Source organism: Notothenia rossii (assembly GCF_949606895.1).
Source record: "Notothenia rossii genome assembly, chromosome: 11".
Lineage (NCBI taxonomy): Eukaryota > Metazoa > Chordata > Actinopteri > Perciformes > Nototheniidae > Notothenia > Notothenia rossii.
The window spans coordinates 21,077,605-21,142,806 of record NC_136910.1 but is presented as its reverse complement, the minus strand read 5'-3'; the positions used below and the strand labels follow the sequence as shown (position 1 = coordinate 21,142,806).

Below are 65,202 nucleotides of genomic sequence, written 5' to 3'. Positions count from 1 at the left end.
AGCGGAGGAGGTCGGATGGCACATGCAGGTCGACCAGCCAGGAGGGAGTTGCAGTAGTCTAGGCGTGAGATGACGAGAGCCTGGACCAGAACCTGCGTTGCTTTCTGGGTCAGCTGGGGATGTATCCTCCTAATGTTGTAAAGCGTGTATCTGCAGCAGCGGGTTGTAGCAGCGATGTTTGCAGTGAAGGACAGTTTGTTATCTAGGATCACACCCAGATTCCTTGCAGTCTGAGTCGGGGAAACAACAGAGGTGCCGATGTTGATTGTTAGGTCAAGAGTGGGACAATCTTTTCCCGGAAGGAAAAGCAGTTCAGTCTTGTCAAGGTTGAGCTTGAGGTGATGAGCAGACATCCACTGAGAGATGTCAGCTAGGCAAGCAGAGATGCGTGCGACGACCTGGGTCTCTGAGCGGGGAAAGGACCAAATTAATTGGGTGTCGTCAGCGTAGCAGTGGTATGAAAAACCATGCGGGCTAATGACAGATCCGAGCGAGTTTGTGTTCAAAGAGAAGAGGAGGGGACCAAGAACATAGCCCTGAGGGACCCCTGTAGCTAATTAACAAGGGTCGGACTCGCACCCTCTCCAAGTTACCCAGTAGGTATGGTCTTTGAGGTATGAGGTGAGGAGGGAAAGTGCAGAGCCTGAAACTCCAAATTCTTGGAGAGTGTGAAGGAGGATCTGATGATTCACTGTGTCGAATGCTGCAGACAGGTCCAGAAGGATGATGACAGAGGAGAGGGAGGCTGCTTTAGCCATGTGCAGTTCCTCAGAGACAGCAAGGAGGGCAGTTTCTGTTGAGTGACCTGCCTTGAAACCAGACTGGTGCGGATCCAGAAGGTTGTTCTGATGGAGATAACAGGAGTTGTTTAAAGATAGCGCGTTCAAGTGTTTTAGACAGGAACGGGAGGAGAGAGACAGGCCTGTAGTTTATAACATCAGACGGGTTGAGAGTGGGTTTCTTTAGGAGAGGGTTTACTCTTGCCTCCTTAAGACTGTTTGGAAAGTGACCAGAAGTTAGAGAAGTGTTGATGAAATGGGTGAGAAACGGTAGAATATCAGGAGCGATAGTCTGAATGAGGTTTGAGGGGATAGGGTCCAGAGGACAGGTGGTAGGGCAGGCAGAGGTAATGAGGGTAATAACCTCCCTTGGAGAGAGAGGGGAGAAGGAGGTTAGTCTGTGGGTGAACGGTGGGTCAGGTGACCCAGCGGTGAGTAAAGGTGAGTCAGAAAAAGAAGAGCGAATATCATCAACCTTTTTTTCAAAGTAGTTAACAAAGTCGCTTGACAGAAGGGAGGAGGAGGAAGGGGCTTTGGGAGGGTCCAAGAGGGTGGAGAAGATGGAAAATAGTTTTTTGGGATTGGAATAGGAAGATTGGATCTTATCTTGAAAGAAAGTGCTTTTTACCTGAGAGATCGAAGCAGAGAAAGAGGAGAGGAGAGCCTGATAGGTTAGGAGGTCGTCATGGTGTTTGGATTTCCACCGTTTCCGCTCAGCTGCCCGAAGGATGGTTCTATTAGCACGCAGTGCGTCATTTAGCCAGGGAGCAGGAGGGAACTGACGAGCCTGCCGAGATGTGAGAGGACAGAGAGAGTCCAGAGAGGATGAGAGAGTATAGAGGAGAGTTTCTGCAGCAGAGTTTGAGGCAGGAGTTGGAATGAGTCAGAGGAAGGGAAGGCTGAGAGCACCGATGAGGCAAGGGTAGAGGGGAAGAGGGAACGAAGGTTGCGGCGGACAGGTGCAGGATGAGAAGAGATTAGTTTGTTAGGTTTGGAAAGGGGTAGAGAGAATGAAATGAAAAAGTGATCCGAGGTGTGGAGCGGGTTTACAGAGAGGTTAGAAGTAGTGCAGTTCCTTGAGAATATGAGATCAAGGACATTGCCAGCTTTATGAGTTGGTGGGGACGGAGACAGTGAGAAAGCAAAGGCGGTTAAAAGAGATGTTAGTTCAGATATCTTCCCTGTCTGGAGGTTGAAGTCTCAGAGAAGTACAGCGAGAGGAGATTATTGAATTCGTCCAAGAAGTCCCCCAAGGCGCCTGGTGGACGGTAGAGAATAACAATGGTTAATTGTATAGGATGGGTTACTGTGACGGCATGGAATTCCAAGGTGGAAGGAGTGAAGTTAGGTAGCTTGAAGAGGGAAAAGCTCCATTTGGGAGAGAGCAGTAGACCAGTGCCACCTCCTCTGCCAGTGGGTCTGGGTGTATGGGAGAAGGAATATGCTGTGGAGAGAGCTGCTGGGGTGGATGTGTTGGAAGGAGTAATCCAGGTGTCAGTGAACGCAAGGAAATCCAGAGACTGCAGGGAGGCGTAGCCAGAGATGAAGTCAGCCTTAGGAACAGCTGACTGGCAGTTCCACAGGCACCCTGCAACTAGATGTTGGATCTCAGTGGAGCATGTTGGATAGACGAGAGCAGGCCGGTTATATCGATTAGGAGATACACGGGGCCAGTGATAATTGCGGGAAGACACATAAACAGGAATGGAGAAAATACACATTATTATAGCATGAGGGGCTACAAAACAAAATAAAATAAAACACCAGCGATACTTAGCTCAATCAAAGTAGGATTTGCCTCCTCTTTGCCTCCCTCGTGACTCCCGCAGGACTCAATTGTCTTTGTCAGTCTTCGTCTGAAGCTGAAGCTGACACTCCAGGAAAGTGCTACCTAAAATGGACACCTGATTGTTGAGTTCTCACAGCTGTGGGGCCACGCCCCTTTAATTAGTTAACTCTCTGCAGCTGGTGGTCCTCAAAAGGAAATCTAGACTGGCTCCCTCCTGAGTTGTTATTGTCTTTTCAGTGGCACAATGGTTTTACAATTACATCAAACCCTAAGACAAGTTATAACGTTATGAGTTTAACCCTTAATACAGTTACACCTACTCAATAAAGCTCTTAGTATTCTACAAATGTTTAAATCGAAGTTAACCCTAGCAGTCAGTTGGTGCAGTTTTAAGGTTTCAGTCAAATGAGTTGTCCCAAGTTTCTTCCTGACAGATACTGTAGCGGTTTTGAGATTTAAAATCACAATTTCAGTCAGATCAACGACAGAGCATTTATACATATTACATACATACATATATTATATGTACACACACTGAAACAGAGAAGTCTAAAAACAGAATGTTACTCACACAATTCTCGAAGTCACCAGTTGTTCTGTCAAAATCGAGTTGCACACCGGCAGGTCAGTGACCAGGATGAGACTTAGGCCCCGGCCCCACGAGGACGCATATGGCTAAACGCATAGGATTAACGCAAACGCAATCGCAAAAAAGCTTCCGTCCACACGCAATATTCACCGGATAGTGTCTGTCCACACCATAGACTGTATATATAAATGGACGTAGGGTCCGTGACGTCACCCATAAGATTCTGCAGAGTTGCCAAAAAGCCCTTAGTTGGCAGAGGCGGGACCTGCTGCCACCGAGCTGAAAGTTCCAGAGCTAGCTGAAGCTACCAAGCTAAGCTAACATGCTCCCCATCTGCACACTGCCGTGGCATTTTACGTTTCTAAGGTAAGCGGACATGAAACTATTCAGCAAAACTATAAATAATAATCTAAGTTATTGAGTTTTTAGCATAATACTTCAGAATCTTAAAATCCCTTAACGTTTGTATGCAATTGTGCTAAATTCAACACTTGAATCAAGCAAATATTAATGTTTGCATGACATTAGTTATTTAAATATTATATCACTTAACTATACGTTTAATACATTTAAGTCAAGCTAAGGTACATGTGATGGTAGCTAGTTAGTGCTCTTACCTGTGAGGCCTCCTCCAAACAGCATAATAACCAGACTGTATCATTAAAACTAAGTACCAGTTCTAGATCCTTGACTTTAGACAAACAATTCAAAAGACAACATGTATTTAAAGACCAATCTTTATTTGAATGTGCCTCTTAACCTGATATATTAGTTATACAGTAATAGTATTGACAATCTAAAAAAAAAGAGCAACTCAACAGTCAACTTTAGGTTTCTTATTGTCTAAAGCATTTATTATTTTCATTTTCCCCCTCTCATATTCAGTGTGGACGGATTGAGACAGCGTGGTGTCCAGAGAGCTGCAGAGACTTCAGGGAGAAACCTCTGTGTGATGGACGTCCTGTCTGTTGGTTTGGAGAGGACTGAGGGTCTTTCCTCAGCGAGGAGGACCAGGCCTGATGGAGGAGCCCAGCTGATACCAACTGCACAGGCCTAGTCTTTCACTTTATTTGACTAAATGTGTTTACTTATACATTTAATAGGTTTACACCTTCTGTCCATATGTGCGTTTTATTTAAAACATTTGATTAACTTTTGGTTCACATTTCAATAAATTGTATTTGTATTTGCACTCCTTTTGTCCATTATTCTTACTGAAAATGTTAGATTACACATTCACATCTGACTGAAGATTGGCCCTATTTATTTGTGACGTTGCAAACTCTGCGCTACAAGGCACAAGTGATGTGAAGCTCATAAAGCGAGGCAAATAGAAATAATCAGCTGATGGAGTGTAGATGTGGAAATAGGTGCATTCGATCAGCTGACTTTTTTTTACAATAAAAGTAGTTTCTTAGTGTACTGGTCTTAAAATCTCATAACATCAGCTTTTAATGTTCCTCTTGGATGTTCTTCTTGACCCTCAGAGAAGGAGAACATGTCGTGTCTTTCAGGCATGTCCTTTCCTAACAAAGATTACAGGAAACATAAAACATATTATTGCAGAACAAGTGTGTTATTTATGAAAGCGGTGTGTTTGTGTGTTTAGGGGCTGTAGATATAATTCTTTTGTAATGTTTTCTTTTTATTTCAACAGTGAGCTACAAAGACAATCAGATTATGAATGAACAGTATGAAGTTCATCAACATTGAAATATATGTTATCAAAATAATATTTAACTGTTATCAAAACGTAGTGCAACTGTAGAGGCTTGCTCTGTTGTCTCACTGAAAGAATAACTTTTAACACCTTTTTTACAGACAATATTGAGAGATAAATAGTAGCAATTCTCACTATTTGTTAAATATCTTTGCCTTCAATACATTAAATTAGAAAGCTGACAAAATCACATTGCTTGTTAACATCTAAATGTAACTTTTTGCATGGAAAAAACCCTCAACTTAACTGATGTGTAGGTGATCTAGTATTTAGTATTGTTTAATGGAATGTATATCAGTGTATTAAAGTCAATACTTCATTTATTTAAACCAATATCTTTCTTGATTCTTTGCACAGTATGAAAAAAAAGAGTCTTTGTACCTGAGCTGAAGTTCACTGCTGTGAGGAGTCCAGTTATGTCTCTCACTCTCTGGTCCAGCCTGTCTGCATCACCTGGACACCTTAAACAAACAGATATATATGTAAAGTACCATGTGCACAAACAATATAACTGATTCCCTTCTGTTGAACATGTTGGATTGTATATTGTCCGAGTCAGGGTCCTTTTTATTCTACTGTAACTTTGGAAGTTGTGTTACCAATGCTTACTGTTTATTTGATACCAATAGGCTAGTTGCACAAGATGGCGTCTATCAACTCCCGGTTCATTGAGTGTGCGGTTGTAAACTTCCGGTCTATGGTAGAGCGGTAGAGGGATGAGCGATAGATAGGGTATGGATAGCAATAGTTAGCGAGAGAAATAGCGTATAGATATTATATAGGCACTATTTTACACTCCATGTCTCCAAGACCTACCGAAGGTTAACATCAGTGATGTACATCGGCTGGTACAAGCGGCAGGCTCAGCCCCGAGGAGCAAAAGAGAAAAGGGGTTCAAGATGTAGCTACATATCCAGTTACGTCGACAATTATGAAGGTAAATGACAAACAAAGCTGTAGTTACTGGCTAACTTTGACAACTTGGCAGTCTTGATACAGTGTAAAGCGTTTTAATGATGTACTATTACATTTTTTTGGATAGCATGAACGATATCCAATTCCCCACAGTTTCAAACAAAGATCTACCTTCAGGGAGAGTGAGCATCAGGGCTAGCTGTTACAGGTCCATGAGAAAGCATGAAAAGCCTCACGATCTCAGAGTAGGGAGGAAAATAAAAATTGTTCATCGGTTCAAAGCCTCAATCAGGTTCATGTTCTGGGGTTTTGATGTGGCTAGAGTAGGTAACCTGTGATTTAGGATTCAAATAAGCCCAGCTAGCTGACGTGTTGCAACAGATTACATAGTGACAATACATTTGCTCACATCAACTGGTAGCTAGCTATGTGTGTAGCATGAAGGGGCTACAGATTTATTTTCGTTTTCTAACCCTCTCGTGTGAAATGATAAATACATTAGCTAAACCCAAACCTAGCTTTCATCAAAGATTCTTAATGACAGGTTGAAAACCGTCTCTGCTTTCGTGGAAACCCCAGAAACTGGTTGTGACGGCTGCTGTTCTTTACTGAATGGTTAGTATAATCCATGTAGGGTCCAATTATTTGTATTGGCTGGTTTTGTACGCTACATCTATGTTAAGCTGTTCAACGTTCTACTAACACTATTTTATGTAGTTATAATATAAGATAATACATTGAGAGAGCTGAGACAGGCTATACAAGCGTATCTGTTTGAATGTCCTTAAATTACAGTATTCCAAACAGAAGAACTTCTGTGTATGTGATGTGACTGACAACCTGACATGGTTTAGCCTTTTCCCACACCTATTACTTGCCTGATCAGCCTGCTCTCAGCTTTCTCATTTGTCTGTGTTGTATTGAAGCAGTGTCCTAAATGTAAAATGACTGACATTTTGTTTTAAGAACTGTTCACCTGTGGAGATTGCAGTGGCAAAGTGTTCCTGTGTAGCTGGAACAGCACTCTGCAACCACAATGTTGCACTGCTGTTCCAGACCGCACACTACTCCACACTCAACCTGTCCTCAGCTGCACTGAAACAGAGCAGTGATGGCACAAGCCAAGAACCATGGTAAGTACAGTATGGGTTCACAACCAATCCAAGGTTTAATGAGTATTTCCTTTGTGCCAAGAGCTGATTTAGTATGTTGCATCAACAACCTTTTCAATTAATTTGACAATTCTTTTTTGTAATTAATAGGGTGTGAAACAAGGCAGAGTGAGTGACATGGTGTTCATCTCCACTAAGCCAAAGCAGTTTACAGTTGCTGACGGTGTAAGGTAATATCTATTGTCCTAAGTAATTGTATGTAGCCTGCTACAACTTTGTGATTGTTGTCTGAGTGTAAAATTGTTCTTAAAGTCCTAATTATCATATAAACATGTTCAAAGGAGTACACGTTACAAGGCCGTGCGGGGGGGGGGCTGCCAGACCCAGATGTCCTCAAAGTCAGCGAGGCATACAAGGACTTCTCAGCAGACATCGCACCACGAAAAAAAAAAAAGAATGGCTCACTACTCCACTTACTCAATAGTTATCCATTAACAAAAGTTGTGGATGCTAACTAACTTATCTTGCATTGATATAACACTCTTTCAGAGGATATGTTGGAAATGCACACATTATATATATATTTTGCATCTACTTTCTGGGTATTGTACATCTGTTCATCTGTTATATAAACTAGCATTACTTAAATATGCAGAGACTAATTTAAATGTTTAAATATGTATTTTCCCCCGATACAACATCAACATATGTTTTGTAAAAGTTTATTAAATTAATCTGTAAAATGTTATCATATTGTGGATTTATTAAATTATGTATTTTCCTTTGTTATTTATGTGTGCGTTTGTTTTGAGGATATAATTCATTAGTACCTAAACATAGTATGGTATAACTGCTTTTTGTAATGAAATACACAATTGGTTTGGGAGCAATAAATCTTTTAATCGTTGTTGCCCAGGCTTGCCGAAATGAATGGAAACTTATCTCCCGATTATAACATTGTGTAACTTGCTGCTGTTAAATACCGTCAAACTATGTGCAATATGTGCTTTATGTGCAATATATACTTTATATACATTATATACATATGCCATCTTTAATAACTGTAATATATACCGGGCTGCTAAATCCTAAGAACTGCTACAGGATTTGATTTGTAGGTTTGATTTGTTTTTTATCTGTATTTTTGAAAAGTATATAACTTTTTTTTAGCATATTGTTTATTATATGATAACTTAGTACTTTTTTTTTGAATATTGTTTATTATACTATAACTTAGTACTTTTTTAACGCATGTAAGATATGCAACACTAAGCTGTCTGTGGCTCTTTCCTACTGTAACGCTGCAAATGTCCCCTCTGTGGGACTAATAAAGGTATTCTGATTCTGATAACGGGACAAATTTGTACAAAGGGGCACACAGCAATGTAGTGCCGACTTTCTTACACGCTGGAAGGCCAATCGCTTTTCTTTACCCCGAAATCCGCTCATTCTTGCTCTCGGTGTGTCATAACAAACTGTCAAACTGTCAAGCTGCCAAAACTCTGTACTCAAACCGGAAGTACTCGGCCGCACACCCAGCCGCCGGAAGTTGATAGACGCCATCTTTTGCACAGAGCCTATTTGGTAATGCAATTCATAAAAACAACAAGGTTTGGGTTTGTTCTTCAGATGACTGTGACGTTAACGTGTAAGCTCAATAATGAACTCCAACTCAACCAACCATATTGTAATATCTAAGTAATCATCTTGAAATATGACATTAATAATTGTAATATACACACATCTTATTGTGAGGTTGATTTCACATACACTACACTACTTCGACATTAGCTTATCTACATGCTTGAGCATAGCCAATTTAAATTAACCTTAGTGATGCATACAGTTCCGACCTACATAATAATCATCTCTCTAAGTTACAAGGATGACCTTATTTTATCAACCTCAAACAGAAGCCGTTTGTTGTACATTATTATCCCACTTAACGCTTAACACTTGTGTATTTCGTTTTAACCTTTATAAATATAGTCTATGATTTTACAAGCTAACAGCAGCAGTCACTTCACAGAGCCGTCACTCAATGTGACCACGCCCTAATTTATGCAAAAACTTTAAGACCTAATATAAATAAAAGGGTCGTGATAGAAAACAATTCACTCACAGATCCATAATCATGAAGGTTATAACTATATTCATAATAATATGTATTGCATCCATGGGTAGAAACATGTCTTTTCCTGCTGTAAAGTTGGGCATTTTAACATGGGGGTCTATGGAAATTGCTCCTTTCTGCAGTCAGTCTCTATCGGCCAATATATGAACTGCAGTGTGTGCCACTTCCGTATTGGTGTCCCGGCTGCGTCTATCGTTTTTCCAACCAAGTTTAGATTTAACCACACCCACTTCCGCATTACGCAAGGATCGACGTAGCTCTACGCGATAGCGTCATAGACTTCATCTTCAGCAGTTTAGCGGTCGCGGTAAAGCAGGATATTCTATAGTTGGTTTTTGTCTTTCCAAAGGATTTGTTGAAATAAACGATCCTATAATCAAAGCCATATGGAAGAGTCTTTAGATTGTATTACTATTTAAAACGAGATTTTCACCTTTAGAAAATGATCGTATAGGGCGCACACGCGGAGCCGTTGGACCCCCCAGAGCGTTGCGTATGCCGTTCTATCCACCTTGGGACCCGTTATCGTTTCCGCAGTTGTTTACTGTCATATTCGGTCGTCCTCGTGTGGCCGAACGGTCTATATGACACTAAACAGTAACGCAAACGGCCGTTTTCGTCCTCGTGGGGCCGGGGCCTTAAATACAGTTTCTGGGGGGGAAGTGGCCGCAGATCAGAGTTGATGGGCCTCAATCGAGACTGGCTCCCTCCTGAGTTGTTATTGTCTTTTCAGTGGCACAATGGTTTTACAATTACATTAAACGCTAACTTATAAAGTTATGAGTTTAACCCTTAATAGAGTTACACCTACTCAATAAAGCTCGTAGTATTTTACAAATGTTTAAATCAAAGTTAACCCTAGCAGTCAGTTAGTTCAGTTTTAAGGTTTCAGTCAAATAAGTTGTCCCAAGTTTCTGCCTGAAAGAAACTGTAGCGGTTTTGAGATTTAAAATCACAATTCCAGTCAGATCAATTACAGAGTACACACACTAAAACAGAGAAGTCTAAAAACAGAATGTTACTCACACAATTCTAGAAGTCACCAGTTGTTATCCTTTCAAAGTCGAGTTGCATGTATAAAAGACATACAAAAGTGCCTTTTGCATGATAGGTCCCCTTTAAAATACCAAACAGTTCACCCATTGTCTCATACTGCTCATACCCCTCTTTTGAAGCCCTGATAGAGAAACGCGGATTTTGGGTCCTTAGCTTGAAAAAAATAAAAAGGGGAGGCGGAGCTAATGCCTGATCAGAATTCTACCGGAGATAAAGTAAAATTCTGCTGTGATAAAACGCCATCTTGTTTAAACCACGTCAAGGATTATTCCTGAAATAGTATGGAGCTCAAATGCTTTTTCTCTCGCGGGTTTAACACAAGGTGAGTTCCTTTTTTTATTTCCTGCTTTTTAAACACATGTGCTCTCCAGTACAGGTTAGCTCTGAGTGTTAGCGAGGCTTGCTAATGTAAACAAAGATGAGATTACGTCCAAAACACCTCAGGCATCTTTTCTGATAGAAACTTTTTGTGGGTCCGCTGCCGATTTGACGTCATATCGGCAGCATATCTGTATCCACTCGCTGTACACCCGTTTTTAAAAGATTTGGGTATGGCGGAAAAGAGAGAGGATTTTATTTTCTGACTCTGCGTGAGTTCCCCGACGCACCGGGGGCACATATTTATGTATAAAAGACATCACAAAGTGCATTTTGCATGATAGGTCCCCTTTAACTAACAGCAGCCGCACCTGTTAAATCAATAAACATTTACTGTGGGATGTGTTGCTTTCCTGCTGCTGTGACTTCCTTTTAAAACTTATTTTTCCCCCTACGCCTCTAGACTCGTTCCCAACTCAAACTTGAAATTGTTTTTCTTCGATAGAGTCTATTTATCAAGTCATATTGATATTTCTCAAACTATTCATGTTGCCGGTTTTGTGGCGTTTCTACATCTTTACCAGCGGGAGACTCCTTGCTGCACGCCTGCCATGCTGCTGCTGCTGCTGGTTTGAATTTCAGAATATAAGCTAAGACTGGCTCCCCATACTGACAGCTGATGATCTCATGGAAACTTTGCTCAGAAGCACACTTAAAAACTGGAAAATGATTTATAATGAAATGCAGCCCCTGAGTTTTCTGGGGGGGAGGTGAGTTTCGGCAATGGATTCGGGGCACGAGTGGGGAGTATTTTTATTCATTAGACCTTTGACATTTATGTTTCCAAGTAACCCAATGCAGTAATTACATCCTGTCATGTCCAGCAGCAGAATGTCATTTATGTTGTTACACTTGAGGTGGAAAAAAAGAGCTCCTGCAGACATGTGGGGCCTTAATGCATGCTTTACCTCTGGAGCTAGCAGTGAGTATCTAGCACGCTAACCCCCTCCTTTTTATGACAGAGCGTTGGAAAAGAAAAGCAACTCAGTGTCAAACTGTGTGACTGACAGGTCGATATAGGGGCCCTATTATGCTTTTTGTGTTTTGCCTTTCCTGTAGTGCTTGAAAATGTTCTGCAAATGCAAAAATCCCAAAGTTCCCTCCAGATACACACTCCCCCCCTGCCTAATAATACATAAAGACATAACTATATTACACTCGCGCTTCTATTGGCTAGCTTTCCAACACATTGTACGTGATAGGCCAAGGGGCCGGACATTTCTAAGAGGTTGACCAATCACAAAAGAGTTCTGTGTCAGACCAATCAGAGCAGACTGGTCTCTGGTTTCAGACAGAGGGTGAAAAGAGGTGCTGCCGAACAGGCAGTATGAGAACAATTAAGAGCTTTTTGAGCATTAAAACATGTCCCCTTTAAGAGAGGAAAAAGTGCTACACAAAACAATAAACAATTCCAAAAAATGTCTGGTTCCTCCGTCCTCAGGAAACAACAAACATGACAACAAAAAACTGGGGGGAAGAGCTGTACTTATTTGGTCAAAAGGGGGGAGGGAGGTCAGGTGGGGCTTTGCAGTAAGGGGGCGGGCATTAAGGCGGAGGAGGTGAAGGTGGGGGGGCTGTTGGTGCACCTGCGTTAGAGTCGCTCCTTGGGAAAATGGATGAAAACAGGATCTGAAACTCAAACAACATCCTGTATAGCCCCCCTCCCCCTCCTCAACCCGCCCCCCCCCCATCCCAGTAGTGTTTATTTTGTTTTTCCTGCTCCTCTCTGTAGAAAGTGGGGGCCTGTGTGAGGATGGGATGGAGGGGGTTGCTTCCTTCTGACTGGCCCCTGCTCATCAGCATACACACCTCCCGTACACACACACACACACACACACACACACACACACACACACACACACACACACACACACACACACACACACACACACACACACACACACACACACACACACACACACACACACACACACACACACACACACACACACACACACACACACACACACACACACACACACACACACACACACACACACACACACACTTCCCATTCATTAATCTTTATCCAAATGGTAAAGCTGCTTTTTCATACTTTAATCTGAACATATAACAATGACTGTGACTAAGATTTGTCTTTAAATACTTTTCTCGTTTGGGAAGTTTGATAGTGAGGGAATTCCCAGAATATTGTAGTTGTGGAGTCACGTACAGTAGCTCACATGCTTCCTGGCGCGCTTACCACTTCCTTTATGAATTATTTTTGTGCATATGGTGTAAATGTTATGAGTAGGCACGAATGTAAAAAAAAATGCAATTATGTTTTGCAGCTCTCCAAACACAGTTTAACAAGAACCCCAGGTTTTTTATTTAAACTATACACATAAAGACCATAATCCAACACAAAAGAACAGATTACTAATGAATACATATTACACATAAATGAGATAAACCAATAAAACATAAAGTACGTATTCAACTCAACATAAAACTAAATAATGCATTATATTGTTACTCATGAGTCATAAGTAAAGTAGGAATCGTATTAAAATATTTGAAATACACTCCCTTGATAATCATCATTGGCACAATAATAAGACAAATAATAATAATAATAATATTAGTAATAATAACAATTATTTATTTATAAAGCATACATAATAAAAATACAAATCAAACACATAAAATATACAATGAACAGAAGAGGCCAACATGTATAATTGAAATGAAAAAAGGACCATCAAATAATTTCTAAATAAGACAATTAGTAAAAGAAAATAATTCAAATTACAATAAATATACGACAAAAAAAAGTGTAAATGTTTTATTGTCATTTAAATATGTTCAGAATCTAAATATTAGAGAAGGTTAAACAACATTTTGGAGCATAGTAAGAAAGAAAGAGTTGGGGGAAAATATGTGAAGGCAAGACCCTCCCAATGGTTATTAATACATGCTTTGCACTAGTTCAATCAAATGAAAAAAGTAAAATAAAAACAGAACCAGTTATTGTGTCTTGTCCCTGGGGAGATACAGTTTGCATAAGTAAGTATTGCTTTACACTACGAGTCTGACCACACACACACACACACACACACACACACACACACACACACACACACACACACACACACACACACACACACACACACACACACACACACACACACACACACACACACACACACACACACACACACACACACACACACACACACACTGAGCACGTTGTACCTCCTCACCACACAGGAAGTGACCGGCCAAAGAGGAAGTGCAAAGGGGAAGAAGAAGTGTTAAAGTTATTAGCCGAGTGGGAGCGGTGTGTTTAGGGGGCATCCTGTGCACAACAAATGTTTCCTGCTCATGCCTCCAACATCACAAAACAACCACAGAGGGGGGGGGGGGGGCGAGAGAGTGGACGGAAACTCAGGAACCTTCCAACATGTGAACCTGCCCACCACCACAGGTGGAAACTATACGGTGCCCTCAGGAAAATGCTTCCCAGAAAGCTGCCTCTCTATCTATACATGCAGTGAGCTCCTATAGAACGTCCTCCAACTCCTCAATGGAAAATTCATGTTTTTCATTTTAGCAGCCACATTCCTGCACACACACGATGGGGCCCCTCCTGACGTGCAGCATGGATGGCTTGCAAAACTCAAAGGAACATCAGATTACTGCACATTATGAAATTATTGGATGAAATATGTGGCAGCAGGATTGATAAAGGCTGTTCCTGGCCCGAGCCTACAACATCCTGGCCGGACATACAAAGCTCGACGGGGATCTGATGAGGATCATTAAAAGCGGAATAATAAGCAATTGCATGTTTCATCCCTCCTGCACTCTGGACACATATACCTCTGTTATCCTTTATGTGGCTGTGAATTGAAAGGGTTTTAATTGATGGACCTGTATTGTGCCAAAGAGAAGCAGTAACCTGATTGGTCGACAACATTCAGAGGCGCGGGAAGGTATTTTGAGTGGGGGTGCTGAGGTGCTGGACTCCAGTGAACACTATTACGGGCACTATAGAGCACGCACAAAAGCGCGAGCACCCCCCGGGGCGCTAAAGTGGAATGTTCTACTGCAACACTCCCCACACGCAAACACACAGTACACCCGCGACTGTTACAATGAAGGCTCGATAATCAGCTCACGGCATATAGGCAGGGGTTAAGTGCTATTTTTTTATGAGTGGGGAGCGGACCTCACCTCCTCTAGGGGGGTCCGGGAAGATTTTGTTTTAATATTGAAGTTAAAAGCATAAATCTGGTGCACTTTGAGAGCAACATTAAGAGATCTATGGATACATCGACTGCTCCTTTCCCTCACTCGCGTCACTTCCTTGCATCTTAGCTCCGCCTCCGTAAGATGCGAGCGAGAGACACGAGGAGGTGACGCGAGGACAGAGGAGTCCTCAGGTATTAATTGGGATGTCCTCGTTCACTCAAACGTCACTCTTAAACGACGTATGATAATGATGACATGCACACAGCTGTATCCCCTCTCATCGGGCTTAACTGAATAACCCCTTAGAACCGGCCCATTTCTGGTTAAATATTTATTTAAATGAATGAATCTTTCTCTTGTTAGTCAAGGAATTCAATGTATGATGGTTGTTCCTGCTTTTGTGTTCCGTTTTGGTGTAAAATGTAGCCTACATTTAAATACAAATATAATTATAGTAATGTGAAATCCTTTTAGAAATGAATTGCACATAATAATTCCCACAGAGCTGTGAGCACTTATATATTTCTGTGACGCTTTTCCACTCATCTTCCAGTTGTCGGTTTTCCTCTGTTGAAATCGACCAGCTGTGAAGGAGGGGGCGGGGCTTTTATTCGCGAGTAATGAAAACACTTCAACGTAGTCTGCTCGCGTGTATCCTCTAGAGATGGCAAATCCGGATCCTTTTATGGACTCGGAGTCTTATGAGTCAGTCATTGAAGAGATCCATACGAGTCATTTGAGTCATATGAGTCAGCTTCACCAAGACAGTAGAAATCTTACCGGTGAAACCAAAAAGTTGTTGCATTTCACGAGCATATTAAACTGACGTTATATTAACCTCCGCTACACAGTGGCTTTTGCTTTAATAAAAAATGTTGTTCACAAAAAAAGGGTTATTTGGCGATTTGGCGAATCTGAGTCTGCTGTTGACTCGTGCATGGGGACGAGTCTACTGGATCTCTGGATCTACTGCTATACGGTTATGGCTCTGAGTCCGCAAGAGTATGCTATGTTTTGCACAGTGAGTCAGGATTTGCGAATCTCTGAGTCTGCTGTTGACTTGTGCATAATATAGCAGACTCGTGGGGGCTCTGAGTCAAAATCATCCCCCTTCTAAAACTGCCACCCCCCCTTTCCATCCCTTATGTAATTTTATCAATGAACGTGGCACTGGTATCACTGCTATTTCAACATTTATTTTGCGCATTTTGAGTAAAATACTGCGGACGAGGGAGCACGCACACACGCAATGACATTTTTACCAAGTCACTGACGCTATGCTATGCGAGTGCCCTAGAGGGCACCAGAGTGCTGTGATGCGCCTGTTTGATTGATGCCAGAACCTGCATAGCAGCACTAGCGCAGGTAACGGTCATCACAATGGCCAAGCAACCAGGAGGACAACGCGATCTGAGGGACTTCATATTTAAAAAGACTAAAAATAAGTCAAGAGTCTGTAATCTTAGTCATTACTCATTACTTGTGTCACCAAAGGTGGAATCTATGGACATAAGCAGCAATAACAACTTAGTTTGGAGCTAGCTACGTTTTTCTCTCGTGTTAGCTAGCTGGTAAGACTCAAAACTGTTGATGAAATGATACCAGTACCACCAGCACCAGAAGAGCTGAAACCCCTCCTTCAAGCAATGAACTCTGGTCATCTCCACAGCTGAGTGTGAACGTGGGTTTAGTCAGATGAACATTTTAACCACAACTAGAAGCTCCCTCGAGGTAAAAAGCATGTCAGCCTTGCTTTTCATCAAGTGTGTTGGCCCTCCACTGAACAAGTTCAGACCAGATGCATATTATGTCAACTTGGCTTCAAAGCCATTGCTTAGCTAACAATCCGAAAGCAAGAGCCAGAAAAATCGAGACCAAAACGCATTATTATGAAAAGTTTTGGAAACTTCTATGAGATGGGGGAGAGTGGAATAGGCAGCCATTGACAACATTGTTCCTATTTTGTATTATCTGTATAATCGTTTAATATATTTTGTAAACAATTTCAATTTGCACTTAATGCCCTGTTAAAAAAAGTAACATTGGAAATATTAACATAAAAGATTTGTATTTGACCTGCAATAAAATGATGACGGATCAATATATTTCAAAAACGTTTCCTCAATTTCTTCATGAAGTGTTACATTTACATAATGATTTAATTAATCACGATACAAAATTAACCCTTAGATACCAGTTGTGATCGTATACCAGTAACTGCTTTTTTGAACAAATATTCTATAATTCAATATTCTAAAAACAATTTTGACTTTATTATTAGTATCATCAGCTGATCCATCTGAATAATAAATGAGGGACTGTTAACCTACAAGTTTTGTACCATAGACTTCCATTATAACCACTTTTGTGTATCCCCTCCCCCCCTTTAAATTAAAGTGAAAAAAAGATTTTGCACTAATTGTCCTCTGCATTTGACCCTAAATGTTAGTGGTGCCATGGCAGCCTGGGGACCGACTCCAATTCTGAGGTGCCTTGGTCAAGAGCAATGAAAGGAGTATCTGAACATCCATAACATGCATGTTGTTTTAGGAATATAATAATTATCTTTATGCTGGTTGGTCTCCCAACCTCTGCGGGTTATCAGCACAAATTATGTCCCCATATGATAAAATCCACCATCCCCCCTGATTTTTTTTTACAACTTGAGTACTGTATATCACGCAGTATAACAGGCCTACTCTCTTTATTTGCTTTAGTTTAGTAGATATCTACAAACAAAGAGTCGATATTTTTCTAAAACCATTTAGTGCTTCACATAATAAAATACACAACGGCTGTAGCTTGATTATGCTTTAGAAGCTGTAGGTGTGTGTGGTACAGTGTGTAGGTGCGTGTTGTACAGTGCGTAGATGCGGCGGACAGACGGGTCTCAGTTGGTTTGGTGTGCTCTGCTTACTTTAAATACTTGTAAATACAACTTGTGCTCCATATTGATGCTTTTAACTTCAATATATTAAAAATGTCTTCCCGGGGGAGCATCCACCCGGACCCCCCTAGAGGAGGTGAGGACCCTCCTAGAGGAGGTGAGGACCCCCTAGAGGGTGTTAGGTCCACTCCCCACTTATAAAATAAATTGCTCCTGTGGGGATTGCCCACAGTATTGAGTATTTAACAAGTAACATGTAATAATAATAAAAATAGCACTTTACCACTGCACCCTCTCTAATCTCAGATGCACCCTGAGTCATTTTGTTCTGGAACCGGGCCTGGTGCTCTCATACTTGTTAGATTCTGAAATTGTATATATTTATATAAATATACTGTATGTGTGTGTGTGTGTGTGTGTGTGTGTATGTCCCCGCATCTGAAGCCTGTTATTGTCTCATTATACCGCACTGTCAATTAATCAAAGTAAATATATAAGTCATCATGAACACATCTGTCCATCAGACAGAGGGCTGCTGTGCCTCCTGTCATCATTAATGGACGTCTCTTTAAAATGACCGCTCAGAGGAGAGGAGTTCTCATTTCACTACAAATATGTAAAATATTATTTTACCAACAATGTGGAATTTATTGGCTAAATATTACACAGATTATGCACAGCGGGAGCAGCAATAACCGTCAAATAATAATTCAGACAGGGGAGCTCCGCACCGCCTGCCTGCCGCTAGGGGGTGCTGCAGCGCCCTCAGCACCCCCCTTCCCGCGCCCATGACAACAGTGACCATCAACTGGCGGCCCGTGGGTCACATCCGGCCCACCAGACATTCTCATCCGGCGCGCACGGCGGGAGTGACTGTGGCGTTGGCGGAGTGGTTAGTGCGGGACAGTAGCCTGCGTACTGCGTAGGAATAAGTGATCCTTTGTTAGCGTGAAGAGTCTGCTAAGCTTTATGCGCTCCCCAGTACATGAGCGTGCTCCACTAGGCCCTTGGACAAATGTAGTTGGTGATCCCTGGTCTACAACCTCCCTAGGTTCTCCCCCATAACAATTCTCCTTCCCTTGACTGGCAAGCCATACCTGCTTCAAGACTCTGGTTCTGGCCTACCTTGCTGAGAATGGATCAGGCCTTTCCTACATCCAGTTCAGGTCAGGTCACTGCATGGATGTATAAAGGGAACTGGATAAAGGACGCCCAGTCTTCCTTCTATGTGCTATGGAGATTAAGCAAAGCGTCACTCATTCATGTGTCTTTAGCCTTTACCTGGCATATTTATTTAAAGGACAGGAACATTATATATTCATCCTTCTCTCAACCGATCAACACATGTGGCTGAACAAGACAGACAGAATATACAGACAGAGAGCGCTTCACGTGCATAACATGATTACTTCACATCGGGACCTACCATTACACATGGAGTAGGGGTGCCATCACAATATATAGTTGCTAAATAGAGCAAGAAGCAAAAATGGCCTGACTCTCAAAATCAAAGATACCCGTCGTGGGATCTACTGGTGCTCTTCCACATTCACTGCGACCAATTTCGTGACGTGAGTGACACAGAAGTTGTAGTCCCGCTGTTTGGCCACTACAAGAATGTGTTATTTGGCTGGCCGATTGCAACTTTTGTCGTCTAGCAGTTTCTATAATTGGATCAAGCAACCTTGTTTGTGTCTGTATCTCCTGTTTGAACCCTTTGGTGCATATTCCAAGGATTCTCCTGTAGCATAATTTCAAATGCATGTCCTGGTTTCACATCCGTAGAGTGCAATGGATGTAATCAGTGAGTGCATCAGTGTTATTTTTGTGCGAAGGGAAATGTTCATGCTATTTCATATGTTATTTAGTTTCCCAAGCTGACCGGTACCGATGGCCAATCTTTTCTTCAATACCAAGTCTGAGGTGCACTGCTTATTCAAAATAGACCTGAGTTATACAAAAGTATCTACTGTTTCCAGCATCTTTAAATGTGTGAAGTTCATCATTATTCACCTGAGATATGACTTACATCAGGACATGGTTAAACCATAAACTCAAGTATGTGCACTTCGCTCTGCTTCGCCCAATTAGCCTCACTGAGAGTGGGACCCTGGTACCCCTCAACAAAAACACGCCTGTTTGCTACAGTATCCTGGCTCAAAAATTGTGGAACAAGCTCCCCATTGATTTCAGGACTGCACAAAGTCTACACATCTTCTGTTGAAGACTGAAAACCCACCTGCGTCTACTACACTAAAACAAGTACATTCCACATAGAGGTTTGGCTTATTTGAAGCCAATGCAGTAGCACTTACAATTGTTGAAAACTTGCAGGATTGTTGCTGCTTTGAGATGTGTATGTTGATGGTTGAACTCTCTTCTTGTGATTCAATCATAAAAATGATAAAAAAAATTGATAAATGTTTGGAGGGCTGAGAATGCAATGCAAGATGTTCCGTGCTGTTCAGTTGATCACATGACATCATACAGACCAATATAAAGCCAAAGCAACATTTCTTCAATAGCACCTTTTCGCATCAAAATGATATCAATTAAAAATGAACAAAATGAGAGGAAGATGAGAACATTTCCAAGTAGCCACTTAACTCAATCATACAAAATTGACTGAAAGAGAAACAAAACCAACCCGAACCAGTTTTCGTGTAACAAATTACCTGACAGGTTGTGCCTGAATAATTTGTTTCTTGGGTAGAGGAACTCAGTGAGGAAGAACAGACAGACAGTACTTTAAGATGAAATGATTAACATTAATTAATATCACTCATCTCTGTCTCTGTATCTCTATGTCTATGTTATTATTAACAAACAATTTACTGACCAGTAAAAGAACATTCATAAGAAATCAGCAAACAAATAGGAATGGCAATAGCTTGGAATAAAAAAAAAACCTGTGACTTAGGGAATAACAAGGACAAGAATAGCAGGAGTATGCTAAAGTACAGCAGTATAATCTAACATGAAGATTGTTATTATACATTGTAATATTGAAGTTAATTTAAAATAAAACAAATGTCATACAAACATGGTCTAGTGCAAATAAGCACTTATCTTTGGCGCAGTCGACCACTCAAAAGTAGAGTAGAAAGAGTAAATCCCCCAAAAAATGTTTTAAATGATGCATAGCCTGCTTCATAAACGCTGGTGCCATAATTTTTAAACCTCCATGTGCATAGTTTTAATGCATAATATGTATTCAAACATGAAATACTATGATTTCACTATAAATCCTCCTAAATGCTTCAGGGTTGACAAATGTCCTATGTCTCCGAAGACATTACGAAATGTTGTTAGAGAAGTATTCTTTATAATGACTAAAATCATCATGTGAAAAATCTGATAGGGGCCCTTTTATACATTATTTATTCAGTTTGACTGTAGTACAAATGTCACTTGTAGAAACTATTTTAAAATTGTGTTCGTAGTACATATACAGCACATATTATGCATATTAACAAATGTAAACATTTTGAGGATTAAAAACAAACAAAAACACATCTCACTGGTAAGTTTAATGGCATACTGGCACAGGTCTGTGACACCTCAGCTATTTGATTCCTTAAGCCATCTTCTTGTCTATTCCTGGGTCTGCTCAGACAGTCTATGGCTCAGACATATGCAGCCTGTGGGGTCCAAAGTGGCCATAGGTGCCCCCGTATCTGCCTACGTGATGTACTGTGCCCATCCTTGGAACCCCACACCTCTTTGTTTTGTGCAATTGGCAGTGACAGATTCAGCTGTTATTAACTTCTCCTGGCAGTCTCACCTTTGGCACAAGCCGCCCTACAAATAGTACCCATTGTGTATCTGGATGCTGCAGCTGTCTGAAATCACAGGGGTGGCAACCCAAGCCCCCAGGAAGTGCGCCGGACTCTGAGTAGAATATTCGTTGTGGCCAAACGGCGGTAATACACTTCCTTTAGGTTGCTGGGCCCGGAAACACTTTTTCCTATTGACTTACATGGGGAAAGAATGGTCTGTAAATCGTTGAATATTTTTTTTTAAACTAAATAAACCACCCAGTATGAACACTTGTATAGCCCTTATTAAAAACATTTGTTCCTCAAGTTGTAAAAACGTGCTAATAACGTTATTCTGAGAGTTATATCCCTCTGCATTGTGAACGCGCATCTAACCCACGGGACCGCGCCGCCCATATCGTCTCACTGCCACCCCACGGAGTTGTAATAATGGATATATTGCACATGTTTGCTGTAATTCATCATTTGTAAAATATTATACTACATGGGCTGTATGATTAAATCTTGTACCGTAAATGTTGTATTAAATAAAGTTAATATAACCGACGTTAGATTAACGTCCCTGTAGCTTCTTATTGAACTAAGAAGCTTATTGCATTGTATATATAAATATATATATATATTGTAGTGCCGAGAGACGGGAGTCGGAGGCGGGGTATCGAAGGTACAAGCTAGACTTTTATTTAACATCAGAACAACATGTAAACAGCTTTCAGCCCGGGAAGATAAGACCGGGGGAAACAGGAAGTCCGGTCAACTCACTAATGTCCGTTCGGAACAATACCCCAACCCATAGTTCCGTGGTTGAATAATGTCAATCACCACACAAGCCCCCCCAGAATTCACCCATAGTCAAAACCCTCGCGCCTGGGAGGAAGTACCGCCCGACCCCGGCGCGTACGGACCACAGGGGCTGAGGAGGGCGGGGCCGCAGGCGAGGGCAGGGGCAGGGGCGCCAACGAGGGCGAGGGCATCCCCACAGGGGGTGGGGGGCGGGACATGGGAGGGCGGCCCCGACGTGGGGGCAGAGCCAACTCCAACGGCCTGGAAACGTCCACGTGAGCAGGCTTAATCCGATCAACGGACACAGTCTCAGGCCTGCCACCAACGTCCACCACCAGGCTCTTGTCTCCGTGACGTATGACCCTGAACGGACCGTCGTAAGGGGGGCGCAGGGGACCGCGGTGAGCGTCGTGGCGAATAAAAACGAAATCCGCCGACCGTAATCCGGGGGACACCCGGAAAGCTGGGTTGCTGTGCTGCGACGTGGGGACGGGCGTGAATGTCCCGGCGGTCTCCAGCAGGGAGGAGCGCTGCCCGGCTGCAGACCAGGGTACAGTGGCGGTGGGAATGAATTCCCCGGGGACCCGTAGCGTCTGGCCATAGACGAGCTCCGCCGACGAGGACTGCAGGTCTTCCTTGGGGGCACACCTGAGGCCGAGCATAACCCACGGGAGCTTATCCACCCAGTTGCCGTCTGTCAATCCGGCACACAGTGACGCCTTCATGGATCGGTGAAACCGCTCACACAATCCGTTAGCCTGGGGGTGATATGCAGTGGTGCGGTGCAGCTTGACCCCCAAACCCACAGCAACAGCGTTCCACAGCTCCGAGGTGAACTGAGAACCGCGGTCAGAGGAGAGGTCAGACGGGGTCCCGAAGCGCGCCACCCACGTGCCGATGAAAGCGCGGGCGACGTCGGAAGCTGACGTCGAGGTGAGGGGAACGGCCTCGGGCCAGCGGGTCGTCCTGTCCACCATCGTAAACAGGTAGGTGAAACCGTGAGAGGGGGGAAGCGGACCTACGAGGTCGACATTGACATGGTCAAACCTCCTCTCAGGAACCGCAAACAGTTCAAAAGGGGCCCTAGTATGGCGGTGGACTTTAGCCCGTTGACAAGCCACGCATGCGTCGACCCAGGACTTCACGTCCTTCTTAAGCCCCTGCCACACGAACTTCTGCGACACCAACTTCACGGACGGTTTCCTACCGGGGTGGGAAAGATTGTGAACCGCCTCAAAAACGGGTCGGCGCCAGTCCGTAGGGACTAGCGGTCGAGGCTGGCCCTTGGAGATGTCACACCACAGCTTCGCGCCCGAGTCACCGACTGTGACCTCCTCCAGTCGCAATCCCGTGACCGAGGCCTTGAGGGTCTGGACCCCGTGGTCAGAGGCCTGGTCAGCGCCCATGCGGAGGTAATCGAGGCCCAGCTGCACAGCTCCGATGACCGCTCTGGAGAGGCAGTCCGCGACCACGTTAGCCTTGCCAGCGATGTGTCGTATGTCCGTGGTGTACTCGGAGATGTACGAAAGCTGGCGTTGCTGTCGGGCGGACCACGGCTCGGCCACCTTGGACATGCAGAAAGTAAGTGGCTTGTGATCCACGAACGCCGCAAACTCCCGGCCTTCCAGCAGGAAACGGAAGTGGCGAACAGCCAAATAGAGACCAAGGAGTTCCCTGTCGAAAGCGCTGTACTTGCGCTCCCTGGGAGTCAACTGGCGGCTGAAAAAGGCAAGCGGTTGCCAGGCGCCGTTGACCCATTGTTCATGCACCGCGCCCACAGCGTAGTCAGACGCGTCGGTGGTGATAGCGATGGGGGCCCTGTGTGACGGGTGAGCCAACATGGCGGCTTCGCTCAGGGCGGCTTTGGTGGCATCGAAAGCGGCTTCCCTTTCAGCCGTCCAGTCTATGGCCTGGCCGGGGGACTTGTCCTTGAGGGCCTCGTACAGCGGGCGCATGGTGTGGGCCGCCCGGCGGATGAACCGGTGATAAAACGTCACCATCCCGAGGAACTCTCGGAGCGCCCGAGCTGTAGACGGTCGTGGAAAGGCGGACACGGCCTCCACTTTCGATGGGAGGGGGGCTGCTCCATCTTTGCTGATGAGATGCCCGAGGAAGTGGATGGAGGACAACCCGAACTGACACTTTGCCGGGTTGATAATCAGGCCGTGTTGGCTGAGCCTCGCAAAAAGGACACGGAGATGTGCCTGGTGCTCTTCAGAGGAGGAGCTGGCGACAAGGATGTCGTCTAAATAGACGAAAATGAATGGCATGTCTCTGAGCGCCGAATCCATCAGCCGCTGAAAGGACTGAGCTGCGTTCTTAAGTCCAAACGGCATACGCAGGAACTCGAAAAGCCCGAACGGCGTAATCACCGCAGTTTTGGGGACGTCTGAGGGGTGCACCGGAACCTGATGGTAGCCCCGCACCAGATCCACCTTGGAGAAAACCAGCTTGCCCGCCAGGTGTGAAGAGAAGTCCTGGATGTGAGGGACCGGGTAGCGGTCTGGCGTAGTGGCGTCATTAAGGCGGCGGTAGTCACCACACGGTCGCCAGCCACCGGCTGATTTAGGGACCATGTGGAGTGGCGAAGCCCAAGGGCTGTCCGAGCGGCGGATGATGCCCAGACGCTCCATGCTGTCGAACTCCGACTTGGCGACCGACAGCATGTCAGGGTTGAGCCGCCGGGCCCTAGCATAGACTGGGGGGCCTTCAGTGTCAATGTGGTGCTCTACCCTGTGTTTGGTAGTGGCAGCGGAAAAGGTGGGCTGCGTCAAGTCGGGAAACTCACTGAGAAGGTGCTGGAACTTGTCACCCTGTGAGAGTGAGCTGGAGAGCCCGCTGAATGACGCCTCGCCGCGGGTACATGTGAACGAGGCAAACGTCAGTGCGTCCACCAGGCGGCTGTTCTTGACGTCCACCAGCAGTCCGTGAGCGCACAGGAAGTCTGCGCCAAGGAGGGCGAAGGAGATGTCAGCCGTGATGAAATCCCACTTAAACCGCTGACCCTCGAAACACAGGTCCACTGTCTTTGTGCCATAGGTGCGGATAGGGGTGTCGTTAGCGGACGTCAAAGGTGGGCCGTGGCCCCCACCGGCGGCGTCCTCCACCGTAGCCGGCAGGACGCTCCGCTGGGCTCCTGTGTCACAAAGGAGTCTGCGACCAGAGAGGGTGTCGCTGATGAACAGGAGCCGGTTGGATGTGCCCACGCTCGCGGCCACTACCGAGCGCAGGCCTTGGCGTTTCCTGTTTCCTTGTAGGTGCAGGGGGGACGGCACATCCTCGCTTTCGCCCCATAGCGTGCATGGTACTGACACAGGCCAGGGCTGGAGTCGCTGACGTCGGCCCTGGAGCTTCTGCTAGGTGGCATGCCTCTACCAGGGAAGGAGCCGCTGCGTGTCGGGGCCAGCACCTCAGGGGTAAAACGCTGGGTGGCCAGGAAGAACCGGTCAGCTTCTTCGGCTAAAGCGCGTGGCTCAGTAATAGCCGTGTTAGCGAGCGCTGTCTGAACATGCGGCGGCATGTGCCGAAGAAACAGTTCTATGAACAAAAAATTGGGTTCTTCCGTACCTAGCAGGTTGAGCATCATTTCCATGTGGTCAGAAGGCTTGCTGTCTCCCAGGCTATGAATAGCGAGCAGGCGTCGGGCCCGTTCCGACCGAGACAGCTCGAAAGTCTTTAGCAGGAAAGCCTTGAACGCTGCATATTTATCCTGGGCAGGGGGAGATGTAATAAAGCCCACCGTCCGGGTCGCAGTGGAGCTTCCCAGTGCCGAAACGACGTGGAAATAGCGTGATGCGTCATCAGTTACCCCGCGGAGGGCGAACTGAGCCTCCGCCTGTGCGAACCATGCAGCCGCAGATGTATCCCAAAACTCCGGCAGTTTGAAAAAAACGGCGTTATTTGCCATGCTCGGTTCAGTCTCGGATCCTTCTACGAGACTTATGTCGGGGTCACCAATGTAGTGCCGAGAGACGGGAGTCGGAGGCGGGGTATCGAAGGTACAAGCTAGACTTTTATTTAACATCAGAACAACATGTAAACAGCTTTCAGCCCGGGAAGATAAGACCGGGGGAAACAGGAAGTCCGGTCAACTCACTAATGTCCATGCGGAACAATACCCCAACCCATAGTTCCGTGGGTGAATAATGTCAATCACCACAATATATATATATATATATTAATATATAAATATATATATTAATATATATATACACAGTGCAATAATTATTTCATGCTAAATGAAGCTCTGTTGCTTGGATATCACTAGATCCTGTTACAGCGAAATATAAGTACATAACGATTGATGTGTACATTAGCATAATTACTAGCTAGCCGCTAGCTGCTAACTGCCGCCTTGTCAAGACCAAGCCAAACAACAAGACCAAACAAGCCATTACCATGCTGTTATGAACGTGCGGTGCTGTTACGTGTACGCAAATGGACGTGCTTAATGTGAACGAGCATTTTGGTTAAAGTTGCGCATGCGCTATGAGCGCACATACGGGTACTTCTCAGGCATGCCGGGTAATCTGTGACGTTTCGCTCTCAAAAGTTGGGCCATTTTATCATCATGCGCCTAGCAACTCTCAAAGGAATGAATGAGGCCCCGCCTCCCACGCTGTATCCAGTTCTTATTATACATCCATGACCCGTACCCGGAAGAATCAAATGAAGATGACGTCATGATGACGTTTCACCAACGAGGCGTTTTGGCGAGGTATTTTCTGTTTTAGAGTTTTACTCGCTACAGGGTGTACTTTGAGGGTTTCGACTCTGCACACCGTTTACATGCACAAAAACCTTCATAACACACCAGGGGACGGGTAATAACCGGAAAAGCATGACATGTGGCCTTAATACTCACCACATACTGTATTTAAAACAACATTTGCATAGTTGGATAGTTGACAGTTAATCTTTCGTTACATCCATGGTGGCAACATGAACTCTGGATTTGCTAAACTAAAGATTGGGAAATAAAATGTTGTAATTGCTCTTAAATCGGTCTGTGTAATTTGTCCCTGAAAACGTTAGAATTACAAAAAACACTCATGTGAACAAAGTTTTTTTTTAATCTTAATGAGATTTTAAAAAAGTAAAATATGGGTTTAATTGAATTTATTTTCTTAAAATCAGCCAACAATATAATAAGATATATAAACTTATTAAATTGAAATTTAATGAAATTCAACCAATACTTTGATTGGAAGGATAACTATATAAGAGAAAAGAACACAGATGTATGGAAGTTTACAAAAAAGGCTATTATATTAATAATATATATTTTGCATCTTATGAAAGCGACAGTAAGACTCCAATAACCATGATTGAGGAATATCCCTCTTGAAAGCAACCACTCCATTCATGCATTCTTCTTAAATCGGCTGTTGACGTTAAACTTCCACGCTGACATCTAGCTGTCGTTGCGGTGTAAATCAAACGCACCCTTACTTATAAGGCGGGATATTTAAACTGCTCGTGCCCCGCAGGCCTGTGTGGTCCGCATACGTTCTGGTTCAAGTGCGTCATTTTATAAAAAAGTCGTTATTAGTGTGACAATTTTAAGGAGAAATGCCGTTTACACCCGCAGCAAGCCCGCTCCTCTGCCCGTCAACAGCACCTCTTCTTAGGCTGCTGCTCGCAGCACCTGTCGGCCTACAGTATGATGTGAGGCTGGTGCTGTGGATGCTAACTAACTAGCATAACTCTTTCCAGACTTCTCTTCAACAAGGTAAGGTGCTAATATGTCTATGTTTATGTCTTGCCTCTTTAATGTTCAGTATGTGCACTTATGAATACTCTGTGCGACTCCTGAGTGTCTACAGGTTTGTTTGTGCTTGTGTTGTTGACACTTAAATATTTCTGCTATTAATGCTGCTTCTGCTTACATTTTTGTTTTGTTGAATATTTCGAATAAGTACTGAAATGGTTGTTGGTTTCCATTTGGAAGTTCTCTATTTATTCCATGACAACGTGCAACAGCTGCTATTTCTTGACTGAAGATTAGACTATGTGTGTCATAATGAGTGCTACCTTAACTTATTGTTGTCCTGTAATATTGGCTTTATGGAAACTCATAATGGCTTATGTGACACACAAAACTCGTCTTTATGTGGCTAAAAACCACTAAAAACTCATAAATGTACGAAGGGAAGTTTGATTAATAGTGTGCAGGGGCGGTTCTAGGGGGGGGTGCCCCCCTAACACTGACTTTGGACCCCCCTGTGGGCCCCCTGAAAATGAAAATAAATAAATAAAAGGTTTATGATTAAACTGTTCGTTGGCTGACGGAATAGGCGGAACTAACGATATTTGTCATTCTAGTGGGACCCATTAGAGCAGGGTTCTCCGCGTAATTTCCACTGGGGACAGGGGGGACATGTCGAAATCCTGTTTCCCCCACTTTACAAATATGTTTAACTCAAGCCGTCATCGCCACGGAGCAGCACACAGCCTCTGTGAGCGAGTGAGACAGAGCGAGAGAGAGAGAGCGAGAGAGATAGATAGAGAGCACACCTTTATCTATTTGATATAGTTGTAAAAAATAAAGTAAGAAATCATTCCAATGTGTACTATAAGACAGTAAAAAAAAAAAAAAACTGTTTAAAAGGGGAGTCATTAGTAAAATATGCATAAATAAAAAGAAAGAATGCTAACTATAGGTAACATAAGATAAGAATAAATAAGTTTAAATGATTTGTTATTGGTTGTGATCATATTCTAAAGATATTTGGATTATTGAAAAGTATACAGCTCCCTTTCATATGAGTGTTGAGAGCTTTATCCATACATTCATGTTGTGCTTAAGTGTTTCCGCCAGACCAGAGCTGAGGGGTGCTTGAATTTTGACTGGAGCCGTCCCTTATAGACACTTTCTTTTTTACGTTAGTGAGCCGGATCATTTGGCTCGGCTCTCTGAAAGCGCCGGCTGTTTCGGCTCCCAAACGGCTCTTCATGTTACCACAGTTTACCACGGAGCCTCAGTTTCGCCGCTGCGAGGCTCTGGTGCTCACAGCTCACGCGCGTGCTCCACTAGCACCACTCATCGCGTCCCTATCGCGCACGTTTCCTGTTGTCCTCTAGCAGGCACTGCCGATGTCGGAGAAACGATCTTCAATAATCCGAAAATAATCCCACCAGACTCCTTTGCCCCTCCAACAGAGGGATGTCCTTGTCCTTTTTCCTTTTCGTTATTTCAAGCGATAAAAACTCTCGATCTTCTCTCGAATTATTAATATTTTTGGACGCCCTCGGCTCAAGTTCAGGGCGTCCCGAGCTAAATAAGGGCGTCAAATGACGGCAAGACGCCCCCCTAGCGGAAACGCTGGCTTAAAGTGCACCAGATTGATGCTTTTAACTTCAACATTTAAAAAGAAATGCATGCACCCGGACTCCCTAGAGGATGTGAGGTCCACCCCCCAAATAAAGCAGTTTAAAATAATTAAATTGCATACATTTTCTTTTAGTAAACACTGAAAACGGGTCCCACAGACCCAAACAGCACACAAAGGTTAAAGGTGAGCATATAATAATGTTAAAATGTATACTAAATATACACATTGCAAAAAAGAGGAGTAAAAGTAGCTCACGACTTGTTTAATTTTTTTAAAGTAGCTCATCTTAAAAAAGATTGGAGACCCCCTTACAGCGTAAAAGCTGTAACTATAAGTATCTGACATAAATATGTGTAATGAAACAAATACCAATAACTGTATTGCATTGTTTTCTTATGCTCAATTACTTCGTACTGTCTTTGTCTTTTTCGTCCTGCATTTATTGTGCCCCCCTCAGCAAAAAATACTGGCCCCAGCCTGGACCCCCCAGTCAAATTGGTCTAGAACCGCCATTGATAGTGTGAGAATTCTCTGGAAGTTTTTCCTTGTACGATGTGAGGGTCTAAGGACAGAGGGTCTAAGGACAGAGGGTGTCGTATTGCCATACTGATATTCTGTACAAACTGTGAAGTCCACTGAGACAAATGTAACATTTGTGATATTGGGCTATATAAATAAACATTGATTGATTGATTGAATACCTTTATATATACAGTCTAGGGCTGCTCGATTATGGCAAAAACCATAATCTCGATTATTTGGGTCAATAATTGATATCACGATTATTAAAAACGATTATCCATTTACTTTGAAAACATCCATTTATTGAAGAAAAATGTAACGGTATGTTTTTAACAGTTGATTACCCTGAACTTTAAGTATAATTCAACTGAACTGATGAATTCAGCTATCTTGGCTGTTATTTTTTTGGCCTTTACACTGTTCTGGGGCAGTTTCTCTTTCCTTTTAAAAGTCTCTGAAAGTGTCGGTTGTTTCAATGCCGTTACTTGAGTGGCCGCTGTGTACTCGCCGTGTTGTTGTTGGTGTTTGTTTCTCAGGTGGCGTATTAGATTGGTCGTGTTGAACGTAGCTCTGTTCTTTCCACCACGCGGAACCTCCGCCTTGCAAACATTGCATCTGGCTGTTACACTGCCTTCGCTTTCAATTTTATAATACTTTCAAAGTCCTGACATATTCTCTGTCCCGACTCCCGAGTCACCAGCTGAACGTAGCCTCTCGTTGGCTTACTGCTACTATTAGACACTGCGCCCTGCCCACTCTGTTGCCAGATTTGAGAGAAATAAGCAACCAGGTCTATGAAAACAAGCCCAAAAGAAGCAACACATACATGATGTTTTGTAATTTTAAACCAAAACTAAGGCCTCAGGATAACTTTAAGACGTGAACATGGTCATTTTTGTTTTGTAACATTAAATAATAATAACAAAATATTTTATATCAAAAAAATAAAGAGAAATTCTCGATCCCCGATTTTTTTCTCCCGATTCCGATCTTTTCAAAATCACGTGATCGGCTCCGATTCCCCGATCACGTGATCGGATCGGGACATCTCTAGATAATACCCATCACTATGATATTTCTGTGTCACTACATTTATACCATCTCATATAGGAGGGCCAAAGTGTAAGTATAGGCTGCTAAATATCAACTCTGCACTCTCTCGTTCCACACGTACTGTATAAGAATATAACAGATAAGTTAAAGCTCCTTTAATGCTGCTAGAGTCTCCATCTGTGTTGACCTTCACACAGATGATTTACAGACCAGTGAGTGTGACCAACCTGATACTGTGTGAGAGGCTCACGTGGCTGCTGTAGGAACTGAGGATTAGGACCCCTGTAGAAGTATTCGTCACAAGTGACACACGTGAGGAGTTGTCGCGTGCCCACATCCCCTACACATGGGTGTTCTATAGGAGGCTTCTTATTATAGAAGCATGACGGCATGGGAGAACCACACAGGGGACTACCAGCCTGTGTTGATGTTGTGTTGATGTTGTGTTGTTTTTGCACAATTTGAAATCAAACATCAGAATAAGGGTAAAGAAACGTGTTTTAGTGCAATCAGAACAGTGTCACCTTTATCACAGTCCCTGTAACATTTAACAAAACTGATTTTGGGCAATTTGAGTTACTGTCTGTCATGATTTGTTGCATGGAATATATCAAAACTGCTCAACTTCATCATAAATTGGAATCTTATTTTCACTCATGAAAAGATCATGTGAACAAACAACATTCATCTTGGCTCCACCAACAGTGTAGCATACAATATAGGTAAGACATAAATAAATAAGGACATAAAAAAGTGCAATCATCGTGCAAGTGATGCAAAACAGCAAGTCAAATGCAGAAGTAGGTAAGCTGTGAACATGTTGGACAGAATAAAATAAAACATAATGTACATTTAAATACTGTACAGTAGAACAAATACTGCAAACTGTGGAATACAAATATATACAGTTGTATTATTGACAGGCTGCGGGATAAAACTGCCTGTTCCTGGTGCTTCTGAAAAGGGTTACATCTAAAGTGTTTTGTGTCTTGATGGGATCAGTGTTACTTCACGGTCAGTGTATGTTTTGGTCATTGGATTTTCTTTTCACAAATGGAAATTCAAAAAATAAAAAATTAGATTTTCGTTTTAAAATTGAAAACCAAAATTGAAATACAAGGCGTTTTTCTTTATCATGGTCAAAAAGGGATTTACTAAACTTAAAAAACTGGATGATTTTCATTTTCTACTTCTCAAAACAAAAAATAAAATCACTAGAAAACAGAAACAAAAAAACTACAGTTTTTTCATATTCTGCTACCGGAAGTTACCTTACAAAATAAGAGCGCAGACAAAACTCACGATATTGATTTCAAACAAAAGCACTCATAGTACGAGTGCTTTTGTTTTGAAATCGTAGGCTATGCTAAAATCACACTTTGAATCACTACAGTATCCTGTTGAAGGAACTGTGATTATTATAAACAAGGGGAATTTAGCGATCACAATGAAAACGGCCAAGACACACTTTGAGCCCAGAAAATGAATGTTATTAAGGGCTGTAAATATAATAGGCCTATTTCTAAAATGGACAACATTGTTAGGAGATTTCAAATATACAGCGATTCTGCACTGCGGTCAGCTCAGCCGACCTCTCGAGTAGGCTTGGGCGGTATCATTTGTTTCATACCGTCATACCTTGCTGACATCATACCGTGGTATACGGTATATGACGGTATGACTTGGGTCGACTTGAGCGAGGTGGCGTTCGGCGGCAAATAGATTTTTCGAACGGCATATTATATGTTCGGTGTAAAATGCAGCCCGAGCCGGTAGACGCTCGCAAAGTGCCGCGACGTGCGCGCAAGTGCAAAACAAGGGCTGCATACATGACACATTGTGCAAATGGCACATTTTGAGATCGGATACAGGACGCGTTTGTAGATGTCCGACGTTGTTTCCATTGTGAGCTAAGTTAACAATATATCATCATACATAAAGATTTTCCGGGAGTAAATACTTGACTTATTGAATAAAGTTTGCTATATTCACTAACTAATTTGGCAATATTATTCCGTGCATGTGTTAAAAACCTTATTTCCATTTGATTCATTGGATTACTCGCGTGAATGTTTAGCACGTAAATGCTTTCGTTTTTAAAACCGTCCGACCTCGACTACAAAACCATCAACCAGTTGCATAGGATTAAAAATGGTCAACACTCACTCACCCCGTCTTAAACATTCCCAAAGAAGTGCCTCTGTCTCTCGTTGTGCTGGATGAAGTCACTGGCGACGAGTAAACCCAAAATAGTCCCAAACAGGCGCAGAGGCATTTTTCTTTTTTACTAGTTGTCCGAGTTCGGGGCCGGCAAATGCAAACGCCATCTTGCTCAACTCAGCTCTGTGCTGAGCTCTGAGAGCGGGAAAGACGGACTGCCCTCCCCTGCCCTCTGCTGGCGCGTGCTGTGCATTACAACCAATGTCGTCCCTGTCAAAACTCCGTGTCAGTGTAATAGAATGAAACGCATCTGTGATTTGGCGCACAGTCTGTGACGTCACGGTATTGAAAATCATACCGACGGGATTTCGAAATACCCTGGTATACCGTAATACCGTCATACCGCCCAAGCCTACTCTCGAGTTTGTTTTTTCAAATCAGCTGCTTTTCATTTTTTTCCTTGCATTCAATGAGTGATACAAATATTTTTGTCCACAAATTCTTAATAAAACTGACACTGTTGGACTCGGTACTAATTTGACTGCTACTGTTACACCACTCAGACCGCAAGGGTATTATAGGTGTTGAAAACGTTCATTTATTAACTTCCACAAGGCACATGTGCAAGATGTCAGCATCTCAAACGATCTCAAAGCACAACACACAGATATACTTCTTCTGCTCATCTCCAGCATAAAACAATGATGAACCATCAGGTGATCTGCCCCTTTGTGGTATAAACATGCATGTACAGGTAGACGACTTCAACCTTATGGGTGCTACACTACCAGAAATGAAATGAAGTACTTTTACTGTGTACTTTGTGAGTAATCCTCTGTCAGAGTCCCCTCCATAGTAGCCTACATAATGCATGTTTTTCTGTTATCTTTGATGAATGATAAAAAGACAATGTTATCATTAGTTTGTTGTGGCGGTCCAGCATAACAAAACAGGAAAGAATGAAACAGAGAGGAATCAATAAAACACAAACACAGACCTAGCTGATCAGTAATTATTATTTAGTTGTTGCAACAAACAAACAAACAAACAAACAATAATGGGAAGTACATCACCTGCTGCCACAGCAGCCAATCGCGGAAATGCCCCCTCACAGTAGCAACAATCATACAGCATATATAGCCACTGCAATGAACACACACACATTTTCCCTAAGCATGTTTAACGCACACACATTTGATCATGTAGCCTACCACACACATGTCACAAGCTATACTTGTATATGTTTAATCGTCATCATTGACATCTTAAGTAGTAGTTAACAAACTAAAAGGTGAACTGTTTTTCATAAGCTGAGGCCTTCTCTGAACTTCCTCCAACCTCGGTGTAACCACCCTGTGTAACCACCCTGCCTGAGTTCCTCCCACAGACAGGAAGCTCAACGTATATTTCAGACCTGTAATTCTGATGCTGCTCTGCTGCATATCTCTGACGCAGACCTAGTGTAAAAAACCGGAAAATATATACGTTGAATTTAAAGTCCTGGGGCCTGTACTACGAAGCTGGTTCAACCTAACCTGGATATGTTTGAGTTAGCCTAATCCAGTGGTTCTCAAACTTTTTCTGTCATTCCCCACTTTGAACAGGTGGGCCTTTTCAAGCCCCACCTGTTCCTCATCGCTCCAATAAAATAGTAGGCCAAGTTTAAAATTGTGAAAATGTATCGTTCTATAACAGGGGTCTCCAACCTTTTTTAGGATGAGAGCTACTTTCAAAAAATAAAACAAGTCGTGAGCTCTTTTTTGTCTTTTGCAGTGTATATATTTAGCACATTTTAACATTATTATATGCTACCCTTAACCTTTGTGTGCTGTTTGGGTCTGTGGGACCCGTTTTCAGTGTTTACTTAAATAAAATGTATGCAATTATTTTAACCTGCTTTATTTGGTGGTGGACGTCATATCCTCTCGGGGGGTCTGGGGGCATGCACCCCCAGGAAGATGTTGAAGTCAAATGCATCAATCTGGTGCACTTTGAGCTAGGACTGCTCAATTAATCGTATTTTAAATCGCAATTACGATTTTTATTTTTTTTAAATAGGTTTTTCAGTTGAAATATACTTAAAGTTCAGGGTAATCAACTGTTAAAAACATACTTTTCAAATTATTTTCTTCAATAAATTGATGTTTTCAAAGTAAATGATTAATCGTTTTTAATAATCGTGATATCAATTATTGACCCAAATAATCGAGATTATGATTTTTGCCATAATCGAGCAGCCCTACTTTGAGCACAACATGAATTTATGGATACAGCTCTCAACACTCAGATGAAAGGGAGCTGTATACTTTTCAATAATCCAAACATCTTTAGAATATGATCACAACAAATAATTTAAACTTGTTTATTCTTATCGTATGTTACCTAGTTAGCATTCTTTCTTTTTATTTATGCATATTTTACTAATCCCTCCCCTTTTAAACTTTTTACTGTCCTATAGTACACATTGGAATGATTTCTTACTTTATTTTTTACAACTTTATTAAATAGATAAAGGTTTGCTCTCTCTCTTGCTCTCTCGCTCTCTCTCTCTCGCTCCACATTGCTTTTCTTCCCGACTGCAACGCTGTTGTGTGTGTCTGTGAGAGCGTTTCACATGTGTGTATGAGAGATGTTTTACCAGTGGCGAGCCTGTCTCTGAGGGCCTAAGATATTCTACAAAATAATATTTAAAAACATTGAAACAAATTATATTTTTCTTTATATATATTTTTTAAATATGTTTTTAGTAATATTTGTCATTAGTTTTACCAAAAATAACTTGATTAAATTGTATTTAAAATAAGATTTCCAAAGAAATAAATCCTTTGAATCTGCCTATTCAGCTCGTCTCTGCGAGGTGAAGACAGGAGCTGTTGGACGTTCAGCTATGAATTCACAGAGGGCCAGCTATAGTAACTGAACGAGAGAGTAATGTCAAATGACAGTACAATTGACCAATCATATCTTCCCTCTAAATGGGTGGGCTTTATTATCGGGGACTTTATGACAAGTTCCGCCCGTTGTGAAAGGTTTCTTGTTTCCATAGCAACAACAACTATCAACAGCGTACACCCGCCTTAAAAATAAAAGCATGCCAAATTACACTTAAGACTGCAACGAAAGTAACAAACACAATGCAATATCCTTTTCAATGTCAAAGAACACAAATTGGGTTATTTACAGGTGTTGTTTTGTGTGGTAGAGGGTCGCTTTCATTGATGCGTTTTGCACCCCGGGCGGGCCGTTGTTTTGATATTCCAACAGTGTGAAAAAAAAGAAAATTTAATTTTTTTATTTTGTATTTCGCGACCCACCTGACGGTCCTACGACACGGGTTATCAAGTGGATCGCTCAAGCCAGCTGTGCCCTATCTAGTTAGGTGCGCGTTCACATGAAAGGGGTGGTATTTGGAGCATTCGACCAATCACAAACATGGACAAGCGTACTGACAGCGCAGCGCGTCATACTTCCTGAATGAAAAGTCAACTATAATATTAGACAAATATGAAGACGTTAAACTTTAAACATCCATGACTTAAACACTTTATCCAGGATCAAAGCCACATAGCTGCACCTGCAAGGTGAATACAGCTGGTAAAAGAAAAAGTGTTTGAATGCGTACATTAACAGGTTTATCAGTGTTTCCCCTAGGATGGAGTCATGGCAGCGGTGCTAAGGCACGTGGGCCCAGCATAATGTGAGCGCGGAGCGCGTGGAATTTTTTAGTGCGTGCGAAGTGCGCCCCGCCAATTTGTTTCTAAGTGTCAGCACAAGGAAGGCTCTTGAGGCCTAGTACCAGGGCCGGTTCTAGACAATTTGCTGCCCTAGGTGAGATTTTAGGCGACATCTTATGTGTAAAGAATAAATGAAAGATTTCTACAAAAGACAAATACACTGCAGAAACTTATTGACATAGGTAATAGACGTAAAAATGGCTTCAAATGTATTCAGTATTGTATGAACATGTTTGAATTGGGGGGTGGACGTCACATCCTTTAGGGGGGTCCGGGGGTATGTAAAATGCTTCAATCTGGTGCACTTTGAGCACACAATTACTAGAGACCTGATCTAGGGGGCACAACTCTAAAACGCCCATATGAAAAAGATCGGTTTACATTTTAATAATCAAATAAGTATGTGAACATAACCAATAACTACCATAGCCAATAAAAATTAATGTAGCTTATTTTATTTTTGTTGTTCATTGGATTTAGAAAATGTTTTTATTGATTTAAAAAATAGTTGTATGTATTGATTTAAATTGACATGCATCCGCTAAGAAAAATAGTCCGTTGTTACCATTTTTTAAACAGTCTGAATGAAACGGCAGCTCTCAGCTGTGTATTTTCACAACTAATGGCCCATCAACCACAGCTCTCCCCCCCCCTGATCTTTCTTCTCCAGCAGCTAAATTAACTGGATGTTACTATGAGTGACCATAGACTGTATGTGACAAGCTTACAGTTAGTGACGTAAAAACACCATAAAAGCTGGTGGGTTTAAAGCAATACAGGAGGTAAAAATAACTACAATAATTGTGATTTATTTATTGTGGCTTTTATGTTTTTAGGTATAAAATGTTATGTAATTCAGGCTTATAGTTCACCCTTCTCTAAAAGCCTTCAACAATGACAATATTCATTGTAATTTAATAAATCCTTCCAACACACATTGTAAAAAATAGCCTACTGTAAGTTAAGAAATCATTTCAATATGTACATCTTCTGATGTAACAACAATAACATTATAAATAGTAACATAGCTGAACATGGTATTGCACATTTAGCTTTGAGTGTTACTGACCTGAGATGTTTTTATTACATGAATTAAGGTGACTGAGGCTTTTTAACATACAGGGATGCAAACTCATCAGGTATGAAAAAGGTGACAAGGATCCGAGCCCCCGGCTCCCCCACCCCAGCGCCGTATAGACTGAGAGTTATGTCATCTCCGTTCACTCCAATGGACCACTTTTTTACAGCAATGGCGGATCGTGGAGCCTCTCAATCGTTCCCCGGAAGTTAGCGCCAAGGCTAGCAGCGCAGTAGAGTTGCAGCATAATAGACCGTTCGTGACAGACTTTTAAAGGTAAGAAGAAGTTTAAAGATTTATATTGCGGATATTATCAGTAGGCTACATCTGATTCAAATTAACATGTGTATTAAAGGATGTCAGTGGATTATCCCTAAATTAGTAGATTTAGGGAACGTTTACAGATAACAGATAAAGCTAGGATACCGGATCAAGTTAGCAACACACGTTGAACAGCCTTTTAATTGTAAATTCCGTTCTCTTAATGTCATTTCGTCCAACGTTGTTGAATTAGAGAAGAGGGGCTTCTAAACGGGATTGTATGCGGGGGTGGAGGGAGTTAAATATTAGATAAATATAACTTTGGTGCGTGTAAGAGTGAGTGTTTTTAGCAGAGCCATATTGTGTCCTTGTGATTATGTTGATTATTACCTGTCTGTATAATGTTGCAGCTCAGCTGATTTTGGATTGATGGCAAAGGGAGAGGGACTTAAGTGAGAGTGAAACACAAGGTAACTTTAATACTACTGTTTTATATAAGTAAGCATACTAAACATGTATTCTATCACTGTATTATATAAGTAATCTTGTTAGTAACCTACTGTATGGCAGGTGGAAGGGCAGTGATGTTACAGGTGGAGGAGCAAAACTGCAAGACTGCAAACTCACAAGACAGAGAAATCAAAGTTTGTTCTCCAGAGAAGAGGTTGATTTCACTTCATTTATTTCATATTTTCTAAAGATGTGGAAACTGCAAAAAAAAAAATTGAGAGCTGCAACCAAGACAACTGTAACAACATGAGTAGAGAGCCACCAAGGTTTTTGTTGTTTGCGCTCCTCTGGCTGGGTGCTGGCAGGTGGAGGGCAGTGATGTTGGCAGGTGGAGGGGCAGTGATGTTACGGGTGGAGGGGCAGTGATGTTAGCTGTTACACACCAGGCTCAAACTTAACACATTGCATCCTTCTTTGCAGTGTCCTTATTCCTGGAAGGGGAATCTGCAATTCCTGCAGAGTTTTGTAACCGGTTGGTCCGCACGCAAAGCAAATTTTTAAAGCCTTCTTAATTGTCTCATTGCTCTATTTCATCCCCTTTCTGGTGAGTCTGCCTAATGCCTTAAGTTGGTCTTTTGAAAACGTTTTCTTATATTTGTTGTCCCTAATTGTCATTGTTTTCTTGAGAGCTGCATTTTCCTTCCTGACTTTTCTTAGTGCAGCCTTTGCTTTTTTGGTGATTCCTTCTTGGCTCTTTAATTTTCTTTTTAATTTTTTTAATAGATCTGTTTGACTGGCTGCTGGTTCCCTCGTATGCTGACTGGCTGCTGGTTCCCTCGTATGCTGACTGGCTGCTGGTTCCCTCGTATGCTGACTGGCTGCTGGTTCCCTCGTATGCTGACATGGAGACACCCACAAAGCTGCTTAGGCAAGATGGCCGCGCCTGTGTTGGCAGCTCGTCATTTTCGCTTCCTACCTCTTCTGTTTTTCGTGGTTTTGTTTGTAACGTCCTTTCTAAAAAGTGCCAAATCGGCTAGAGTTTATGCTCGTCAGACTCTGCTGGATATCGGTTTCTCAGCGTTATCCCCCATGCAACACCACTATGATTTCTGGAGCGCTCATGGCGCCCTACGCCAACATCTGCCTCGGGCTGTCTGGGCTCCCTGCCCTGGCTGCACCCGGACGAAGCGTACGCGAAGACGGGGTAGACGAGCGGGCGTTTCGGTGAGACTGAGAAATCTTACCTGTGATCGTCCCTGGTCTGCACTCCTCGCCGTATCCACGGCGGCTGGCTGTACTGTGAGACCGTCCTGTCTCCGTCCAATTCTACCTGCCTCCTCGATGCAGCTCCCGGCTTTCGTCCCGGTAAGAAGACGCGCAGTGTTCTCCAGTGTGGCTTCAGTGCCTGGGTGTCTGCGTTCTCTACCTCGGGCTTCCACCATCGGGAGGGCCGGCTCCGATAACATCAGCGTGGGTCTGTTGAATGCCCGTTCAATCGCTAACAAATCGTTCGCTCTGAATGATCTCTTCACATCTAAGGACTTGGACTTTCTGTTCATCACGGAGACGTGGCAGAAGACCGAGGAATTTGCTGCTCTCAACGAACTATGTCCCCCGGACTGCTCTTACTCCTGTGTCCCGCGAACAACAGGCCGAGGCGGGGGCCTTGCCATAATAAACAGGGACGGCTTCTCTACACGTTCAGTGAGCTGCGGAACTTTCTCCACTTTTGAGGTCTCAGTCTCCAAAGTTGGTCGCGCCAACCCTTTCTACTGCATTTTGATCTATCGCCCTCCGGGCAGAAACGCAAATTTTATTACGGATTTCGGACATTTTTTAGCTTCCATCATCCGCTTTGATAGAGTTTTGATGGTTGGGGATTTTAACGTTCACGTCAACGATAGCTCGGACTCCTTTGCTGTAAACTTTTTGAATGTCACAGAATCATTTAACTTTACGCAACATGTTTCTGGTCCCACCCATGCAAAAGGTAATACGCTTGATCTTGTATTTACTACTGGTTTAAAGATTAATTCGATTTGCACTGAAGAGTTGACTGTCTCTGATCATTATTGTGTCCTGTTTAACACACTGTTTGATAATGACGTTGTTCTGGGGAAGCGAGTTAAATGCTCGCGCGTTATCAACATCCTGACAGCGAATAAATTCGCCTCTAAATTTGACAGCAACATAGTAAACCCCTCCCATGTCGACATAGATCTCATGGTTAACTCCTTTAACACCCACTGCTCTAGTATTCTAGACGAGGTCGCCCCCATGGTTACTAGAAAGCTGTTAGCAGTTAACCACTCCCCCTGGTTAAATGAAAACATCTACAATTTTAGACGAAAATGCCGTAAAGTAGAGCGTCTCTGGAAATCTACCCATCTCCAGGTGCACCGCCTTTACCTAAAGGACCTTATGTCTGAATACAACAACATGGTTAGAAATGCCAGGGCAGCCTACTTCTCTGATATCATTACATCCAGTAAGCACAATCCTAGCATCCTGTTTAAGACCATCAACAACATTGTTAGTTCTCCTCTCCCCCCCATCCCTGTTTTCTCAAATGAGGATTGTAATGACTTTCTCTTGTTCTTTGTAAACAAGGTTGCGGATGTGAGAGCCAGCATTTCCTCTCCCCCCTCCCCACCTGCCCAGCCAGGCATTCAACTTTGAACTGTTTTGCCCCTATTTCCCTTCAAGATCTCATTGACATAGTTAATTCCATGAAACGCTCTTCCAGTCCACTAGATGTCATCCCCACCTCCATCCTGAAAGAAGCAATCAACTCTGTTGGCCCCGGTTTGGTTTCCATCATTAACTTTTCTCTTGAATCTGGCTCTGTCCCTTCATATTTTAAGCAGGCGGTTGTCGAGCCCCTCCTTAAGAAACCTAACCTGGACCCCTCTCTCCCAAAAAACTATAGACCTATTTCTAAGCTGCCTTTCACCTCCAAAGTGCTTGAAAAGGTTGTTGCGAACCAGCTCAACGCTTTTCTGGCCAACACTAACACCCTAGATAAATTTCAATCTGGTTTCCGCACGAAGCATTCCACTGAGACTGCACTCCTCAGGGTCTCTAACGACATCCTGATGGCTGCAGACTCGGGTGAATGCGCTGTGCTGATCATGTTAGACCTCAGCGCAGCATTTGATACTGTGGACCACAGCATCATGCTGGATAGGCTTAGAGAGTGGGTGGGCATTTCAGGGAGAGCCCTAGATTGGTTTTCCTCATATCTCGGAGGAAGGTCATTCTCAGTGGCCGTTGGTCCGTTCACTTCTGACCCTGCTCCCCTACCCTGTGGGGTACCACAGGGTTCCATCTTGGCCCCGCTCCTCTGGGCCTTATATTTGCTCCCCCTTGGCTCTATCATCAGCAGCTTTAAGGGTGTGTCCTACCACTGCTACGCTGATGATATCCAGCTGTATGTGTCCTTCACTCCGCAAAACATGCAGAAAATTAACATCCTACTGGACTGTCTAGCTGCCATTGAGGGCTGGATGGGGAGAAATTTCCTCCAGCTAAATGCGGCGAAGACAGAGGTACTTATAATTGCCTCAGACTCCCTAGCAGCCAAGGTAAAAAACCTAATGGGGCCCCTCACCACCAACGTTCACCCCCACATCAGAAATCTTGGGGTGTTCTTCGACCAGGCTATGAACATGGACAAACATGTTTCCTCACTGACCCGCAACTGTTTTTTCCACATCCGCAACATCGCTAAACTCAGGTCCATTGTGTCTCATGCAGAGCTTGAAATGGCTGTCCACGCATTCATATCATCCCGGTTAGACTACTGTAATTCACTTTTCACCTGTCTCAGCAAAGCCTCTGTTCACCGTCTGCAGCTGGTTCAAAACGCTGCCGCCCGCTTAATCACCAGGTCTAAAAAATCCTGCCATATCACCCCCATTATAGCCTCCCTGCACTGGCTACCAGTTCATTTCAGGATCCAGTACAAGATCCTGATTATCTCATACGAAGCTCTAAACGGCCAAGCCCCAGCCTACATCAGCGAGCTCATTCCACCACACCAAAACACTCGTTCGCTGAGGTCCTCTGACCAGGGGCTTCTGGCAGTGCCCAGGACCCGACTAAAGACCAGGGGGGACCGGGCGTTTGGGGCGGCCGCCCCTAGACTCTGGAACGCACTTACCCCGGTCCTGAGATCGGCTCCCTCCCTCAACCTGTTCAAGGGACACCTAAAGACGCACTTATTTAAGCAGGCGTTTGAGCAGTCTTAGGCCGTACATCACGTCACTGTCCTGTCACTGTCGATCACTGGTCCTCTTGCACTTGGTTTCATGTTTGTATATTGTTTTTAAGTTTTTATTCTATTTTCCTGTCATGTTATGCTTTGTTATTATTATGCCTTAGTGCCATATTGGCCTAATTGTTTTGACTGCTATATTTTGTACAGCACTCTGTGCATTCGTGCTGGGAGGGGTGCTTTAGAAATAAACTTTTACTTACTTACTTACTTACTTACTGACTGGCTGCTGGTTCCCTCGTATGCTGACTGGCTGCTGGTTCCCTCGTATGCTGACTGGCTGCTGGTTCCCTCGTATGCTGACTGGCTGCTGGTTCCCTCGTATGCTGACTGGCTGCTGGTTCCCTCGTATGCTGACTGGCTGCTGGCTGAGTGGGTGGTGTCCACCCTCCCTGTCTCTCCTCACTAGCCATGTCCTCTCTTTCTTCACCCTCACTTTCCTTTCTCTCAGTCTTCTCATCCCTTCTTCCCTCAATCTTTGAGACTAATGTAAGTAGAAGACATGGCACTGTAGATTTTCGAACATTTAAAATATACCACTTACAAATAAGAAATATGACTTTTGTTACTAAGAGTTCATACTTATTATACCTGTTTCACCTTTCACACTATAGCTGTGATCATGAGCTATGGGCTTTGTAGATACAGGTCCCGGGGTGAATCGTGGTGCAGGGGCCCTTCTCTTTTTGACCACAGGGCGATGCACGAAGATGGTGGGTATAGCCTCTGCTCTCAGCCTAGTCTTGCCCTTTTTTGTCTTGACAAACTGGTCTGCATCAAAATGTGCCTGCGGCTTGACTTGAGGTTACTTCACACACAGAACAACTCAGTTTTGTCTGCCCACATACATATTCCATAGTGGTTTAATACACAGTATTAGGAAACACTTTATACTTACTGGACATGTTATACTCATTACATACTGTATATAAAATATGACCAAGAATGTGAGTCAACTTTATAGAAATTCATATCACATCTGTTACTGATGCCATTTGTCATACTTTGTTAAACTCACAAATAATAAAGTTCCATAACTTCAGTTGGGAACAAAGACCACACCTTATCTCCCCAAGGCAATTTCCCATCCAATAGGTGTGCTATATTTAATCAATAGCTCACGACAGGCCGTGGTATATGCTCATTATATCACAGCTAAGGGGCAAAAAAAAAAAACGGTAAAACGGTTACCAAGTGTGGCAATATGAAAGAAAAATACACACTCTAATTTAAATAGTTTTTATTAGTAAATAATGATGTTCAAAATAAAATAGTCCCTCCATTGCCTTCTGCACAAAACATAGTGCAAGGTGGTTGCTATGCAACAACACTAACAGCAAGCGAACATATTAGACAGAGAGCGTTGATCCATTATTTGGCTGTTTATTTACATTAATGTGTATGTTGCTGTTTATTGTGCATCCACTGAAAAACTGTCCAGCATCAGTAGCATGGCTTACGTCAGGCCTATTCAACTGGCGGCCCGCGGGCCAGATGCGGCCCAGAACCAACTCCCGAGTGGCCCAGCCTCCCGTAGCCAAATTCCTACACTAGTACAGACCATGAACGCAACACTCCGCGTTGCATAGAAACCACCAAACCACAACGCAGCACGTTTTTTGAAAGTGCATCTAGTGGTGCTAGTAACGGTGGTCCTATGATAGCAACTCTAAAACATGTCTCTCTCAACTCTGAAGCGTAAACAGAGACAAAACGGTCATTGATCTTGTGGAGCAGACCCAAGTCAAGCTGGACCTTTTCGCGACCGACTTGAGCACGGGTCGGATGCTGCATTTTCCGACGCTCCCCAAACACATCACATCTCCGGAACAAATCACGGATGTGATGACAGATTTCATTGCGAGGTTGAAAGAGAACTTTGCCAGTCGATTGGATGGACTTGCTCTGCCCACAGACGTGATGATGGGCTTTGCCAGAGACCCCTTCACTGAGCAAAGGAAGTGGTCCCCTGCATCGACAAGGGGAAATATACACTGGAACTTATTGACATGCAGCGCACTAACGGGCCAGCGAAGTTTTGGAGTGACGTCAAAAAACAGCAGTTCCCTAACGTTCTGAAAGTAGCGAACTGTGTGCTCAGTATGTTTGGATCAACATACACATGTGAATCAAGCTTTTCACACATGAACTGAAGTATTATTTGAATTATTTGAAGTATTAAAGTAACGTGTTATGGCAGGAAAGTTCAATCTGGTATATTCATTTTAATGTCACCTTATATATTCGTGGGTGTTAAATTTGAAAGTACATTTTTACTGTTTAAATAATAGAGAGGCTTTTCATATATTCCTGAAACAATGTCCCACTACTTAGTAATAATAAATTAAAGTAATAGTCTTTTCTTCCACTTTTCATGTGTAGTCAAAAGGGTGGTTTTATTACCTTTGACATGTGCTTTGCAGTTCCCAGCAAGGAAGGGGCCCTGAGTCTCTAGCTTCCTCTGCTAATTGCTAAAACCCGTATTGATTAGCCCAAAGGGAGATTTGCCTCAGATACAAGACAGTTGAAGCCTTGTAGAATTAATGATTTATCTCCTACAGATCCCAAAAGAGGCCTTGAGACTTGGGTCACCCAGCAGTAAATGAGATAAAGGTCCTTTTGAGCTTATCAATAAAATGTATTCATTCCTAGTAAGCTGACTTTGGGGTGAAGGGAAGTTCAGGGAAGCCATTAAGCGATAAGAACAATTAACTTCTGTTAAAGATACATGATACGATGTTTGTGTGTGTTGAAGATGTTTAGGGGGAATGAGTATGTGTCCTGTCAAAGAGTCCTCTGTCATGACTCCAAATCATTGATTGGGGGATCTGCCTAAGGGCAGAGGGACAGAAACACACACACACACGCGCGCGCACAGAAGCAACATGGAATCAACAAACTGACTTACTACCTGGGATCCCGCCCAGAAGGGAAACCGACCAATGGAACACTGCCAACTCACTGTCTAGCTCGCTCAGAAGTGAACTCTGTGTATAAATGTTGTGATCATTTTGAAGATCGGCGCTCTTGTTTTTGACTTGCCGTTCCTGAGACGCGTCTCACACGGGGGTAGAACCTGATCCCGGACTACTCTGCAGAGTGCTTAGTGATTCGGTGATGTATTTGTATGTTTGCACCATTAAAGCAGATTATTGTTTAACCCTTATCCTGGTTGCTTTGAATTTTTCCTTCTTTTGAGAACCCGCTCATATAGGAACGGCACGGAGCAGAGATTCTGCCCCAACAAATGGTGTCCCCGACGTGATGACGTCATGACGTGGTGACGTCATGAGTAGGGTTTTCGAGAGGAAAATCAGCAGCCAGCGGACGAATGGTCCGGAGAAGAGGCCTAGAATAATCTCTGACACCTAAAACGAGGATCCTACAATTGAAAGGTGAGCAGACGAGCCTGTTTCTATCGAAGGTCTGTAATTGGCTAAACTACATTTTAGAGTTGTCAGAGACATATTCCATGTGTCATAGTTGTTGCGGTGGAATATACAAATACATATTTTAGATAGGTAGGAAAGTTTTATAAAATAAAAGTGAATCAACGAGGTATGTAAGACGAAGGTGAAAGGCCCCGTACTTTTTTCCGAAAGGAGAGAGCTGAAGACTCGTTGGGGGATGTTCAGTGCACGTTTTCAGACGGCATCCAGGAACAAATCTGAATAATAATTCTTAGGTTCATAGAAATCGAATTTGAGTTATAAGTAAATCCAAAGGAGAGTAACGCAACCCTCAAAAACCAATTTTGAAGTGATCGGACCTCATTAATACTTTGTTCTGTGGGGTTGAATCTATAAAGCCAAACGTCACGATAAAGAGTTCTGTAAACCTGGGTTACGACTCCATGTCAGCGTCACATCGTTGAAAGACGGTGTTGAAGCGCGCTGAGAGGCTCGCTAAACTTGTTGGAATAAACATCGGACAATAAAAGCTGAATAGACTGTACGGGGTATTTTTTCTGTGAATATTTACTGGTAACAAAGACAGTAAGTCAGATGAATAGATACAAAGTCTGTGAATATTTACTGGTAACAAAGACAGTAAGTCAGATCAATAGATACGAAGTCTGTGAATATTTACTGGTAACAAAGACAGTAAGTCAGATGAATAGATACGAAGTCATAATGAAGGGAGAATTTGAACGAGAGGAGCGTGAGTTAAGAGCTTACGAGAACAGTGGGTTCAAGCAGAAAAATTGAATAAAAGGATAACAGAAGTGTTAATTGTTGAAAGAAGCCCCCTTCTCCTAAAAAGGCTGAGAGCTGCAGCGGGGGAGAGAGGTGGGTGTCAGTATTTGTCTGTGAGACTTCCCCCCCCCCTTTTTCCTCTCGAGAGCAGCAGCAGCAGCCCAGAGTGTGTCTGCTTGCTTTTTTCTCTAATGCCTGAAGTTGGAAGGAAATACATTGAAAATTAACAGATCAATGAGTGATTTGAAGTGGTAGATATATTGAAATAAATAAGAAACAATGATTTGCTGCTAGTTAAATATAGTCTTTGTGAACTGATTGATACCGTTGCATTGCGTTGTGAATTTTATGGTATTTGTCATTAACTAAGGATTGTACTTAATTATACTTCAAGGAAAAATTATATTACATACAGTAACCTTAGGGGAAAGTAAAAAGAGATTTACTGAGTATATGAAGTACATTAAGGGTAAGGTTTTATTCAAATTAAATACAATAGGTGGATTTTTCCACCTAGAATACGACATGGAAAGAGGAACATTTGTTAGACATGAAATAACGAACTCACTGGAGGAAATATATATTGTAAGGTTATTTAGGAGTTGTTATCATATACAGTTACTCTCAGTTGATGGTTGTTTAAAGTAGATAGGAAACTGAAAACGTAAACGATTCACCACAATGGTGTTTTTAAGTTTATGATGAAGGAGTAGAAAGTAAAAAGAAGGTTTTTGTAAATTTGTCAGAGGGAATCTGTTAATGTTTGAGCATGACAGAGGTGCTGCACGAGGTTTTGCTCCAGCCATCTCACACAGTTTCACAAAGGGGTGATTTGTGAGAGGGTGGAGCGGAGGCAGCTGCAGGGTGCAGTGAGACAGAAAGACAGGAGAAATGAGACGGTTTGAAAGAGTAGAGAGAGTACAGGTTATATAGAGTTACTACTATTCTGGAAAATGTCATATTGTTTTATGAGTAACATAAGATACGAATATATTTACTAGATATGACAACAACAGGCTTATCTAGGTTAACAGAAAATTGCTATTAACCAGTTTCAGCTGCAACTATCCTGTCTTTGTTCTAAAGAGAACATACGTTGCATTTATAATTAATATTAAGAAAGTTCACAATTGATACCATTAAAGACCGTTTGGGATTAATAGGACGAGTTTGTCATAAAAATTTGTGCTTAGATGAAATAAAAGTGTTGAGATGTTCTCAAAGGAGGAGTTTTCACAATGCTTTTTAGTTTTTATTGAAACAATTAAGTAATAAGGACAGAAAATGTTTCCGTGATGATTTATTTAGGTTTCAGCTTTAGTAATAATGAAGATTACATTTTGTAATAATTCCTTTAAGTGTTCCAAAAATATATTCATTAACTGTAGTCAGATTACTTGTTTTAAATATATAGCGCTGAATACAGTTAGTTTTGTATTCTGTTACAAATCTAACCATGCTTGTAACACACAACTTAGATAAACAATTTGAAAAAGAATAGAATAAGCAAGTAGATAAAAGATGAATCTATAGTGGTTAAGAAAGGTGTCTTTGTTTTGCCTATTAACTTAGAACTGAAGTAATGAAGAATAGGAAGACTGTTACCATTAATGGGTTTAACATTCACATGTTTCAGCATTCCTGAACCATATAGACACTCAGCTGTTTTGTTTTGTCACCCGCTGGGGGAGAGATTTACATTGAGTTTCTCTCTAGTAGCTGATTTGCTATGATTACAGCAGCATTGGATAGTTGTGCGCCACCTTTGGGTTGTACTCTGAATCAGTGTGTTGGTGAAAAGTTGCTCATTACAGAAACAGAAGGACTGTGCAAAGAACGCATCTCTGAGGAGGTATTGACAGTTTGCCTGTGCCCCGTTGTCAAGGCAACAGTGGTGTGAAGAGGTACTGCAGTTTTTGGGGATTTCTGCTGTACAGAGGACAACGTGTGTCTGCTGATTGTATCACATTGATCCAGAGGTCCCTTCCCCCTCAGGACATCCCAATGCCAGAGAGAGTTTCCTTGGAGCCCACTGACCAGGGCCGGTTCTAGCTTTTTGGGGGCCCTGCCACTGACTACAGCTGAAGAGGACAATGAATCATTGACTGTTCTCAATATGACAAGATCAAGAGACAGGCTGGTCTCAGTCTGTTCAGACTCTGAAGAAATCATGCAATGATTTTACAGCATAACTGTGCAAGAGTTTACCAGAAGGTGGTGTAGAACGATATGCTTAAGCGTTTAGGAAAGGAGGCTGATTGTTTAATGATGGTCTGGAATACTGAAAAGATTAAAGTTTAATATCCTTGTTTGGCAAACAAGACATCTGATTATTATGTCACACATGATAGATCTTGACATAGAACCTAGCTATGGGTAAACGTGTGGACGTTATACCATTATTATCATGAACTAAAAATAAATACGGAAATAGTATCTGGTTAAAGATGAATGGATTTCATATCCTAGAGAGGATTAGTTATATTGTGAATACTTCACAAGGTATTTACTAATGTATTTTGAAGAACACATAACAAGAACACAAGTCCAGTTTTGTTTTGTTTCTAGATTAAATTGTCCATTAAAAAACTATTCAGTTTAGGTCTAGCTTTAGACTTTAATAGTAAAAGAGTATTTAGGCTTATTTTTGTATATCTGACATTTTTTAAATATGTTGGCTATTCACTAGATAGAGAGATGGCATTACTCTCCATTTGTTAAGAACATTTCTGAATATTAACTATTTGTTTAATTTCTAATATTCCTATTTAAGAAGTAATTTTAGAGTAACAAGGCTGATGCTGAAATTGGAAAATATGTTAGTGGTTTGCCTGATGTAAAAAAAAAAGAAAAAAAAAAAGGTTTTGTTTGTTCAACCACCAGTTAAATCTGAAACAATAATAATGATTGATTTGGCCAAAGCTTAGTTTAACATCCTGATGTAACATTATGAGGTATGTTCACTTCTAAGGGTAAACGGATTTGATAAAATGGATTATTGTTATTATTATTGATTAATTTGGAAGATTAATTCAAAAGTCCGTTTTCTGCAGGTTCACTTAAGAATGCCTTGCATGAACATTTGTCAGGTATTGTGTTTCCTAGGGGCGGTATATTAATAAAGTGTATTGATAATTTGTTTGTTAAACATCTAAAGAAAATGGTGCTGCGAACACGAGAAAAACTTTGTTGCATTGGTTGACATCAACACAATGATGTCACTAGTACAACTCCAGCTAGTAGAATATTAAAGTCTCTGCAGAGCACGACACATGGCCAAAAAGACTGAGACCAAATGACCTTTGACCCTGACTGACAGTGTGACTTGAGAAAAGCACTATCAATGACTGACTCTGGGGCTGACCAAACTTGACCCTGACTGACAGTGTGAATGTATGTCGGCATGTGATCAGTGTAACTGCATGATTCTAAAACAATAACTAACCAAGCATGTTTTTAGACTAACACATTATTCTGGAGCTCCAAGGGAAACGAGAGGTTTCCTAAAAAATGTTGACATGTTTCTAATATTGATTGAGTTATAACAGGTAACAAAGATGCAGAATCAGTGGCCAAGGGACTACTGAGAGAGGTAATTCCAGAATGAGAATACCAGAGAAGGTGAACTGTGATAATGAAAACAATTTTGTAATATTTCAACAGGTATTAAAGTAACAGGTTTGAAATGTAGAAAGAACATATTACAGCTAAGTTAAAACATAGTAATGTAATGAGATAGAATTTAATTTAGACAACATCTTGTAACTAGCCTGGTAAAGAAGTAAAAGCCATAGACTTTTTGGTTTAGATCATTATTGGGATGTACATTTAATTTAAATTCATAATAGAAAGACATTTGATGACAGTATGTTGGATTTCTGTATTCATTTTTTCAGCTTGATAATATCTAAGCAGTGACAGGTAGAAGCAGTATCACCAGGAAATTATTCACTTTGTCAGTATCATGATTTTAGTTGTTTTTAATCCATAACATTAGTGTGTTCCATTACCTGAGACATTAGCAGTTCATATTATATTTAGATTTTAAATAGGATCTCAAGGATTTCATTTAAAAATAACACAGATGCTTGTCAGAAATTCAGAGCTATTGAGATATGTTATTTAGTTCACCTGAAGATGTTGGGGTTTATTTTGTTGACACAGGCCAAGTATTAGAATTCTGAAGCGGCCTACCAGTGGTGGGTCAAACACCTGAGGGCCCAGAAGCCCTGAGCGTAGACTGGAGGGGTGGGTATCAGATTTCTCCACACAGGTTGCTGACGCCAAAAGGGGGACCCGAGGAGCAGGAGGCCGACACAGCGGAGTTCGTCTGGCTGAAGGTCGTCATGCCTACGTTGCTCAACCCCAGGTTCTCCGGCCTCTACAGAGTTACCCAGAGGACATCTCATGCCGTCCGCCGAGGAGCAAAGGGGGACATCTGGTACTACTGGAGCCAGAGTGCGGCGAGGAAATCACCGGCTAGGACCATGGAGGACATCAGGATGGACCTGGCTATCGTCAACGAGGACATCCCTACAGCAGACGACTCGGAAGCTGTCATCATCGGACTGGAGGAGAAGGACCTCGCGGACATCCCTACATCAGACGACTCGGAAGCTGGCGTCAGCGGGCTGGGAGACTTCTCGAGGCAGCAGAGGAGTCTACTTCTCTCTGATCAGATTAATAAGTTCCACCTTTGAAGGAAAGGCCGCATCTCCCCCTCCCTATCAGCTGCCCTTGTTGGCCTTTTCCGCTGAGGTGGGGGGGGGCCCTGAGGATTCAACAACACGCAAGGATGCTGCTTTCTGGCACTCAGGTTCTCACTCTGATAGTTCCTTCACTGACATGAAAAGTTGTGTTCTGTTCCCAAAGGTTTAATGTAGGGGGACAGACACAGTAGCAAAGAATGACAGTAGTTGTGTTTCAAATGTCTTATGTGAGTTGGTCTCGTGGGGCGAGACCAAAAGGGGGAATTGAAGTATTATTTGAACTATTTGAAGTATTAAAGTAACGTGTTATGGCAGGAAAGTTCAATCTGGTATATTCATTTTAATGTCACCTTATATATTCGTGGGTGTTAAATTTGAAAGTACATTTTTACTGTTTAAATAATAGAGAGGCTTTTCATATATTCCTGAAACAATGTCCCACTACTTAGTAATAATAAATTAAAGCAATAGTCTTTTCTTCCACTTTTCATGTGTAGTCAAAAGGGTGGTTTTATGACCTTTGACATGTGCTTTGCAATTCCCAGCAAGGAAGGGGCCCTGAGTCTCTAGCTTCCTCTGCTAATTGCTAAACCTGTATTGATTAGCCCAAAGGGAGATTTGCCTCAGATACAAGACAGTTGAAGCCTTGTAGAATTAATGATTTATCTCCTACAGACCCCAAAAGAGGCCTTGAGACTTGGGTCACCCAGCAGTAAATGAGATAAAGGTCCTTTTGAGCTTATCAATAAAATGTATTCATTCCTAGTAAGCTGACTTTGGGGTGAAGGGAAGTTCAGGGAAGCCATTAAGCGATAAGAACAATTAACTTCTGTTAAAGATACATGATACGATGTTTGTGTGTGTTGAAGATGTTTAGGGGGAATGAGTATGTGTCCTGTCAAAGAGTCCTCTGTCATGAATCCAAATCATTGATTGGAGGATCTGCCTAAGGGCAGAGGGACAGAAACACACACGCGCGCACAGAAGCAACATGGAATCAACAAACTGACTTACTACCTGGGATCCCGCCCAGAAGGGAAACCGACCAATGGAACACTGCCAACTCACTGTCTAGCTCGCTCAGAAGTGAACTCTGTGTATAAATGTTGTGATCATTTTGAAGATCGGTGCTCTTGTTTTTGACTTGCCGTTCCTGAGACATGTCTCACACGGTGGTAGAACCTGATCCCGGACTACTCTGCAGAGTGCTTTGTGATTCGGTGATGTATTTGTATGTTTGCACCATTAAAGCAGATTATTGTTTAACCCTTATCCTGGTTGCTTTGAATTTTTCCTTCTTTTGAGAACCCGCTCATATAGGAACGGCACGGAGCAGAGATTCTGCCCCAACAGAACTCAATCAAAAGTAGCACTCGCTGCTCCCTGACTGACAGCACTCTTCACCAATGTCTTAGGATTGCATTGACATCCTATGAGCCAAAAATCACTGCTCTTGTTCAAAACAAAAAATGTCCCTTCTCCCATTGAGAAAGTCAGTGATGACAAATCACAAATGAGGTGATAGTAAGCACCTAGTTTACTATAGTAGACGTGTAGTATTCATTCATATAGTTACCCGTATCCCTTGTTATGGGTTTGTGCACTGAAGGGTTTGACAGTTCTTTCTTTATTCATTTAAATGCACTTTGTAATGTGTCTGGGTCAAATGTGACCAAAACGTATGATCTTTTTGTTATTACTTGAAAAGTGAAAAAAATATTGCTACAGCACTACCTCTTTGTGTTGCATTGGAGCTCTTTAGCTGTTTCTTTTGTATGTGAGGACATTTATTAAGACTGCTATTATTGTATTCAGTAAATGCACTTTGTGATGTGCCTGGTTCAAAAAACATAACCTGAATATTTGACTTCTAAAGCAAACAAATGTAATGCTACAACTGTGCACTTTTTTTCAGATTCTGTTAAATTAATGCTAATTTGTTGTGTTTTTATGCACTTTTTGACCTACCTTTGTTAGATGAACAATGAATAAAAATTGCATCTTTTTCATCGCAGCAATATGTGTTGGTTTAAAATGTGTCACCACCCGCTTTTTACAGGCCGCTGAATGTCTGGCCCAGCTGAATTTTGTAGTTATAAAATCTGGCCCAATTGAATGTGTAGTTGAATAACCCTGGCTTACGTGGTCACTTGTATAGGTTGAGGTTGTTGTTGCTTGGCGTGGCGAGAATATTGCTCCACTTTCTCCGGTCCCCGAGATTGGGCTTCCAGTAGCTCTGGAGAGAGCTTTCGCACCTGTGGCCACTAACGGTCATAATTTCTCTGCTTTGTTTCCAGACCCGCATCAGAAAGCTTTTGAATGGTGGTACTTTTCCAGTTGGAGCTCTGCATGTCGTAGTTTAGGTGCTTTTTTTCTGGAGATGGGCACTGCTCAATGCACTCCTCCATACTATAGTAAGACCCCCCCCGGAGGTCGAAGTTAATCTTAAATGTTTCCATTTTATGCTTTGTAAGTTTGTTTCGTAACGGAAGAAATTTTAATATATTTATAAAACTGACAAGTCAAATCAAGCAATCTGATTGGTCGATAGCGTTTTTGCGGACCTCTTTGATTACAGATTTGAAAACATCGTTGCTTGCTTTAAAAGTAGCACAATTCATTATGTCAAACCTTGGAAAGTATCTAGATATCCCTGCCCTAATGCCAAAGGAACTGCACACTGAATATGTTTTGGCGTTTGATGTCTATGTCTGGACCGCTGCGTCAAAAAGGAGGGCTTCTGCCCCATTACTTCTCCGCTGCTTTCTTGTTCCAGTATGTTTCAGCCCAACGGTATACTGTTTTTCTCAGACGCGGAGGGATACTGACTTGTTGTGAAAAGTAACTTACAATTCTACCCGTGGTATACGCTCAGTATATCACGGCTAAGAACCAATCAGATTGCTTGATTTGACTTGTCCGTTTTATAAAGGTGTGTATAACCCTTTCTCCTGTCTGTTACTCCCTCTTTCAGCACAAGAACCAGAGGGGGATTCAATTGAGCCTGAATACCTGCACTGAGACCCTCACCCTGCACCCTGAGTCTCAACTCTGTGTTTTTCAAGCCTTTCCCTGTTTTTTCGTATTAAACAAAACATTAAGCTTTCCCAATGGTGTGGTTTTCGTTTTGTGAAAAAGTGCAAATGCAGTGTTTGTATATAATTACCTCACATATTTTTTTGCTGTTGGTCGTGAAATTGCTCCTGCTGACTTGAGCCAGCAATTTTTTCCTCCGCTCTGTGTCAGTGGGGAAGCCGTACATTCGTACTCCTTTCTCGGAGCGATTTGAGCATCCCCAGGCAGCACAGAAAACCATGGTGGCGACTAGGAGGCAGCACAGCAAACCAGGACAACACGGAGGAAAAAGCACAGACAAACTGCATGATATGCTATTCAATGTTTATTGAATTCCATGTATTTGCAATGGATGTTCCTAAAACAACACATTTAACATCATCATGCTGCTGCTGCTAGTCCTTTGATAGTCACCTGTCGGTCTCCTGTCCTTTCTGAAAGCCATAAATATGACATTAGTCATTTAGATGACTTGTGTCCTCAATTACCATGGGATTACTGAAACTACCATGAATTTAAGAAAATGGTAGAAATTAATCAAATCTGAATTTTGAAGCATTCCTTTAGATCCCCTCCCTCTAAATATATCAATAAACATTAGAAATTGATGCTCCTGACTACTATACAAGTTTAAGAAGATAATATTGGTTTGAAAGAATTCAAAGCTATAAACAGCAACAGGCTCTTTAACCAAGGCACTGTTAGCCTAACATGTCAACTAGTTGTTCACACTAATCCTAATATTATCACTTAATATTAGCAAATTCTATTTTATTTTTTAAAACATATTGATGTAAATACATACACATATCGATTTGTTGTATAAATATTGCAAATCAAAACCTTTATTCACTAATAATTACCAAAAATCGTAGTTCTATCTCCTGTTATCAATGCATTCACATTGCCCGCCATGAACTTCCGGGGAACGATCCTCGTCTAAATGAACCACGTGACGATAACCGTTTTTGGACTTCCGCTGTCGTAACTCTTCTATCTATATGGCGCTGCCCCACCCCACAGAATATCGGCTTTAAAATGAGGAATAACAGAGGATATTAGCAGTACAACTAAAGCAGCAGTGTTAATAATAACAGAAACGCCATAGAGTCACATCTAATAGAAATATATAAAAGCATTTATTTTAAATTGTGTAGCAGTCAGTTTATAATTTTGGCAGCACTGTTGAGCATTTTGAAAATGTATTTTCATGCCTCTGTGCAAGGCTTAAGTCTTTTTATCTTTATAGCCACATGGTGTAAAGTAACTAAGTTCATAAACTCAACAAGTACTAAACTTGGGCACAATTTTGAGATACTTGTACTTCTTTTAAGTATTTCAATGTTTTGCTACTTTGTTCTTCTACCCCACTACAGTTCAGAGGTACATGGTGTACTTCTACTCCACTACATGTATTTAATACCTTTAGTTACTTTACAGATGTGGATGAATGATGTGAAATATAATCAAGTGTTAAATCAGACTTTAGTTCCACCTGGAGTAAATCCACAAGCTACCCTGCAGTATACAAAGTCCTTCAAACTAGCTGCACCTTTACCAGCTTTGAGAACACTTTCATGATCAATCATTATAAAACATATCATATATATTATTCTGAAATGGACCAATCTGCACAATGACTACTTTTACTGTTGCTACTTTCACTATATTTTGATGAGAATACTTTTCTACTTTTACTTGAGGAACATTTTGAATGCAGGACTTTTACTGGAACAGAGTATTCCTACACTCTGGTACTTCTACTTTTACTCAAGTACAAGATCTGAGTACTTCTCCTTTTACTCAAGTACAAGATCTGTGTGCTTCTACTTTTACTCAAGTACAAGACCTGAGTGCTTCTACTTTTACTCAAGTACAATATATATATATACTTATACCACCTCTGTTTATAGCCTATGAAAAAAACTATTAGAAATAGAAGGCTAAAGCTAACGTTAGCAGATAGTGACAATGTATGCTAGCTAGCTAGCTCAACGATTCCTTAAATAATATTGCCACAGAAAAACTTTTCAGTTCACATCATTGTTCACAAGTCGCTGCAAATTATCCCGCTTATTACATGGCCACATTCTCAACAAAGTAACGACATGACTCCCAATATTAATTTAAATGCTTTTATGGATTTAGAAAATGTTTTTATTGATTTAAAAAATAGTTGTATTGATTTAAAAAATAGTTGTATGTATTGATTTCAATCGACATGCATCCGCTAAGAAAAATAGTCCGTTGTTACCGTTTTTTAAACAGTCTGAATGAAACGGCAGCTCTCAGCTGTCTATTTACACAACTAATGGCCCATCAACCACAGCTCTCTCCCCCCCTCCCCCCCTGATCTTTCTTCTCCAGCAGCTACATTAACTGTAGGTTACTCTGAGTGACAAGCTTACAGTTAGACACAACACTGTCACTGCAAGTGACCCTCAGTTAGTTTACTTTTATGTTCAACTGCTAAATTTGTTACTGATAAAAAAGGGCTTCTACTGTACCTAATTACCTTAACACTAGAACCGCCAGAGGTTTTTGTATAGGCCTACCTAAACCCGTCAAATCCCGCTATTAGAATGCAATTTTTAACAACATAGGGTGCTACATAACACACTTTCAGGAAAAGTCACGGACTGGGAGACTTTAATATTTTATTGAAAAAAAGTTACATTGCACACTAGGGCTGCCCCCCGATTAGTCGACCAAAGGTTAGTTGACCAAAGAGTCTTTGGTCGGTCAAGATTTAATTGGTCGTTGGTGGACGAAAAAAAATTAAAAAAATTGAGAAAACAAAAAAACACGGAAACAGGAGGTGACAGTCAGTCACTTGTTTTCACGTCAGAAAAGCTGATACTCGAAAAAGCAACAGACAACCCGAAGAAGGTGATATGCAAACTTTGCAAGCAAATATTCTCCTATCATTCATCAACTACAAACATGACTTATCACCTGAAACATGTAAGTACCGTTCAAGCCATTAAAAGATGGACGCTCTGCGGCTCTAGCCTTAATAAAAAGCCTGTTAGATTAAATGTATTGTCATATTATGGGCTATTAGGCTTAGTGTAAACTTAAATTAATGTGCATTTCTCTCAATAGGCTCATCCACTATACGTTGATAGGGCCACCGCATCTACCTCAACTTCATCTTCGCAGCCGCAATTGAAACTCTCACAGACAACACTCGTTTTGAAGCCCCCTCTTTCCGAGAAAAGGAAGAGAGACATCACCGACAAAATTGCAGATTTTGTGGCACTGGACATGAGACCTGTAAACATTGTCGAGGGGGAAGGGTTCAAACAGATGATGAAATTCATCGAACCGGGTTACACTGTACCCAAACGTGACACCGTAATGCACGCCATTAAAAACAAATATAACACGACCAAACAGGTACTTTTGGAGAAACTTAAAGCCTGCACAGCAGTCAGCTTCACTACTGACACATGGACCTCCAACCAAATGGATGGTTACATGACTGTGACGGCACACTTTATTTCCCAAAAATGGCAATTACATTCATTCGTGTTGGAGACTAAAGTGCTGGAGGTGAGCCACACAGCTACCAACATAGCAGAGCGACTCAGCGAAGTGATGGAGGAGTTTGGGATTCCGCCAGAAAAGAGGGTCGCTGTGGTACACGACAATGCTGCTAATATGGTGTTGTGCGCTAAACAGCTATCTCAAAACCCGTCCTGGGGTAATGTCCAGGGAATTCGTTGTGCGGGGCACACCTTGCATAAACGCGGCTGTTAAATTAGATCCCATCTGCCGAGTGATTGCTGCTGCCAGACGCCTTGTGGGACACTTCAAAAAAAGTGCCAAGGCAACAGCAGCTCTCACTTTGAAACAGAAGCAACAGAATGTGGCTGAACACAAACTGATACAAGATGTGTCCACACGATGGAATTCCACTTATTCGATGCTGGAGCGTCTTCTGGAACAGAGATGTCCGGTTACAGCTATGCTTTCAGAACCCGGGACCAACCACCGGTCTGACTGAGATCTGGATCTCAAAACTGCCCAATGGAGGATAGCGGAGGACATTGTCTCCGTGCTGAGGCCCATGATCACCCTCACCGAGCTGCTCTCACAAGACATAAACGCATCTCTGTCCGCTACGCTGCTGATGCTCGTCTCAACATGAAGAGGCGCCACTTGTTGAGTCGTGATGATGACAGCACGACCGTGAAGGTAGTTAAGAAAAAAATCACAGAGGAAATCGACAAAAGGTGGGAGCTCACAGGGAGTCTGGAGGACAGCATATATATTCAAGCTTCAGTCCTTGACCCACGGTTCAAGAGCTTGTCATTCCTCGGTGCAGAGAAACGGGACCATGCATACACAACGGTGTCGGATCTGGCTGAGAGTTTATCTCCAGCAGAAGAAGCTACTGCTCAGAGAGAGGACAGCAGCGGCGCAGAGGAAAGTGAGCCCACACCAAAGAGGCAAAGGGAAAAGCAGCAGGACATATCAATGCTGATGGCCTTTGATGAAGATCAACAGACGGAAGAAGAGAAAAATGAAATGAAGACATACTTGGAGGACCGAACCAAGGTTGACAAGGGACCACTGATTTGGTGGGAAATGAATGAGGAACGCTATCCCAAGCTTGCCAGAGCAGCTAATTGCATCCACTCCATCCCTTCCACATCTACGCCATCGGAGCGCATATTTTCCAAAGCCGGCTTCATTGTGAGTAAGACACGGAGCTCACTTCTCCCGGACAACACAGACAAACTCGTGTTCTTGTCTCATAATATGAGAAGACTAAGATCGGAGGGAAACCCTGAAAGTCAGGTAGTGGCCTAGCCTAATATAACACCATCGTTTTGTAGTTTATAGTTTTCGTTCTTCGTTCGTTCAACTGAAGTGTTTAAGTTAAGTTTTGCAGTATATTTATCATTTTTGTTTGCATTCCGACCTCAGGAAAAAACTGAAAGTTTTATTTTCATGTTGAAAATACTTCTCCGTAGGCCTGTTTACTTTTGCACTGATATTTAAATATTTAAGTTGGCTTGAGCCTATATTTATTTATTCGTTTGTTTATATAATTTATATTTATTTTAACAAAAATATAGTTTAAATTTAGTTTTTTAACAGAAGACTGTTTTTGTTTGTTTTATAAAGTTATTGTGTTGGTTTTAAAAGTTCATAAGTTGTGTGATGTTTTTATATGGTGTGTTGTGTTGAAATAAATTAACAAAATGTTAAGACAGTCTCCTTGTTGATTTTCGCAACACATTCAGAATCATAATTTAATTACTTGCCGGTTGCGCGAAAAAGGCGGAAAATCTTTGGTCGGGGGAAGCCCTATTGCACACACACAACACACATCACACAAATTGACCCGATTGGCGGTTCTAGTGTTAAATAAACTCACTAATTAATGAAACCAGTTCAATACGCATTATTCTTATTCTTATCATTCTTTATGAGCGCTGAAGTAGTCTTAAAATCAGATCTGTTTTTTAAATGAAATCTGACGGCAGGCAGTTAGCTCTGATCACCTATGATAAATGCGCCACACCTAATCTGGCCATTCAGCCACAGAGGTCCCTCTATACAAATCAAACTGTAGACGGTGTGAAAGCACCTATTGTTTTAAATAATGGTCGGAATGTGACCTGTGAGCCTTCTGAATTACCGTGGGACAGCACATTCTAAACTAAAATGTTCAATCAATAAAGTAACATCTTATCTTATCTTATCTTAATAATATCTTCATATTAATAATAATAATAAATCATACAGTATGTGTCCGAAAGGGAGCAGGAGGAAGCAAACACAAAAATATACAAAAAATATACTGCGTATTAAAGCAAACGATTGTAAAGGTAAAAGTATGAGCATAACAAATAAAGAAGTGTAATGTAAACATTTACATTATAATTATGATTATTTAATATATAAAGACTATATATTATTAAATTACAAGATTAGATATACTTTAGTTGATCTAAAATATTGATGTGTTCAAATGCTCTTCAAAACACAACTGAAAGTCCATGAAACTTGTCTTTCTGTATTTGTGAATGAAGCGCCATCTCCTGGTTAAAAACTGAAATTGAAAATCTGGCAACGCCCTCTTGGAAAATAGTGGGAGGGCTTAACATTCCTCTATACTGGTTTTAGGCAGTTCGTAGGCAGGAAGCTGGAAGCTGGAGTCTGTAATTCAGTGCTACATCTGTACGATGCATTGCGATGCGGACGTGGACGATTCGGTATCGATGCAGTGACGGAAGATAATCGATTATAGCGTAGTAACGTTGCTTCCTGATTTTCCGGCCGCGGCTTTACCATAACGTTTTTTTTTCTGTCACTTTAATATCAAATCGGTCGGTGACGCAGAGATCAGGGAACAGACGTGACAGCGGCACAGCAACACCAAACACGGAGCAGTCTGCTTTATCCACCAACACAAGAACACCAGTCCAGAACCAACAGCAGAAGGACCCGCTCTGAATCACTCCGTGTTGCTGCGGCTCAGAGACATAGGGATTTATGTTTTTCAAAAATAATCGCGTTACAATCATGTCAGGTTTTTGGTGGATTTAATTAAGTCTTGGATTGCAGAGTATGGATGTTCTCTAGCAATTTTCAGACGATATGTACGTGTGTAAAGTTTGTGAAGGCAGGAGGAAAAAAGCTTCCGCGATCATCGTCTCCTCGCCGTTCCTCCAAACCCCGCCCCCTCCCTGAAAATAATGAGTGACAGGCTGATAGTAACCTGATAGAAACTTTATTATTCACTTAATCACTGAGATATAAGGAAGCTAACTTAATCTCATACATTCATGGATTTATGTAACAGTAAGACAGAGAATGTAAGTGTGCACCCACATGCAGTATATTTGTTTGTATATTCTATTGTAAATACTCCTGTGGTCTGCTGTGTTCAGACCCAGACTCAAGTCCTGTGTGTGATGCCACATTCAGGACATTCAGTGTCCTTTTTTTCACAGAAAACTGTTGCTAGAAGCTGCAGCTAGACTGCAGAAGCATTATTTTTTTGTTTTTGAGGATGGAACAACTTCACACAGATATAGGGAGGCTAGACCTATACAATTCATTTATTTTGGTTTACAAATTAATGTCAAGACATTTATGTTATTGATTTCTGAAGCACTTTCTAAATAATAAAAAGAGAGTTCATATGTATGCATTGATGAAAAATAAGCCATGTGCAGTAATATAGAAAATTGAGGATGCAATGCATTGGTATGAATCGTGATGCATCGTGATGCATCGGGATATCGAATTTAATCGAATCGTTGACAGGATAATCGTAATCGAATCGTGAGAACAGTGAAGATGCACAGCCCTACAGCATAAGTTACCATGGAGATCTAGCCTGCTAAAAAGAGAACCAGCTTCGTAAGACCGGAAAGCCGGAGTTTTCCAAGAAGTTAGCGAAAATCCTGCTTCCTAGTATACCCCCCTGTTGTGTCAGCTTTCTTAAAGCCAAAAGCTACCAGGGATGGAGAAATAATATGCTCCATTTAGCTGAAGCTCTGTACAAACAGGCACCAGTACATGTGACTGTGTCACGATTCTTGCGTTGTGTCACGTTTTTAGTTTTGTGTGTCTGGTAGTGGGTGTTTTTCTGTTCTCCTTGTCATGTTTTCCTCCCTGTGTATTGTCTGATCTTTCTCCCCGTGTTTTCCTGTCTGTCGTTAGTTTCCCTGGTGTGTCTAATTTCCTGATTGTTTTCACCTGTCATCCCTTCTGTGTCTCCTGTGCTCATCAGCGTCAGTCCTGCCCCTGATTGTTCCCACCTGTGTCTTATTGTCAAGTGTTTAAATTCCCCTGTTTCCCAGTGTTCAGTGTCAGTTCGTTTTTGTCTCTTGTCATGTTCAGGTCTATGCGTTTTGTCTATTGCCACTGTAAGGTCTTGTCTCTTGCCACATTCAGGTCTATTCTCTCTTTGTGCTATTGAAAAGTTTTGTTCCTCACCACGTGAGCGATTTTCATTTTGTTCTTATTTTTTTTTTCATCTCAACCTGAGATTCAATAGTGACTTTTTTGTTCATCTTGCCTGCTTTTGGAAAAATAAAGTATCTTACCAATACTTTACCTCTGTCTCCCGGGTCGTGCAACTGGGTCCTACCTCCTAAGTGCCTGAGTTCTTAACAGACTGTTAAGAAAGGATATCAAAAGTCAGAACAGACCTTAGGTTGGTAAAATAAAAGTATTTTATTTTAAAAGTGTTCAGAAAGACTGCATCAAATATACTATATCTATATATAATATCAATATTGGTATTAACTTCAATCAAAGTCAATTTAAATAGCGGGCAAGACTTTCCAAGGGGTAAAAATGCTGCTGACTGGAAGTATTGCTGATATCATGTGTACCTATCCTCTTAAAATACTCTGTCCAACAATATCAGTCTCATGAAGAACGGTGTTTTAACGCTGATTCAAAATAGCAGAGAAACATGCATTCTTGTTCTCAGGAGGGGACATTGACAGAGGAGTACTCAAAGGTACACAGTAAGTACTTCATAGTACTTGTGGGAGTAGTTTCACTAGTACTGAGTCCAACAGGATCGATCTCACGAAGAACTAATGGCAGAAAAAATTATAACAAACTCGAGAGACGGCTGAGTTGACCGCAGTGCAGAATCGCTGAATAGTTTAAATCTCTGAACAATGTTGTCCATTTTAGACACAGGCCTATTATATTTACAGCCCTTAATAACATTCATTTTCTGTTCTCAATATGTTACTTGGCTGTTTTCGTTGTGAAAACAAATGGACCGTAGATACACGGATTGACCGTCCTCATATGCGCTCTTATTTTGAAAGAAAACTTCCGGTAGCAGAATATGAAAAAACTGGGTTTTTTTTGTTTCTGTTTCCAAGTGATTGTATTTTTTGTTTTGAGAAGTAGAAAATGAAAATCATCCCGTTTTTTAAGTTTAGTAAATCCCTTTTTGACCATGATAAAGAAAAACGCCTTGTATTTCAATTTTGTTTTTTCAATTTTAAAACGAAAATCAAATATCCAGTCGTTTTTGAATTTCCATTTGTGAAAAGAAAATCCAATGACCAAAACATACACTGACCCTTCAGACTCACAGACTGTTGGCTGCCTCTCACAGTTTCTCCTCTTGTGGTTCCATTGTATCCAATGTCTGCTGCTCCTCTTTTTTCCACTCACTCTTCCTCTGTGTAACTCAAGACCACACAACACAACTGGCTGTGTCTCGGGGTAAAATTGAAACATCAAAGGGGGCTTGGGGGTGGGGGCTTGGGGGCAGCTGAATGAATAAAAAGAGACTGGACAATTTTTTCCCCTCCTTCTGCTACTTTTACTCTACACGTTTTTTCCGTCTGGAAACCCCGGGTGATCATGTTTCCTGATTGCGATTTGTTTCCCCTTGTTAAAGAGAAAATAGGAAAGTAGGGGTTACATTTAGATTTAGAGATTCTCTGCTTGGAAACCCTTCTACAGCTGTGGGGGTCAGTGCATCTGTCTGCGTCCATGCAAAAAGCAGCGAGGAGGGATGGGTTGACCTTGACCTCTTTTTTTTATAACAGTATTGGATATGTCAAAGATTAGCAGCAAAATTGATTTTTTTGCATTATTAGTTTTTGCACAAAATCACATTGAACAAAAAAGTTACATATTAGTCATTCGGGACAAACATGTCCACTTCCAAAAACTACTCTAAAATGACAACAGATTAATATTTTTAAAAACTTTTTGGGTTTAAATCTTTCAATCAACTTCAGTCCTGATCAAAAATACCAAATGTTAAATTATGTTCAGGATTTTAACCCAGATTTTAACCCAGTTTGAAAACATGAATTTGCGTTTTCTATGAAAAACATGCAAAAAAAGGCAGTTATTTTCCATATAATGAATGTTGAGGGGTCGGCTTTTTTTTTTATCACAATCTTGGATATGTCAAAGATTAGCAACAACATTTATTTTGGTGGATTATTAGTTTTTGCACAGAATCAGATGAAACAAAAAAACTCACACGTTAGCCACTCGTGTCCCATCCACTCCCATTATAACCACATCTTTTGATCTCTCCGCCATACCGGTATAAAATCATGCATTTTTTTCAATTTGTCCTTTTTATTCTATATCACCAGATGTGACATTTTACCATTGAATTACATGCTTGTCATTTCTTGTTTTCTTTGCCTGTTGTATAATGGGGCCCTGACAGCCATTGGAATACATGTATGAAACTAATATGATGTAGGTGTGTTGGTA

The 65,202-nt window shown here is 41.9% G+C and overlaps 2 long non-coding RNA genes across 4 annotated transcripts; both read left to right on the top strand.

The window, feature by feature from the left end:
- Positions 1-4,671: 4,671 nt before the first annotated feature.
- Positions 4,672-8,203, top strand: LOC307025753. The gene is made up of 3 exons (XR_013804250.1): positions 4,672-6,925; positions 7,055-7,134; positions 7,246-8,203. It is a non-coding gene; the product is annotated as an uncharacterized lncRNA (long non-coding RNA).
- Positions 8,204-27,711: 19,508 nt separating this feature from the next.
- LOC307025754 lies at positions 27,712-40,849 on the top strand. Of its 3 annotated transcripts, none has more exons than XR_013804251.1 (5): positions 27,712-27,846; positions 38,166-38,272; positions 38,668-38,727; positions 38,828-39,311; positions 39,491-40,849. It is a non-coding gene; the product is annotated as an uncharacterized lncRNA (long non-coding RNA). The 3 variants fall into 3 exon arrangements; XR_013804252.1 differs by having other exon boundaries at positions 38,810-39,311; XR_013804253.1 differs by having other exon boundaries at positions 38,668-39,311.
- The last annotated feature ends 24,353 nt before the right edge of the window (positions 40,850-65,202 follow it).